A 72,089-nucleotide genomic window follows, 5' to 3' on the forward strand; every position below is an offset into this window, starting at 1 on the left:
ACTACTTATTTATTGAAAAATACTAAAAAAATTAATTAAAAATTACGTAATAATTTTCGATTATCTATATATCTATTTTTCTTATTATATTATAATTATGTTTTTTTATTCCAAAGTGAATAGTTTTACAAAATATTTATATCTATATCTATATATAAATGAGAAGGTGGCATCTTATATTTTTTACAATCTATTTTTACTATTTTGTGAGAATTTTATATTGTGTCAAAAAAAAAAATATACATACATATATACGTACATCAACCCTTCAACAAATGTAACAGAATTAACCAAATTAATACACATACTTATAAATACATTGATTCTAATATAGTCATATGTAACAGTAGTTATCCAATAATAATAGCATGAAAGAGATATCAATGAGAATGGTCACATATGGTTTAACTAAACAGTTATCACAATTAGATTTTATTATATTATTATATCATTTTATAATTAACATTTTACAATCTAAAGTATCTAATTTTTTATTTTCTTTAATATTTTATTAATTTTTTCAGTTTTAACCCATAAAAGTATGTCGTTACAAAATAATATGTTACTTTTGCAGGCAGTTCTCTTCCTTAGAAAGAGAACTACCTTGATATTGGTAAGAACATATAATACCTGAATATTAATGAGAATTGAAATTTATTATCGGGTGTTGAATCGCTTGATGTTGTCATTTTTATTTAAAATTCTAATTATTATTATTTTCACTAAAGAAAGTAAACTCTGAGTATATCGATTTACACTGTATATATGAATTTTAAAGAACCCACGTACCAAATTTTCTTTTCGCTGTGTAATTCAGTAAATATTAAATCTATATCTATATCTATATATATAAAGGAGAGTTTCGATGAGATTATGTGAGACTCTAAAATTTATTCAAAGCACTCTTTCTATTTTCTCATTTAATCTAATTTTTATTCATTTTCTATTTTCTAAAATATCTTAACAATTAAAAATATTAATATATATACATATTAATTTAATTAAAAATTTAATTTGCTTAAATATCTTAACTACTTAATCATTGAAAAATACTAAAAAAAATTAATTAAAAATTACATAATAGTTTTCAGTTCTCTATATATCTATTTTTCTGATTATATTATAATTATGTTTTTTATTCAAAAGTGAATAGTTTTACAAAATATTATAATTATTATCATCAATCATCAATATTTATAATTGTATTTTTCTCTTATTTGATATTTTTCTAAGCTTGTGAAAATAAGATATTACTAATGGCATTATTTGGATTTGTGATTTGTTTTCACTATAATAAATAAATATTTTATAGATTGTAATTTTAATGGACATTCTCGCAACAAAAGATGCGGAGGTTGATGTGAAACACGAAAAATTCTTTTTAGAAATAAGGAACACATTATGAATGAAAAATAATATTACTAAAAATAAAATAATGCACAACAACAAAAATAATAAATGTTTATTTAAATTATTTATGTTTTTTTTTAATTTAAATGTAATAGTTTTACAAAAATATATATTAACAACATGTATAATTTAATTTAAATTTGATTTATTTCAACGATGTATATTTTGAATTTAAATTTGATTAGATATTTCATTACAACAACTATTTAATTATATTATAAATATAAGTAAACAATATATTTTTCTCATTTTTTATATTACTTTTTTAATTTATAGCTATTAATTTATTAAGGAATTTTTTTATCTATTTTGTCTGTTCTCTTTTTTCTCATTTTTATTTTAATAGAAATTATAATAGATAAAAATATCTACATATAATAATAATAATATTAATAATAATAAAATCTATCTATTTATATTTTAACTTTTTGACAAAATACAGGATCCAAATGTTAACTTTTAACAATAAAATATTCAAACGGGTAATCAACCAAATTATACGTGATTCAAATAATCTATCTTTACATTCCTATTTTTTAATTTTTGACAAAACACAACGTCCACAAGTTAATTTAAAAAAAATTAATGGTCAAAATTGGTAAACAACTAAAATACAAGGTTCAAAATGGTGTGAACCCTTATAGAAAACATAAATTATATATATTTATATAATTTACTTTTTATAAATAATTTTTAACCTTTTGAAAATATATATGATCCACAGGTTAATTTTTAAAAATAAACAATCAAAATGAGTAATCGGCCAAAATATAGTGTTCAAATAATAGATTTATCTATTTCTATTTTAATATTTTGACAAAACTTGAGGTTTACAAGTTAATTTGTAAAAATAAAAGTTCTAATGGGTGATCGACTAAAATACAAGGTTCAAAATAGTATGAACCCTTACAGAAAACAAAAATTATATAAATATATAATTTAATTTTCATAAGAAGTTTGAACATTTTAAATAAATACATGGTCCAAAGGTTCATTTTAAAAAACATAGGGTCAAAACGGGTAATGAGCAAAAATACAGTGTTCAAATAATCAATCTATCAATTCCAATTTTTATTATTTTGACAAAACACGAGATCTAAAAGTTCATTTTTAAAAATAATGACTTCAAACAGGCAATTTGCCAAAATAAATCTTACACAAAATATAAATTTTCTTATACATAATTTAGACTTTTTATAAAAAGAACTACGCAAAGCGTATAATAATAATAATAATAATAATAAATAAAAGTAAATGTACAACAAGCTTTTTGAACTTTGTTTTCAGTACTTTAAAATTTGTCAGAATTTTTCAAAAATCTACAGGAGGTTCGCTATACAATAACAGTGAACACCATCATGAAATAAAAAATGATAGTCAAGATGTCTTCACGTGTCTATATAAAGAGCATGTTGTACGAGTATGGTCAAAATGAATCACCACCCCACAGTCTCCCAAAAAATATTTTAAAATATATATGTTTTAATAATTACAAAAGACTGCGCGGAGCGTGGTTATATTTTCTAGTATATATATAAATGAGAGCTTCAAGGAGATGATGTGGCACTCTAAAATTACTCCAAACTATTTTTCTATTTTCTCATTTAATCTAATTTTTTTTATTCATTTTTATTATTAACAACTATTTTTTCCTTTAATCTAATTTTTTTATTCATTTTTATTATTAATTATTTAAACTTTATTTTTTTAAATATTTAATTAAGATATTTTTTTAATATCTATATAAAGGAGAGGAGATAATGTGACACTCTAAAATTACTCCAAACTATTTTTTCTATTTTCTCCTTAAATCTAATTTTTTTATTCATTTTTATTATTAATTATTTAAACTTTATTTTTTTAATACAAAAAATAAAATAAAACAAAAACTATATTAAACGTTTTTTTTTAGATATTTTTTGAATTAAATACCTAATAAACTAACAAAAAAATAAAATAATAAAAAAACTACAAATATATACTACATAATATACTAATAAAATAAAATTTTTGAAGTGGTATATAAAAAATCATATGGTGTGGTGATATATAGTTAGTTTGGAAAAAACATAGACACTCTATTATGTTAATCTATATCTATATATTATAAGTAATCTATATATAATAATAAATAAATAAATAATCTATCTATTTTTATTTATAACCTGTTGACAAAATACGAGATCCAAATGTCAATTTTTAACAATAAATTATCTAAACGAGTAAACACAATGTCCACGAGTTAATTTAAAAAAAATAAAGGGTCCAAACGGGTAATCGGCTAAAATACAAAGTTCAAAATGGTGTGAACCCTTAAGTAAAACATAAATTATATAATTTACTTTCTATAAAGAATTTTTAACACTTTGAATAAATACTTAGTCCAAAGGTTAATTTTTAAAAATAAAGAGTTAAAATGAGTAATCAGCCAAAGTGTTGTGTTCAGATAACCGATCTATCTATTCCTATTTTTAACATTTTGACAAAACTTGAGGTCCACAAGTTAATTTTTAAAAATAAAAGTCCTAACGGGTAATCGGCTAAAATACAAGGTTCAAAATGATGTGAACCCTTACAAAAAACATAAATTATATATAATTTAATTTTTATAAATAATTTTCAACCTTTTCAATAAATATATGGTCCAAATGTTAAATTATAAAAATAAATGGTTAAAATGGGTAATCGGCCAAAATACAATGTTCAAATATCGATATATCCAATCCTATATTTAACCTTTTGACAAAACACGAGTTCTAAAAATTAATTTTTAAAACTAAAGGGTTCAAACGGGTAATCGTCCAAAATAAGTCTTACACAAAACATAAGTTTCCATATACATAATTTAGATTGTTTATAAAAAAAATTACGTAAAGCGTATAATAATGATAATAATAATAAAAAATAAAAGCACATGCACAACAAATTTTTTGAACTTTGTTTTCGGTATTTTAATTATTCAGAATTTTTCAAAAACTTGCAAGAGGTTTGATATACAATGGACACTATTATGAAAAAAAATTGTAGTCAATACGCCCTCACGTGTCCATATAAAGAACATGGTGTACGAGTAGGGTGAAAAAAAATCCATATCGTAGCAATCTCCTAAAAGTATTTTAAAATATGTATATTTTATAATAATTACAAAAGACTGCGCGAAGCGCGGTTATGTTTTCTAGTATATATATAAAGGAGAGCTTCAAGGATATTACGTGGCACTCTAAAATCTCTTCAAATCATTCTTTCTATTTTCTCATTTAATCTAATTTTTTTTATTCATTTTCTATTTTCTAAAATATCTTAACAATTGAAAATATCAATATATATACATATTAATTTGATTAAAAATTTATTTAGTTAAATATCTTAACTACTTATTTATTGAAAAATACTAAAAAATTATATATATTTATATAATTTACTTTTTATAAATAATTTTTAACCTTTTGAATAAATATATGATCCACAGGTTAATTTTTAAAAATAAACAATCAAAATGAGTAATCGGCCAAAATATAGTGTTCAAATAATAGATTTATTTATTTCTATTTTAATATTTTGACAAAACTTGAGGTCTACAAGTTAATTTGTAAAAATAAAAGTTCTAATACAGTGTCAAATAATCAATCTATCAATTCCAATTTTTATTCGTTTGACAAAACACGAGATCTAAAAGTTAATTTTTAAAAATAAAGACTTCAAACAGGCAATTGGCCAAAATAAATCTTACACAAAATATAAATTTTCTTATACATAATTTAGACTTTTTATAAAAAAAACTACGCAAAGCGTATAATAATAATAATAAATAAAAGTAAATGTACAACAAGCTTTTTGAACTTTGTTTTCAGTACTTTAAAATTTGTCAGAATTTTTCAAAAATCTACAGGAGGTTCGCTATACAATAACAGTGAACACCATCATGAAATAAAAAATGATAGTCAAGATGTCTTCACGTGTCTATATAAAGAGCATGTTGTACGAGTATGGTCAAAATGAATCACCACCCCACAGTCTCCCAAAAAATATTTTAAAATATATATGTTTTAATAATTACAAAAGACTGCGCGGAGCGTGGTTATATTTTCTAGTATATATATAAATGAGAGCTTCAAGGAGATGATGTGGCACTCTAAAATTACTCCAAACTATTTTTTCTATTTTCTCATTTAATCTAATTTTTTTATTCATTTTTATTATTAACAACTATTTTTTCCTTTAATCTAATTTTTTTATTCATTTTTATTATTAATTATTTAAACTTTATTTTTTTAATACAAAAAATAAAATAAAACAAAAACTACATTAAACGTTTTTTTTAGATATTTTTTGAATTAAATACCTAATAAACTAACAAAAAATAAAATAATAAAAAAACTACAAATATATACTACATAATATACTAATAAAATAAAATTTTTGAAGTGGTATATAAAAAATCATATGGTGTGGTGATATATAGTTAGTTTGGAAAAAACATAGACACTCTATTATGTTAATCTATATCTATATATTATAAGTAATCTATATATAATAATAAATAAATAAATAATCTATCTATTTTTATTTATAACCTGTTAACAAAATACGAGATCCAAATGTCAATTTTTAACAATAAATTATCTAAACGAGTAAACACAAGGTCCACGAGTTAATTTAAAAAAAATAAAGGGTCCAAACGGGTAATCGGCTAAAATACAAAGTTCAAAATGGTGTGAACCCTTAAGTAAAACATAAATTATATAATTTACTTTCTATAAAGAATTTTTAACACTTTGAATAAATACTTAGTCCAAAGGTTAATTTAAAAAAAAAAGAGTTAAAATGAGTAATCAGCCAAAGTGTTGTGTTCAGATAACCGATCTATCTATTCCTATTTTTAACATTTTGACAAAACTTGAGGTCCACAAGTTAATTTTTAAAAATAAAAGTCCTAACGAGTAATCGGCTAAAATACAAGGTTCAAAATGATGTGAACCCTTACAAAAAACATAAATTATATATAATTTAATTTTTATAAATAATTTTCAACCTTTTCAATAAATATATGGTCCAAATGTTAAATTATAAAAATAAATGGTCAAAATGGGTAATCGGCCAAAATACAATGTTCAAATAATCGATATATCCAATCCTATATTTAACCTTTTGACAAAACACGAGTTCTAAAAATTAATTTTTAAAACTAAAGGGTTCAAACGGGTAATCGTCCAAAATAAGTCTTACACAAAACATAAATTTCCATATACATAATTTAGATTGTTTATAAAAAAAATTACGTAAAGCGTATAATAATGATAATAATAATAAAAAATAAAAGCAAATGTATAACAAATTTTTTGAACTTTGTTTTCGGTATTTTAATTATTCAGAATTTTTCAAAAACTTGCAAGAGGTTTGATATACAATGGACACTATTATGAAAAAAAATTGTGGTCAATACGCCCTCACGTGTCCATATAAAGAACATGGTGTACGAGTAGGGTGAAAAAAAATCCATATCGTAGCAATCTCCTAAAAGTATTTTAAAATATGTATATTTTGTAATAATTACAAAAGACTGCGGGAAGCGCGGTTATGTTTTCTAGTTATCATATATTTAGAATAATAAATTATGTTGTCATATTAAAAATTTTACTAAGTTATTTAGCATATAACATGAAATTTAGCACTTAAAAAATAGAAATTTGATTACAAATAGTAATTACGTGTGGTTCCAAATAAGCCCTTCGTTTAAAAATGTCCCAATTAAGTGGTAGGTGCACCTGTAACGCAATTGCCCCCACCTTATCTCAGAAACGTGGAAACCCACCCAATAGTGAATTATGAGTATTCAACGCAAGTAAGCCGCACGTGCGAAGTCTTCCCAACGTCGAGCTTTCCTTTCTAAATCTCACGTGCGAATCACTAATATATTTATAGGGGAAACTCGCCAGCTCTGTGATTGTGCTAAGAAGCTGATAAGTTCTTTTGATAAAAAAAGGAGAAGGACCTTCATAGTCGGATTGTTTCGATTACCAAGGTTTGATTTCTCTTTCCAATCGAGAATCGCATGTTTGTTTTTACGTTTATTATTATTTATTTTTAAATAGATATTTCGATTGATGAAACGCATGAATATCAGTTCATTTCATATTTCTTAGAATTTATTTATTGTGTTAAGAAGTTTGATTTCTTTATGGAAGTGAGTTTTATTATTCTTTGATGGGGAAGAAAATTTTGGAAAACGTGTTTAGAGTCGTCATATTTTATGTGTAAATGTTTTTTGTCTGAAAATATGAACGCATTCCAATGGAGTCAACTAGTGGTAGTAGTTATACTAGGTCTAGGGTTGATAAAGTTTAATTTTTCTGGTATTTTTTTTCCATTATTGGAAGCTTCTACTGGATGACTAGATTTAAACGCATATTGTTATGAAATGGGAACTAAGATGGTGCTTTGTAATGGATTTTGGGGACTAGGGTTTTCCAGAGTTTATTGGTTATCGTCATGCCGTACCTTGTCCGTGAAAACCTATTCATTGGCAATATTGGGGACGCGGCAGAAGTTCTCCAAAATGGTAGCAGCGAGATCACTCGTATTTTGTCAATGCTTAGTTCCGCATCCATCTCAATCTTCTCAGAATGGCGAAGTGGCCTCACAATTCCCACAAAGGAGATAAAAATGCATTATGTTGGTGCCTCAGAAACTGAGGATGATTCAGCTTCAGAGGATGAATCGACTGAATTGTCAAGTAGCGCCATGTCGCCAGGGAAGGTTTTGTATTCGTTGGAATATGCAGGCAAGGACTTGAAGGTGGTGAGGATGGCAGTGCCTATGAGAGATATGGAGAGTGAGAATTTGTTGGACCACTTGGACGTGTGCTTGAATTTCATTGATGAAAGTAGAAAAAAGGGATCCGTTTTGGTGCACTGTTTTGCTGGCGTGTCAAGAAGGTACTTCTTTCCCTGGCACTAGACTCTTCCCTTAATGGATGCTTCTGGAATTGCAATGTTTTCCTTTTGAATTTTGAAGTGCTTCCCAACAATTTCTATTGATTTTCTCTAGTCTTGATGGTATATAGTAGACTAAGTGCTTTTTATTATGTATGTTTGTATCCCAATACCAAAAAACGTAAGAAAAGGAAATTGTTAACACTCTGGAGCTAGTTGAGCTTGGGCAGTTGGGCGTAGGCCTATAGTTTTCTTCCATATGGCCTAGGGTTCAATTTCCTCTGGGTTAGTTGATGGATTAATCACAAGTTTCATGCTTTTTATAAAGAACTTAAATAGGGCACTCTGGTTTCAAACTTGAGCCTCTAAGCAGATTTAGATTATTTTTGGGATATTGAGGGAAGAAAAAAAGTAAGAAACTGTTAACAACAGGGTTGTTAAACAGTTTTAAAGTTTACTGAATTATCAACTCTTTCTTTGTGTGCATTTGTTGCAGCGCAGCTATCATTACAGCATATCTGATGAGAAGTGAACATCTTTCTCGAGAAGGTGCGAACAAAATAATGTTTGTTTGAAGCATTGTGAGTCTACTCGTTGGTATATGCCTGTAGCTTTGGTTTTTTTTTGTTTTAACTTTTGGAAACCTGGGGTAGCAGTTTTGTTCATGGGTGGTCAAAAATTAATTTCAACTGATCAAACCAATTAATTTAATCCTTTTTTTTTCTTTTTTGTATAATCAATATCATTTGAATTAGAGTGGCAAGTAATTTTAATTACGAAAGATAACTTGAATTGGATTGTAGTCACTTTTTGCCCTTAAAATAACCAAAACCAATCCAATATCTAATTCATAAATTTATTATTATTTATTCATATATGAAGTGTGTTTTAATTACTTTGCACATTCTAGTATCAATTATCAACTTCATTTTTATCATACAGTTTAGTTTTTCTTTTCGTATGTATTGATAAAAAAAAAGACTAATTCTCCTTTAATTATAATGAGAATTTAGTATCAATTATCAACTTCATTTTTACCATACAGTTTTAGTTTTTCTTTTCGTTCTCTATTGAAAAAAAAAAAACCTAATTCTCCTTTAATTATAATGAGAATTTGCCCAAAAAGACTTAAAATGACATCATCAATATAATTTCAAATTAAAAAAATAGTTGAAAAGAGTTTCAAACAAATGAAAAACTTGTGATTGGATTTAGGTTTTTATGCTGGATTATATCGGATGACATTTCTAAAATGACCTTTAAATCAGTTGAATTTTGATAAAATGGGTCATTTTCTAATTGATGAACTCCCTTTTTGTTGATCTAGATTAAGCTTTATAGATGTCTTTATGAAATTTTCATGCTTATATAACAATTCCATTTCTATTCTCTCTTTTCTCCCTACGCATCCGCAGATGCTCTACTATCTCTGCGGCAAAGCTGTGAGTTTGTTTGCCCAAATGATGGTTTTCTAGATCAGGTGACGCAAGGGCGTTTAATGCTGACCTACTTATAAGATGATATTTCTTGCTGCAACTTTATTGAGCCAAGGCTGAATTTTGCTTTATTATTTGGTTGCAGCTTAAAATGTTTGAGGAAATGGGTTTCAAAGTGGATCGTGCTTGCTCCATATACAAGCGATTCCGCCTTAAAGTATTGGGTAAGCTCAGCTCCTTTAGTTTTTATACATGATTTACTATTGGCCTTGTCTATGAAATTTTCCACGATAGGAGACAAAAAGCCCCATCTACTTTTCTGGCACTTAAGATACCATCACAAGCCTAGACACAAGGGCCATTGAAGTTCATGATAGAGTTGCATATAATTTTTGAGGAATGAAAAATAGAACAGGACTTGTGCCAAAAGATGTAGTATGATTTCAAATCACATGTTATCTCAAAGTAGGATCTCAACATTTAAAGTTGCATGGTTTCAACCATGTCACATCATAGATGCAGATAGTGAGTGTCACTAGCATTACTTGAAAATTTGGAATAATGATGGAAGTTTACATACATGGAAATTTCCTGTGGTAGTTCAATTTGCAGTGATTATAAACTTCACTATTTCTGGTTGTACAATATATCCTTTTTCGTTTCCGTTGCTTATCTTTGTCACCAAATTTGTTTATTTATAATGAAAAGCAAACTGGAAGTTCTGCTTTGCAGCAATAACTTAGATAATGGTTACCATAATTTTAGGTGAGTGCTATAACCGTGGAGAGAGAATAGACAGCTCCAAACTAGGTGCGGATCCTGGTTTGCCTAGAGAGGCTTCTTCAGATGTAGAAGTACCTAGAGATTCAGAAAATAGTAGTAGATCTGCATACCGCTGCAAGAAATGCCGGAGAGTAGTTGCGTTGCAGGACAATGTTGTGGATCACGTTCCGGGTGAGGGTGAGGCATCCTTCAACTGGCACAAGCGAAAAAGTGGCAACCCTTTCAATAACTCCGAGGAGCCGGAATGTTCTTCAATCTTTGTGGAGCCTTTACAGTGGATGACAGCAGGTGAACTAATCTGTAAATTTGTTTTTGACTTGATTTCTCTTGGATCTTAATTGCCTTCATTTTTGTTCTGTTTTTTGTAACTTAAATCGTCTTTTGGTCTCCACTAATCCTAAAAATGTTGTAGATTTGTAGATCTTATGCTCTACCTCTTCTAAGGTCTCTGTCTTATATTTCTTACCAGTTGAAGAAGGTGCATTGGAAGGCAAACTCTCATGTGCTCATTGTGATGGTCGCTTGGGTTACTTTAATTGGTCGGGCATTCAATGCAGTTGTGGGAGCTGGATCACGCCAGCATTTCAACTCCACAAAAGCCGAGTGGATACAAGCACTGTCTAAAGATTTGTCATGTGTACAACACTCTTCTTTTGTTCCCCTACTATGAAAGTATTCGATCTCTGTTTATTCCTTTCGAGATGGCATTCCACAAGTTTGTGAGATACTCAAATGCCAAGCCTACCCGCCACACTCTGGAAATTGAGTGTGTGACGACGGCCAGCGTGGAAACTTTAATTTTTTTTTCTTTTCCTTAAAAAAAATTCTATGATGAATTTGAGGTTTTTCTTCTAATGGAGAATCAGGAGCCTGAATAAGTGCACCTTATTATATGATAGGGTCAATGGTTGAATGTTGTGTTCTCAAGGAAATTCGCCACACAAGTCCTTGTACAAAATGTGTTACCCTTTTCTTGTTGCCGTGAATAAAACTATTATGGCACAGAACAGAACATTCTGTTACGAATGAAATCCCAAATATTTGTGAAAATTAATTTTAATTTGAAAACAAATTGTTGTTGCACTTTACCCAAAGGCTTTGTAACTCGGGGTTTGAAAGAAGACCGTGAGAGTCAGAGAAAAATTAAGCTCAAATCTAGTTCCTACCCTGCCCCGTCATCTATAATAGAAATTGAAGCAAAATACAAAAAGTTCTGGTTGTGCAGTTTAATTTTATCAGAGAAATTTTGTTGTTATACCGCTTTCTAAATTATATAATTACGAATATTATTATAGGGCTAGTACTAATACAAGTTAATTTAATTTGATAGTATTTAATCATGATATTTGCCACCCGTACTACCCCAAGCATGTTTTCAGAGCTAATTCTTTGATTCCAGATTGCGAAGGGAAACTCCATGGGCTCTATGTTACTCTCCCAAAGGTTTTTCACAAAAATAACCCAGAGCAACTTGAAAAGTCCAAATTACCCTTAAACTAAATTAGGGTTATTTTCTCTTCTTTCTTTCCCCCTTCTCTCCTCTAACCTCAGGACAGCCACCCGCCACCCTCTAGCTTCTCTTCTTCTCGCAGCCATCACCACACTCACGAATTGCAACCACAACTTGCAGCCATGATTTTCATGTTTTTTTTTTTAATTTTGCTCTATCTACCTCACAAAGTCATAATCTCATTATTTTTTATTTGAAAAGTTGTCAATGTCGAAGAAAGAAAAAGATTTTGATAATGGGTAGGTGATATTGTTGTTTATAGGTTATGGGTATGTTATATAATAGTTTATATTTGTGTTTTCACATTGTTCTATGTTAAAATTTTACCCAAAAAAAAATGAATTTTATGTTGAGATGACGAATTATTATGATTTTAGCGATTTTAGTGTTAGCTGAATTTGGACATTTTCGGACCAAGTTCGGACATAGTTCGGACCAAGTTCAGACTTTTGGACCAAGTCCAAATCAAATTTGGACATGGTTCGAACCAAGTTTGGACCAAATTCGGAACAAGTTAAACTAAAAAGGTTCGAACTTGGTTTGAACTAAGTCCGAACTTCAGACATGTCCAAATAAGTTTACATCATATCTGAAATTCGTCTCAACTTGGTCTGAATTAAGTCCAAACTTAGTTCGAACTAAGTCTGAACTTCAGACATATCCGAACAGGTTCACATCATGTTCGAAATTGGTCTGAACAATTTATGAACTTGGTCCGAATTAAGTCCAAACTAAGTCTGAACATGGTTCGGATTAAGTCCAAACTTCAAACATGTCCGAACTAAGTGTGAACTTGGTCCGAACAATGTCCGAACATGAAAATTGCAAATCGCAAAAATCAAATAACATTTGTCATCTCAACATAAAAATCATATTTTCTTTTGGCAAAGTTTCAACCCTGAACACTTCAAAAAATTACTACTATACAAAACACTCATAATTTATAAACTACAATAGCAATTACCCTTATCAAAAACTTTCTTCCTTCAACTTTGAAAACTTTTCAAATAAAAAATAGTGAGAAGATGAAGAGATATAGAGTAAAAATAGTGCCTCCACACCAAGAACGGCGATGTAACCAATGCTGGAGGCATTGCTAGCCATTAGTGAGGTGAGGAGAAAGAAAGGGGGAAAGTAGAAGAAGAGAAAGCGGGAAGGGTATTTCAGACTTTTTATATGGGTATAGGGTTATATTTGTGAGACTTTTTTAAGGGTATATAGGAATAATTAAATGGTTAAGGGAGGTTAATACGTGGAGTTTTCCATTGCAAATTGAGTTTTGTATATTTAAAGAAATGATCAAAACCTAGTAGATCTCATAAACCACTACATGGACAGAGCTCTTAGTTTTCATTCCTAACTTACCAAAGGTTGTTCAAAATATGACCAAAAAGTTTGCCTAATAATTGAATTAGAAAGGGAAATTTGAGTTTTTATGCTTAATGAGTGGTTTTAAGTAAAAAAAAATGCTAGGTATTTAAATCATTTCAAAAAATGTCAATTCTTTTGATAATACCCAAAATACATCTCTTATAATTTTTCCCATCCACTTCCTCTTCTCTCTCTCAACTCTCTTTCTAGAAAATAAAAATCCATGGGTAAGGTAAAATATAAGAGGATTCAATGTAATGGCAAATATTCCTCACTTAGGACACTAAAATACTGCATTTCGAACAGATCTGGGCATGCTTTTTGACGATTTTTTTTCAGATCTAAAACTTTGAAATCTGTAGAAAATCAACGTGGTTTGATTGTGGTTAGATGATGCTCGATGTCAGCTCAATGGGGCCTTCAAAATCATGATTTTTATGAAAAAATCGATGTTGCTCGATCGTGGTTCAATGGTATTCAATGCGATTCTTGCAAGATACGTAATTTTTCACTCAGGTGTCCGTTTGGGGTGATTTTTTTTTATTATTTTGGTTATTTTTTCAAGATCTACACATTTGAGATGTGTATATACACATTTGGGAAATTTAAATCTTGAAAAAAAATGCAAAACATACATCATGTTCAAGATATGATTTGGTATGTTTTCAAGTTATAAATTTTGAAAATGTGTATGTGAACATCTAAAACGTGTAGATCTAAAAAAAATACCTAAAATCAAAAAACAAATCACCCCAAACGGACACACAAGTCATCGAACCACTATCAATCAACCATCAAACCACCATCGAGCAATGCCGATTTTTTCATGAAAATCTTGATTTTGAACGTCTCATTGAGTTGGCATTGAACACCATCGAGTTGGGCATGATTTTTTAGTTATTTTCAGATCTGAAATTCTGAAATCTGTAGAAAATTGACTTTGCTTGATTGTTGCTCGATGGCGCTCGATACCAGCTCGATGGGGCCTTCAAAATCAAGATTTTCATGAAAAAAGACGTTGCTCGATGGTGGTTTAATGTAATTCTTGTAAGAGACATAATTTTTCACTCGGGTGTCCGTTTATGGTGATTTTGTTTTTGTATTTTTTTTTTAGATCTACACGTCTTAGATGTTCACATACACATTTTCAAAGTTTAGAACTTGAAAACATACCAAAACATATCTTGAACATGAGGTATTTTTGCATTTTGCATTTTTTTTCAAGATTTACATTTCCCAAATGTGTATATAAATATCTCAAACGTGTAGATTTTGAAAAAAAAATACTCAAATTAAAAAAAAAATCACCCCAAACGGACACTCAAGTGAAAAATTACATATCTTGCAAGAATCCCATCAAACATCATCAAATCAGTATCGAGCAACATCGATTCTTTCATAAAAATATTGATTTTGAAAGCCTCATCAAGGCGACATCGATCACTATTGAACCACCATCGAACCATGTCAATTTTCTCCAGATTTTGAAGTTTCATATCTGAAGAAAAAAAATTACAAAAAAAACTAAAAAATCATGCTTAGATCTTTTCGAAATGCAATATTTTAGTATCCTAATTGAAAAATAATTGTCATTACTTTGAATTCTCTTATATTTTACCTTATCCATGGATTTTTTTTCTAGATTTTTTTCTAGAGAGAGTTGAGAAGAAATTGAGGGAGAAAGAGAAGAGGAAATTGATGGAAAAAATTATAGAAGTGATATTTTTAGTATTGTCAAAAGATTTGACATTTTTTTTAAATGACTAGGCCCTAGCATTTTTTTTTTTATTTAGGACACCTCATTAACCATAAAAAATCAAATTTCCCATTAGAACTATACATCTCTAACCGAGTCTCTTCCGCAGAATTTCTACATGTTCAATATGGTATGAACAGATTATACAAAGCTTCTAATAATTTTTTTAAATTGTCCACGTCTTTTGAACTAAAGCTACATGTGAAAATAAATGGAGAGAAACGAGTCCCTAAAAATGAGGCCGCCAGTAGTGCTTTTCCTTTTTCTCTTTTGGGTTTAAATTCCAGGCATACCAATCTGATCATCAGATTCTGCAAAATTATCTGACCACCACGATTGGAATGATAATTGCAATTCTAATTCTGACCTTAAATAATCGATTGAGCAGGTGTGTGAAATCAATGGGACTGTGCTTCAAGAAGGATGTTTGTGGCTACATTGACATCGTTTCGAGCCTGAACTAGTGCCTGCCTAGCATTGTTCCTGTCAAAACCCATGGAAACTAGAGTAGCAATGGAGTCTTCTGATGGCTCTACGGCAGACGGCATTGAAGGAGTATAATTTCTCTGAGATCACAAGGTTAAAAATAGTGGAAGCAATTAGTCATTATTAAATTTACAATATCACAATGATGTGTCAAACAAGAAATGTTTTTAAAATGTCAGCCTCTTTATACTCTATTCCACCACATTAAAGCATCTCCCAAATATACTGCCAAATAAATGTTAGTGCTATATTTTAACATTTAGGAAAAAGACAACAAAAAAATCTAATATAGTTCTAAAAGTTATACCAAAACTCAAATTTGTCACAATAATAAATATATTTTTCTAAAATACTATACTGCTATTAAAATATTACAAAAGAGTTCTCATTTAATGACACTAAAAACAATATTTAAATGACAATAAAATTATTATAAAAAATAAATTTATTGTTGGATCAAATTTGACCATGCTTTAGAGTTAAATTTGACACAAATTTTATAACTACATTCAAGAATAACTTTTTTACTTTTCATAATGCTTAAATATAGCATATTAACATCATTGAATTGGAGATGCTTTGACATTATGCATTGGAATACAATACTAAGTCCAACGCATGATCTAACTATGTGTCAAATTTGACACGAAGAAAAAACAAAATGTTATATTTAACACTATTTGAAATTGTGCTTCAAATGCACAATAACATTTTAAGATGTAAATTGATATTAAAAATAAACCATCATTAATGAACTAATAAATTAAATATTTAAAAAATAATTAGCAGCAATTTAGTAATTAAAAAAAGTATTAATATCCCATTAATGATTAATGACAATTTTGTAATTTAAAAAGGTGTATTTATTGTTGTTATTGTGCCAAATTTGGTACAACTTTTAGGCCAATATTAGATAAGTTTTTTTCTCACAAAAATGCTAAAATATTGCATTGCATCACAAATTTAACGCTCCATTGGAGATATTCTAAAATTTGTGATGCAATGGTAAAAGTTGTACCAAATTTGGCATAAGTAATAGCTTTACCAAATTTAGCACAGCAACAAATACACATTTTTAATTAAAATGTTGTCATTAATCACTAATGAAACTTTTTAATACACTTTCTAAATATATATTTCCATTAATTAATTTAAAAAAATGTAATTTATTAATTATCATGAGAGATCTTTTAATTAAATGATCATCAAATATAATTAACTTTTTATATCAATTTACATCTCAAAATGCTATTATGCATTGAAGCACAATTACAAATGTTGCCCTAAATAAAACATTTTGTTCATTTTTAGTGCCAAATTTAACACTATATTTAAATCATGGAGATACTCTAACATATGTACCAAATATATCATATACATACTTTGTGCCAAATTTGGTATGTATATTTGGCACATGCACTTAGATGGTCTTATTGACCACTCAAAAAGGAAAATTGAGAGGTTACTAGATTTAGATTTACTAATCATGCAGCTCAATGCTTAGTCTTTCATTGAACTTTCAGCCCAAAGTTCTCCCGTAAATCACTCTAGCCTCATGAAGTCATGACACTCAGAAATAGCTATTCTACTTGTAAATGATGGCCATTCCAAATGTCAAAAAACAAGCATGCAAAGGCACATCAGAAATTTAAAAGATTCAGGAAAAAGTACTAACCTCGACTGGGCGACCTGCAAACGATGGTACATTTCCTCCTCTACTTGGAGCTGCAGGTGAATTCCCCACTGATGGCCAAGAAAGTCGTGAAAACAACGAAGAAACAAACTCTGGGAGCTGTGAGAAAAAGGAAACACGCATGATCATGATTCACCTCATTTTACTTTGGATCTTAGAGCTGAGCTTAGAATTTCAACAGAAATAAATGTCGGAACCTTATAAACAGTCAACACAGTTAATGTAAAATTTGTAAATAGCAAAATCAATTAAAAGAAGAGAATAAAAACATAATATATCCATCAAACATTATTTCTTTCCACCACCTTTGTTGAAGTAACTCAGAAGTGGGAGACACTCCCCCAAGTAAAAAAAAAACATACAGGTGGAACACACATATGCCACATTCATGCACACCATTAAACCCAGCAAATATTTTAGCATGCTGATAGATGCAATGCTCAAATAAATACAAGCTACAGTTACACTAGTTAGAAATATGTATTACTTTAACAGAATATGAACCCATACAAGCAACAGTTACACTAGTAAAAACACATGCTGAAAAGAAGAAACGAATGAGAACTTTTTTTTTCCCTTTTCAATCTTCAAATCAAAAACCAACCTTTGCCTTGCGAATGCGAAAGATATTCAGGCGATACAAGATACCAGCAAGGATGCCACAAGCCCCAGGCAATATAGATCGTTTCCAAGATGATAAAAGAAGCTGAAGCAGATAAACTAAATTAGGTTTCTACAGCAGATGAAACAGATACTATTAAGTACTACACATTCTTTAGTCTTTACCTGAAGACCAGCTAGGTATATGAAAGATTTATCAGAAAAGCGCAAACTGAATACGCTAAAGCGTGTAGAAACTGGAATATCAAAGAGGAAAGGTACGAATGATGCAAATATAAGGCCATAAGGTCCGGAAGTGATCAAATTCTTAGCAGGATCTGCAAAGAAGGGAAAATGAGACTTGATACAAAATTAGTTGCAGCATATATATGTTTTTTTTTTTTTTGAAAGAATGTTTAAACACACAAAAATAGCAAAGATAAGACCTCTAGATAAAAATAGCATCCAAACCAATTACAGATTAATTTTCTTTCAAGTGTTTCTGCAGAGTGGAGACAAAGTTGTGCAAATACAAATGGTCAGAAGAAATCGAAATAGGAATCTTCCACTTGATGAGCAAGCAAACAGATTGCTGAGGTATATTTATCAGAATACAAAATATTAATAGCAATTATCCCAAACAAAAACTCCACACCAGCTGGTAAACAAAATTGTTGATTAATGAGGGCCCCTTTCACAGCGATATACATTTTTCTTTCCAACATTTCCCACACCAATTATTTGGGAAAAATCACACAATGATCAATATAATTAAGGAATAGACATACATGGCAGAACATTAAACACTATTGAGCAAAATTGATAATGCATACCTTTAAGGAATGAAAGTGCAAGAACCTCCAACAGTAATGAAACTGTTAGAGAAAACAAAACAAAGACCTGCACAATTAGGGAAGCCTTATTACTATTAAAAAACTATGATTATCAAAAATTAAAAAAGTTAAAAAACACTTGGCCAAGAAAGAGATTTTTGAACCATGTCTTTCCTTTCCTCTGTTTCTTAACCTGAATGATGACAAGTATGGAAGAAACGAGAATAACAAAACATGAATAATCAACACAATGCAAAACAGCAATTACTCGAGTAACCTAAGATGTGAATCACAAATAAAGAAGAAAATTAAATATCTACTCTGCCCGAAAAAGATAGGTTGGTTATATTTCATTAACAAGAATCTAAATAATAACCACTTAATGTAAATCCGTATCTATTACATTTAATAAGTACAGATTTAATTGATCGTACAGAATACTATGGTAGGCCATTAATTAACATGGTAGAGTATTAGAGTTCAGCAAGACATGCTAACAATTATTTCTCATTCTCTCTTAATAGTTTACTATTACTGTTTACAATTACGAGAAAACAACATTCATTTCATATCTTAAACTAAATAAATGTTTTGTTATTCGTCCTCTTGTTGAAAGTAACATTCTTTGGAGGCAGTAAAATCTAGAATTAGCTAAGTATGTTCAACAAGGTACGGAGCCCCAAACATACCAGCAAAGCATGGCCATGATCATCAACCTAGCTCTAATGGGTATATGCGTCTATTTTTTCTTCCAATAAACCTTCTTGGAAAACATATTCAATAATCTTTTGCCTTAAATATGCTTTCAAACATCCAACAAAATCCCCAAATTATGTAGGAATCAAATTTTAATTTAAAGCAGCATAATTGCCACATTCCTAAACTTATCAACCATCTAATTCTTCCATAGAAAAATATAATAATAATAATAATAATAATAATTAAACAAATAAATCTATTTTCTTCAGTTTATACTTTAAAGACCTCCATACCATGAGAACTAAGAATAGGTATTAAAAACGCCACAGCTAGTTCAGACTTGCTTAATATCAGTAGCTCATTAAATAACAAATCTGTCCATCACAAAAGAATATTTAAGTAGTTTGAGCCAAATGATTACCCACCGAATATTTGTTGGAACCAATCTGTCTCTCAAAGACTCTGAAGTAATATAGTAGATACAGTCCAAACATCAGTTCTGGCGTCGATGAAAAGGCAAAAACTGACACAATCAACTTCCAAATGCGAAACTTGCCAAAAATATCCTGCCAGAAGCACAAATTTATCAACAAGCATTCTGTACCTAGTTCCCAGTATCGTAAAAAAGAGAGAATAAATAATTTGTGAATTTGCATTCTCTACCTAGTTCCCAGTATCAAGAAATAAAGCATAAAAATACAAGTATCATCAAATTTATCATCAAGCGTGATAAACACTCTATAGAAGAATAAGGCAGAAAACGCACTGATTGGAGTATGGAAGGTTAAGGTTGTTAGAATAATGTAGAGAACAAACAATATGGTCTGAAAGGAACTAATGGGCAAGATGAATTCATGAGGCCAACTTCTAGTGGTTTTTAAGCTTCTTTGTGTTCAGTACCATATCTCTTTCTCTGCCGATACAACAAGTTTACCCAAGGATCTCTACAGAATCACCACAGACCAATATTCATCACATTCATCTTTTGTAATTTCTAGCAGTTGTACTGACGATGCTTATCATAGCTTATTAAATGGAGCAGCAACTAACTTTCGGAAGTCAAAAAGTTTCAATTATAAAAAAGATTCATAACCTTATTATGAGCCCAGCAGAAAAATAAAAAACAAACAAATAATAAACAAAGATGCAGTGCTCACTGTATTATCAAAGTATAAATTAACTCCACTCCCCTTTGCCAAAGCAAAACGAAAAAATATCACAAAGTAGTTAAAACCAACCTCCAATTAAGCTACCCTAAATAATCACATCTTTCTTTTATAACTTAAAAAGGGTGAAAGTGCTCTAATATTAAAAAAACAAGACCAAAAAGCACTATCAAGAGACACAACTTGTGGCCCATTTAACATGAACAACAAGTTAAAGTATCCCTTAGAAAAAGCACAAGGATCCTAGTTACATCCGGGCAAGGTAATAGACATCAAAAAATTATATGTTTTATAGCTGTGAAAATTAAATGATGAACCAAAAAAGGAAAAACTGAAACACCAAAACTGAATGACCTATTACAAGATCCAAACAGCAAATTGAATCTCTTCACGATCTAATCAAACATCATAAACAAGAGAAAAAGTGTATTTTTTATTCATTTGGGTTCTATTAGAACAAAACCCGTTTCCGATTACACCTCAACTAACATGAATTTCCAAAAATTTGCATCAAACCAAAATCAAACGCTCAAAAAATAACAAAGAAGTACCAGATACGACAGACCGAGGTTATTAGAGCGACCCTGCATCCCAAAAAAGATGGTGAAGAGAGCAGAAGCGATAACGAATGTCCTCGTGACTGGAGCATTGTCTGTGTAGCCATTGGATCAAAGTTAAATGAGAAGTTGCCCAAAAAATAATATATCAGAAAAGAAGAAACAACAACAAAAATCAGACGGGATTTGAGGAAAGAGAGAGGGAGATTGTACTGACTGAAACCAGAAGGACCGCCGTTCATCTTCTCAACGATATCAGAGAAAGAAAGCAAAGCAAGACTAGTCTATTCTCTCTCTTTCTTTCTCTGTGACTGCAATTTTTCTCTGCTCTTCTCTATTTTCCCTTTCTCTCCGCCTTCGACTCTTTTTCTTTTCCCTTTTTTTTATTTATTTCATTTTAAAAGTTTTTTTAATTTATTATATATAATATTTTTTTAATAAATATTGTTTTTGGGAGTAATTGTATTTTAATCAATAAATATAAGGTCAGGTAGGTTGCCTGGGTGGCTGCAGTTGGTACCCTTGAAGCTTGATAGTAATGTATACTATTAAATCTACTAAAAAAATGTATACTATTAGTAAATGCCGGATACATTAAAAACCTATGCTCTTGTTGCACTTAAGTGTGTGTGTTTTTTCCTTTGGCAATAATCTCTTTTGTTACTATTTTGTTCATTGGCTATAGTCCATTTTGTTACATATTTTAGTTCTTCAATGTTAACTAAACCGCTAAATGTGACTCAGCCAGCATAATGTTAAAAAATTATTGGTTCAATTAATATAAATATTAAAATTATTTTTAAAATAATAAAAAATAATCAATTCAAATTTAGTAAATAAAACAAAATATTTGTAAAATAATAGTAATAATAATTTTCTTTTCGAAAAAACACATGCAAAATATAACTAATCTCTTTTTTCCTCATTTTTTTCCCTCTATGCTTCTAATCACTCTTTTCTTCTTTTTGTTCTTCTTAATAACCTAAAGATTATGGAGAAATTTACACAAAGTGCTAAAATTGGCACTATTATTACTTTTTTACTACTAGATACTTTTTTTTCTTTTATACAGAATACTTTTAGTATTTAATATCTTTTAATATTACACTGTTTTATACGAATATTTTTTACTATTTAATGTCTTTTAATATTACACTATTATGGTTTCCTCTAAGTGAGATGCGTTTTTACTTTTTTACACATTTAGCTTAGTATATATATATATATTAAATAGCTTACACGTTTCAACAACCCCTAAACCTTCAATCCACTCTTTTTCTCTTCAGTACATTCTATAATTTTTCGTGATCTTCTTGGTTAAATGAACGATTTTATCTCCATAATCTCATGGCTATCAGATTATAGATTATGAAGCATTTTTCGTTTTCTCTCTCTTTCTTAACAAAATTTTAATTTCAAATTTTTGTAAACCGTTTTTGTATCTCTATAAATAGTAGCATGTTACCATAGATGACTATTACGCGTTCTGCTTCATGTTCTCCCTCTAAAAAAAAAACCCAGAAAATCGTCTAAGCCTTGTAAAGAAATTTCGAGAATGGGGAAGAAAGTTGTTGGTCGGTCCGCAAAAGGAAAACAACCTAAAGGCAACCTAGAAAAAGTTGATGAAGATAGTTCTAAATCTTTGAAGAAACGTGTTGTTTCTGATCAAGTTGAAGATAGGAAAGTGAAAAGGTTAAGAACTAAAAGTGGTAGTCCCAAAATTTCTGAAGTTGGTGGAATGAAGGGAGAAATAGTGCAAGCGGATAAAGGGGCTAAGGTTGGTTTTTACTTTCTTTTTCTTTCTTTTTTTCTAGTTGCTTTCGTTTTTCTGTTTTGCTTTTTTTTTTTTTTTTTGGAAGATTATTTGTCATCATTATTTTGTGATTTTGTTAAAGCATTCTAGTTTTTTTTGGTATTGATTTGAAAGTTTTGTGCATTTTTTTAATCGGTTTAAATTTTACTTTTTTTTTATTTTGTTTGTATTTGTTCTCGTTTAATGTTTATGTAACTTATTTTATTTTTGTTTGTAGGTTTGGGAAAACTGTTATGCCAAGTCAAACTATTTTAATACGAAATTCGTTGCAACTTGTAATCATAGTGTCATTGCAAACCTGAATAAGCATTTGTCTGATAGGCAGAAGGTGATGTTTTTTGAAACCATATTTGGTCATTATTTGGGTATTCCTAGTTTCACATTTCAACCTTAATTGTCTCACAGTTTATTGTTAAGGGAGGTTAATCAGCCTAATCATGATGAGTTTGGGGCAAATATTTCTGGTCGTAGGATCAGATTTAGTATTGAGGAATTTAGTTTGATCACTGGTTTGGATTGCCATGGGGAATGTAACAAAATTGATTATAGGCAAGATTACAATAGTTATTGAAGAGTGTCTTGTTGGAGTAAGCAAAATTAACAAAAAAAGTATTGAATATGAATTTAATGGTGAGAGGTGGGGGAATAATGATGAGCTTGCCATCAAGTTGGTTGTTTTGTATTTGGTTCAGTGTTTTCTTTTGAGTGGTCCTGAGGATAGAACAATTTCTAAGGAAGATATATATATATATTGTTGATAGTGGCCTTTATCGTGAATATTGTTGGGGGAAGGAGTCGCTTGTTGTTACTTTGGAGTCTTTTAAGGGTAAGATTGATAGTTGGATAAAGAAGAAAAACAAATACGTAAGAGCTCATGACAAAGATCATTATGAAGGTTATTATAGGCTGTTAGGTTGTCCTTATACTTTGGTTTGATCCAGGGTTTGGATTGGTTAAGTAATTAAAGAGCAATCTTGAATGGCAAGGAAAGTATAGTAATTCTTGGGCTTGAGAGCGGAAAGCCTTGTGTTAGTCAGTTTGGTACATGGTTCTTTATGTTCATGATACATGTAGTGAGAGCTAGAGTTTTGTGCAGGGAGATGCATGGAACTCTTAATTAGCGTGATGGATATCACTTGGATCGTATCAGTGAGATCAGGACAGACTGGATTAGCATGTGGATTTTGAATGTGTTTCCAGGTGGTCTGACAGGGCTTATCTTTATGAAAAGAGACTAGAATGGTGATTGGATTAGTGTCAGAGATAGAATCAAATGTAAACATTGTTTTGAGTGGCTCAGTGGAGTTATAAGAATAAAAGGTTTAGTTGCTGAGTAGGGTGGAATTTCTTTAAGGTGGATCTTGGATCTGGTTAGGATCAGTTAGAGTTCAGAGAGAGGAAATTATATAAAGGATTGTGTTGGTGTCAGATTAGAGCACTGAGAGTGCTGAACATGTCTTGAGAATTGATTTAATGATAAGCGTTGATAAATCAGATGAATAGTGCATTCAAAGGTTTATTTGAATGGGATTTTTGATCGTCTTGGACGATGATATGGTGGTATTTTCTCTGCGGAGAATTGCCAAGAATGCAGAGTGCCTTGGGGACAGGAGTGTCCATAGATGGTAAAGATATTTCAGGTGCCTTGGGAAAGTGTGCTGGGTCTTTTATAGACCAGGATCAGTTAGTGGATTGTTATGACATCCCAGTAATTGAGGAAGGTGATTGCCTATGCAACATGTTGATTAAAGAATTTGACCAGGACTGGAGTGGAGTTTCTGGTGGGCCAAGTGGCCAGTTTATTGTTTGAGATCACTATCTCAAGGAAGGAAAAAAAAAGATGGTTAAGTGAGCCACATAAAGGAAAAGATTGAATGGAAACTATAGCTGGATTAGCTAGGAATTGTACAGTGACAAATATGGATTTACTGTGATATAAGAGATCGGATTTGGAATTCGATAGACATTGAGATTAGCTGGGAGATTCTAGATGAATCTCATGCTATTATTTTGTTCTTTTCATTCAGGCATCATGGAAAAGTAACAGGTTATGAAGGCTTTATAGTGATGGCCTGAGATGAAGAGGGAAGTAATGAGATGCGTGTAAAGTTCTTAACCTGTTAGCAGGTGAAGACAGAATATCAGGAAACAGCAAGGCCATTACAGCCTTTGGGTATTTCATAGTGGGAATAAGAGGGCATCGCGATGAGTTTCGCGGTGGGATTCCCAGGTTGATGGATCAGTATGAATTGGCATTAAGTTTGTAACGACCCAAATTCGCTAATAAGGCTTAAGGGCCTTGATTAGTGTGCCTGGAGGGCATATTGGGATTTATGTGTGACTTTAATGAGTAAAATGCATGGTTATGATTTAAAGCATGTTATATGACTATTTGACTATTTGAGATGCATGACTATGTGTATTAGTATGCATGTAGGCCCTGATTGTGTTAGAAGGGCATAACTGTAATTTTGGCCATTTTGGGCATAACTGTATTGATATGTGCGATGTGGATGTATCTGTGATTTGTGACTCGAGACGATCCTAGAGAGAGCAGATTAGCGGAAAAGTCCAGGCGAGAATTTATACCCGGCCCGGGGCGAGCCTGGGGTATAAATAGGAATCTGATGAGTATATTGGGGTTTATTTTGATATCAAGGAATATTATTTGGTGATTTATCAGGTATTGGGAAGCAACGGGAAAATATTAGAGACACTTGAGGAATTAGCGGGAATTGGGTAAAATGACTAAAATGGCCCTACATGGACAAAAAGGTTTAGAATTAGTAGGGAGGGCATTTTGGTCAATTGGCTTCTTAGAGATGAGTTTATTGGGGCTTTATATACTTAGTGGGATTGTTAGAGAGAGTGAGAAGGCTGTGGAAAAGAAGGAAAAAGGAAGAAAAAGAAAAGAGAGAAAAACATAGGGGTTTTTTTTCCAAAAGGGGCGGTTTGTGGTTCTCCCACCATTTCTCTTCAAATTTCTTGGAGCAAAGCTCAGTGGAGAGCTAGGATAGGCTGAGCATCAAGGATCCTAAGTTGGACTTGAAGATTTGGCAAGGGATTAGCAAGAACACATCAACTTTTGAGGTAAGTTTTTAGGGTTTTCAGTTTTTGGGTTTGGCTGGTTTAAGTTGTGTGATTAAGCTGAATGATGGGAACTTTAGGGGAATTTCTGGGTTTAGGGTTAATCATGGTAAATTTTGAGATTTGGGATGAATGTGCTTGGGTTTTGAGGTTTTGGGATGCTTGGGATGAGTGGAGAGTGTTTATAAGATTGATTTTGAGTTTGGTAAAGATTTGGGGAAGTTTGGGTTGAGATTGGCTCAAAGAAATCGCAGAAAAAGAAGTTGAGAGTTGCCTGCCTGCAACTAGCGCTACAACGCTAGTCTTTGGGCACTGTAGCGCTAGGCCCTGTTTCTGGGTGGTGCGGTTCTGCTTGTAGCGCTATAGCGCCCTCTTTTGAGCGCTGTAGCGCTACCCTGTTCCCAGAAAGGGGTTTTTGGGTTATTTTTAAGGGATTTTGACCTAGGGTTCGGGGTTCTATTCCACCATCTTGTTTTGTGGATCTAGCACTTCCCGGGGGGCTCGGGATTGGTCCCGAGGCTAGGTTTTCGGACTTGAGGTTCGGTGATGACTTTGACCTATGACTGTGTTTAGGTGTGCGCTAGGGCTCGAGTGGGATCGTGCTCAAGGAGTCAAGTGATGAAAGCTATCAAATTGACAGGTAAGAAAACTATAGCACCCGTAGGACAGGGCATGGGCCCATAGTGTGATTGCAGGGCACAGCCCTATATTGCATTACATGTTAGGGTGCATACTTAATTGAATTGATATCAGGGCACGACCCTATATTGCATTACATGTTAGGGTGCAGACTTAATTGAATTGATATATGTTTGAATGTTATTTGAGTTATGCTATTTGTGATCATAGTAAGAATGAATGGCAAAGGAGCCGGGAACGACAACGGAGCCGGGAATGGCAACGGAGCCGGGAACGGCAAAAGAGCCGAAATGGCAAGGAGCCGAGAACGGTAAGGGAGCCGAGAACGGTGAAAGGCCGAGAACGGCAGCTGGGCCGGAAGTAACACTTAGCACGCGAAGTGCTTGTAGACAGGGTGGGACCCCAATGGATACAGGGGATATCCTTATGGTGAGGACCGAGACCCCGGGCTTAGGTAATGCCTCTGGGACGGCATGGCCGTGTTTGTTTAGTTTGATGGAATACTTGTTTATCTGTGGATAATCTGATATGTTAACTATATAATTCGCATATGTTATATACTGTATGAGTTTTCTTGCTGGGCTTCGGCTCACGGGTGCTCTGTGTTGCAGGTAAGGGCAAAGATTGAGTCAACCAGCCATGAGTACGGAGAGCGTGAAGCGATGCGTACATGTTTGGCCTGCCCGACTGCTTTGGTTGGGGGTTTATTTGAGAAATGGCTGTAATAATCTGTGATTTTAATAATTAATCGACTGTAAACTTATTTTAAGTTGTAAATAGTTTTCAAACCTTATTTTGGGATCCCAGATGTTAAATACTAGAAGTTTTCAATGAAACAACGCATTTTTAAAGATTACAGCCTTAACTTTTGCTTAGTCACACTTTGGTTTTAAAAACCTCGGTTAGCGAGTTCATTGCACATTTTTCGTTTTAAAACCCACCTCGTAATGGCTCTAAGGAAGTAGGGCGTTACAAAGTTATTGTGGATCAGCAATCCACATGAGTTTATTATATCAGCAAGGATAAGCAAATAGTACAGCTGATCAGTATTCATATCTCTTTGAGAAAGAAATAGAGCGCCTTCATGAAACTCAAGGTCTTTCTTATTAGATGAAGACTTTATTGTGACTTCCAAGTTTTGAGAAAGTTGGAAGGCCATGAGAACAGAGATAACACTCAATACAGTTTATTACTCTCAGACTGATGGCAAATCAGAGAGAGAGGGTTATCCAATTATTATTGGAGGAACATCTTATAAGATGAATGTGTTAATGTATATCTGGACCCTGAGGTGGTTCAGGGGATTAATGAGATTGCTGGAGATTGAAGCTTGGTTGCTTATCTCCCAGAATAAATGGGAAAGTGTTATTGAATTGAAAAGTAGGAATGCAGAGTTCAAGGTAGGAGAATATATCTTCTTCAATGTATCACCATATAAATGGGTGAGGAAATTAAGACAAGTTAAGCCTTAATTTATTCTGGCAGTTGGATCCTGATTGGGTCTGAATAGGGTGACTTTGAATCAACTTTACTTTTGGTACTGGCAGATGTATACAGTGAGTTATGTACTTCCATGCAGTGGACATGGGTTAGAGGAATTTATAAGTTGAGTTATGAGAATCTGAAGGTTAAGGTTAAGTATTCTGGTAAGGAATAGCCAGTTCAGATTATGACATAAGTAATGAGGTTCTATTGAACAGAATGTACCTTGGGTTAAGGTAAGGCTATAGAGATGGTGAGGTCGAGGAAGCGACCCGGAGAATTGAAAATTTATGTCAAGTGAGTGGAATTCTGGTTCCGATCTGTTGAGTAAATTTCGAGGACGAAATTTCTGTAAGGAGGGGATAGTTGTAATGCCCCGAATTTCCTAATAAGGGTTAGGACCTTGATTAGGAGGCCGGGAGGGCCATAATTGAATTATGATACTATTTAATGATCATATGCATGTTCATGTGAATTATATTATTTTATGATGGTAAATGCATGCATATGGGTGTATTTATAATTATAAGGGTATTTTGGTAATTTGGTCACTGTGGGCGTAATTGTGTATTTTGGGTGCATGGTTGTGATTAATTAATATAGCCACATTATAAGGTGGATTGGTTCGAGCTATTCGGCATGAGACGATCATGTGATGTAAGTGTTCGGTCTAGTCATAACGGGCTTAAGTTCGGGGCTCGGGGTGAGTCTTGGGGTCACTTTGATGATTAGAACATTACCGGGAATTAAAGGGTAATGGGATATGATTTATTGGTATTTGAGGATATTGAGAATAGCAGGAATTGAAGAGCGTTAATTATAATTAACGAGATAGGCGGGAAAGGACGGTTTTGCCCTTGGGGTGGCTTTAGGAACCTTAAATGACCTAGGGGCATTTAGGTCATTTATCTTGGATTTATATGAGGGTTAGTAGGCTGTGGAAAACAGAACCAAAAACAGAGCCCCATCCTCATCTTCTTCTTCTCTCCCGTACATGTTTTTCCCCTTTGCTTTTCTTTGAATTTTGAGAGCCCAAATTAAGGAGTTAAGCTAGGAGATCAAAGGTGGGAGCTTAGGAACTTGATTCAGCCATTAAAGGGGATTCAAAATCAAGTTTGAGGTAAGTTCCAGCCATTAGTTTCATGGTATACTCTGTTTTGGCTTTAAACTTTCAGCTTGTGATTTCTTGGTAAATAGTTGGAATTAATGGAAGTTTAGTTGATGTTTAACTTGGGTTTTGATGTGGGTGAGTTGTTGATAATGTTTAGTGGTTGAATTGGGTGTTAGGTTGAGGTTTGGGACTGGTATGAAGGTTTGGTTTCGAGGAGAAACGCAGGGGAAGCAAGCTGGTGGCTTGCTGGTTTGCGTAATGTGCCGCGGTCTGTCTATGGTGTGCCGCGGCCTAAGTGTGTTTCTGGGAATAATTATTCTTCTGTCTGAGGGTGAGCCTTGGCATGGCTATGGTGAGTCACGGCCCATCAGGGCAGTTTTGGCCAGAAATAGGTTTTTGACTTGGGGATGTTGGCCTTAGGCCTCGGGGTCGATCCTACTACTCGGTTAAGTGTGGATTGGTCCCAGAGGCTAGATATTGGTTTGGGAACCTATGTTGATCATTTTTATTGATGGTATCCTATATTTGGTTATGACTAGGTGACCGCTAAAGGACTAAAAGTTGATCGTTCTCAAGGGTCGTTCTTTTAATCATTCTAGCTCGACTCTGAGGTAAGAAAACTGCACCCTGTGTATATGTGACATGCATGACTATTCTTGATGCATGTTAGTTGATTATTAAGTATGACATGCATGGATATTCTTGATGCATGTTGGTTGGTTATTAAACATGACATGCATGACTATGATTGGTGCATGTTGGATTGTTGAATATAATGCATATGATGCATGAGAAACATGTGATTAGGACATGCTTTGAGTACTGATTATGATATTGTTCAGAGCTTGTGCCTCTGGGTTTGTGCATGGTCCTAATTGTATTAATACTTGTTAAGTAAGCATGCTGAATACCTTGTTTATGGATATTGGATATGTGACATATGTTTGGTGGCATGACTTACTTGTGTATGGCACTGACTTATTAGTCAGAATCGACAATAGTATCAGATCCGTCTATGAGGCTGTGACTTATTAGTTAAGCTCACAATGGGTTGAGCACTGGTCGTGTTTCACTGACCTGAGGGTCAGAAATGGCATGAGCGTCGAGGACGCAGGGCCGAAGGAAGATTAGATCTAATCGATATCAGCATTGAATGACTCTATGGCATTAATGCTGGACCGACCCTAAAGTCGATGAACATGCATTGAATGGCTCTATGGCATTAATGCTGGACCGACCCTAAAGTCGATGAACATATAAGCGCTTAACTAGTCTAAGACTAGCACTCAGAGCCAGGGCATAGGGCCCCGGTGATTGTCTGTCACATGGCTGGGGAACGCTGTTCCATAGTTACGACTCTAGAGTCGGGAGGAAGGTTATGTTGGTGACCAATCACCATGCACCTATCCTGTTGAAGCTAGTGAGATGTTCACTTATTTATTAAGCCCTGGTGATCCTATCATCACATGGCTAAAGGGTGCTGATCCCATATTAGTGACTTTTGATATCTGTTAAGCCCTGGTGACCCTATCGTCACATGGCCAAAGGGTGCTGTCCCCATATTTGTGACTTTTTGTGATAGTCACCTATTTGTTTGGACTGTTGGTCCTGAATAAGTAATACAATCACTGTTGATATTATATCATGTTATATTATGTTTTCTTGCTGGGCTTCGGCTCACGGGTGCTATGTGGTGCAGGTAAAGGCAAAAGGAAGCTGGACCATCCTTGAGTTGGAGAGCTTAGGTGATGACGTGTACATATGCAGCTGCTCGTCCACCACGGCCGAGGTTTAAAGTGGAACTAGGGTTAAACCCTGCTTTGCCGCATAGAATAGCCTGTTGTAAATATTTTTCTCTAATAGACTCTGAAACTATATTTTTGGGATCCCAATGTATATATTAAACGTTCTAGTGAAACGTTGCATCTTAACCAAAAATTTTAATCCCTAAACCGCTAATCATACCTAGTTACACGATTTTGGCCAAACGACTCGATTAGCGAGTTTAGCACTGTTTACAAGGCACACTGTAACGGTCCCTGGAGTTGGGGCGTTACGCATTCGGTCTGAATGCTACATGAAGAACATAAGCCAGATGAAGGAACGAGAAGACCTAGGCTGTAGAAGATCATAACATGATTGATTCGGCAGATTTTGATTCCTATATATCCACTCATGTGGTACTTCATTATATCGTATATATAAGAATTATACGATAGACAGAAGACCCATATGTATAGATATCATCATCTACATCCAGAAAGCCGTATGCTTTGGAAGAAGCTTGTACAGTTTGGGAAAGGGTTTTGATTGATCAAAAAGAAGAATCTACTTCAACCGATATGCCCTTAGGCACGGCCATACATAACATAGAAATCACACTTGGAAAGGGTGGACAATTAGCTAGAGCAGCAGGTGCTATAGCGAAACTGATTGCAAAAGAGGAGAAATCAGCCACATTAAAATTACCTTCTGGGGAGGTCCGTTTGATACCCAAAAACTGCTCAGCAACAGTCGGACAAGTGGGGAATGTTGGGGTGAACCAGAAAAGTTTGGGTAGAGTCGGATCTAAACGTTGGCTAGGTAAGCGTCCTGTAGTAAGAGGAGTAGTTATGAACCCTGTAGACCATCCCCATGGGGGTGGTGAAGGGAGGGCCCCAATTGGTAGAAAAAAACCCTCAACCCCTTGGGGTTATCCTGCACTTGGCAGAAGAAGTAGAAAAAGGAATAAATATAGCGATAATTTGATTCTTCGTCGTCGTAGTAAATAGGAGAGAAAATAGAATTTGTTTCTTCGTCTTTATAATATAAAAAAATAGGAGTAATTAATTGTGGCACGTTCACTAAAAAAAAATCCTTTTGTAGCCAATCATTTATTAAGAAAAATGAATATGCTTAACACAAAAGCGGAAAAAGAAATAATAGTAACTTGGTCCCGAGCGCTACCATTATACCTACAATGATCGGGCATACTATTGCTGTTCATAATGGAAAAGAACATTTGCCCATTTATATAACAGATCGTATGGTAGGCCATAAATTGGGAGAATTTGCACCCACTCTAAATTTTCGGGGACATGCAAAAAATGATAATAGATCTCGTCGTTAATAATTAGTTAATATTTAGTTAATAAATAATAAAAGTTAATATAGATGCTTATCGTTCATTAGTGAGGAGTGAACCTTATGATAAAGAAGAGAATGACAAACCTATATACAGAAGTATATGTATAGGACAATAAACAATAATGAAATTATGAAATGCAAAAAATTTCAAATAATGAAAGGTTTTGGGCGAATGACGGGAATTGAACCCGCGCATGGTGGATTCACAATCCACTGCCTTGATCCACTTGGCTACATCCGCCCCTATATTAAACTAATATTTTTTAGTATATTTGAATATATTTCAATTTTAGACAAGCTAAAAGAAATTAAAACCTTTATCTTTTATTTAAAATTGAAATAATAAAAAAGAGAAGGACAGACCGATAGAAATGAATATAGTAATATATTGAAGGAAAGAAAAAAACTTATGTAACTAAAAAAATACTAAAAAAGAAATCTAAAGGATCAATACCAAACTTCTTGATAGAAGTTTAGTATTGCTCCTTTAGATTTCTTTTCAATAACTCATATAGACTAATACCGAAGTTTTATCCATTTGTAGATGGAACTTCTACAGCAGCTAGGTCTAGAGGGAAGTTGTGAGCATTACGTTCATGCATAACTTCCATACCAAGATTAGCACGGTTAATGATATCAGCCCAAGTATTAATTACACGACCTTGACTATCAACTACAGATTGGTTGAAATTGAAACCATTTAAGTTGAAAGCCATAGTGCTAATACCTAAAGCGGTAAACCAAATACCTACTACAGGCCAAGCAGCTAAGAAGAAGTGTAAAGAACGAGAGTTGTTGAAACTAGCATATTGGAAGATCAATCGGCCAAAATAACCATGAGCGGCTACAATATTATAGGTTTCTTCCTCTTGACCGAATCTGTAACCTTCATTAGCAAATTCATTTTCTGTGGTTTCCCTGATCAAACTAGAGGTTACCAAGGAACCATGCATAGCACTGAATAGGGAACCGCCGAATACACCAACTACACCTAACATGTGAAATGGGTGCATAAGGATGTTGTGCTCAGCTTGGAATACAATCATGAAATTGAAAGTACCAGAGATTCCTAAAGGCATACCATCAGAAAAGCTTCCTTGACCAATTGGGTAGATCAAGAAAACAGCAGTAGCAGCTGCAACAGGAGCTGAATATGTAACAGCAATCCAAGGACGCATACCCAGACGGAAACTAAGTTCCCACTCACGACCCATATAACAATCTACACCAAGTAAGAAGTGTAGAACAATTAGCTCATAAGGACCACCATTGTATAACCATTCATCAACAGAAGCCGCTTCCCATATTGGGTAAAAGTGCAAACCTATAGCTGCAGAAGTAGGAATAATGGCACCAGAAATAATATTGTTTCCGTAAAGTAGAGATCCAGAAACTGGTTCACGAATACCATCAATATCTATTGAAGGGGCAGCAATGAAAGCGATAATAAATACAGAAGTTGCTGTCAATAAGGTAGGGATCATCAAAACACCAAACCGTCCAATGTAAAGATGGTTTTCGGTGCTGGTTATCCAGTTACAGAAATGACCCCATAGGCTTTCGCTTTCGCGTCTCTCTAAAATTGCAGTCATGGTAAAATCTTGGTTTATTTAATCATTAATCATCAGGGACTCCCAAGCACATGAATTCTCTATAAATAGAGATAGAGAATTGAGGGCTTGTTATTCAATAGTATAACATGACTTATATACGCATGTCAACCAGTATCAACATCCACAAATATATCTAGACCCTTATTTATCTTATCTATCTCTATTTATCCATTTTTTTGGTTGAATAAATGAAATGAGTTAACAAGTTCAGATTTGATTTATAGACATAGGATTTCAAAATATTAAGTATTATTAAGTATAATGGGTTGTCCGGGACTCGAACCCGGAACTAGTCGGATGGAGTAGATTATTTTTAGAAAATAAAAAATATATAATATATAATATATAATATATCTAGATATCTAATTAAAAATCTCTCCCCAAGCCGTGCTTGCATTTTTCATTGCACACGGCTTTCCCTATGTATACATCTAAAATTCAGATCCTTCCCTAGACAGGACTTTGAATACTCAGTTGATCAACCCTTACTGCATAAACATTTCATAATAGCAAAAAATTGCATTTTTGCTATCTCTTCCTTCATCATTTAAGGATAATTTCAATTTCCACGGTTGAATAACCAATCATTCATGATTGATCAGATCGTTGATGCAAAAAATATCCAAATACCAAATTCACCCTTTATATAACCTCCGCAAAGTGGAATAAGTTCTTGGAAAAATCAAAGAAATCACCTCTTTTTCCTCCGTAAAGAATTCATCCAATAATTCTGAACCTAATCTTTTTAAAAAAGTGCGTACAGTACTTTTGTGTTTACGAGCCAAAGTTTTAACACAGGAAAGTCGAAGTATATATTTTACTCGATACAAACTCTTTTTTTTGGAAGATCCACTGTAATAATGAAAAAGATTTCTGCATATACGCGCAAATCGATCGTAATATCAAAATCTGATAAATCGGCCCAAGTCGACTTACTAAGGGGCTGCCCTACTACGTTACAAAATTTCATTTTAGCCAACGATCCAATCATAGGACTTATTGTAATTAATGTATCGATCTTCTTCATAGCATTATCCATTAGAAATGAATTTTCTAGCATTTGACTCTGTACTATTGAAAGATTTATTCGCATACTTGAAAGATAGCCCAAAAAGCCGAAAGCATGCTTGGATAATTGGCTTATATAAATACTTCCTACTTGAGACCATACATAAAAATGACATTGCCATAAATGAACAAGATAATATTTCCATTTATTCATCAAAAGAGGCATATCCTTTGATGCCAGAATTGATTTTCCTTGATATCTAACATAATGTATCACGAGATCCTGGAAGAACCATAGGCTAGTCGGAAAATCATCAGCAAAGACTTCTTCTACGGGATGTTTTATTTTTCCATAGAAATACATTCGCTCAAAAAATCCCCCAGAGGATGTTAATCATAAATGAGAAGATTGGTTACGAAGAAAAAGTAAGATGGATTCATATTCACAAACATGAGAATTATACAGGAACAAAAAGAATCTTAGATTACTTTTTGAAAAAATAGAAATAGATTTATTTGGAATACGAAATCTATTCCAACTATAATACTCGTGAAGAAAAAGTCGTAATAAATGCAAAGATGAGACATATTTTACCCAGTGACGAAGGGTTTGAACTAAGATTTCCAGATGAATGGGGTAGGGTATTAGTACATCTGATACATAATTTAAATGGGGGAATTTGTCCTCGAAAAAAGGAAATGTTGAATGAATTGATTGTAAATTATAATATATTATGACTTCTGTCCCCTTTAAAGAAGATACTAATCGTAGGGAAAATGGAATTTCCACAACGACTGCAAATCCCTCTGATAAATTCTTGTTGTACCCAAAAACTGGATTTTGGTTCGAATCATTAGCGGAAATAATCAAATGATTCTGTTGATACATTCGAGAAATTAAACTTTTTACAATTAGTAAACTAGATTTATTGTCATAACCTACATTTTCCAACAAATTTGATCTATTTCTATTTAAACCATGATCAAGAACAAATGTATAAATATACTCCCGAAAGATAAGTAGGTATAGGAGGTCATGTTGCCAAGATCTATCTAGTTCTAAATATCCTTGAAATTCTTCCATTTTAAATTCGATTTGAACTGAAAATAGGATAGGGGATTTATTGGGTTATCAAATGATACATAGTACGATACAGTCCAAACAAGGTATTATAATAAGAAAAAATATATACCTCGGAAAAAAGGTAAAACTCATCAAGGGACTCTCTATCCTCTCTTTTTTCACCTAATCGATTTAGGTTCATTTTAGGATAACAAGATGGTTAGAAATCCTTTATTTTTGCAATCCAATCGCTCTTTTGATTTTGAAAAAAAAATCTCACTTTATCAATATACTGCCTTCTTCTACACATTTATCTCCACCACATAATGGAGATAGCTAATAGTTAGGACTCATAAAAAAATAGATAATCCACTCATGGGAAAGGCCTTTCCCGCATCAATCACTAATATATTTTTAACGTCTAATTAGATCGGGTAATCGTTCAAAAATTAAGAACAGGAGCTCGTTACTTTTTGTTTCCCTATAATTGGAACCTCTAGTAGGGCTCTATCCATTTATTTACTCAACTCCATTTTCACTTTTGTTTTCATTTCTTTTTTTTTATTTGTTCTCATTCAAACAATTTAAAGAAAGTTTGGGGAATATTATGGTAAGAATGAAGGTAAGAATGTAAGAATGAAAGATTCTCAGAATTCTCTATTGATACGACATGCTGCTTTTTCCATTCATTCCTTTCAGGATCAGTCGGGGTCTTACAAACTATATCAATGGTATAGATGAATCTGTTGCTTCATACAAATGTGTAAAAAATGCTAGTCGCACTTAAAAGCCGAGTACTCTACCATTGAGTTAGCAACCCGAACTAAAATAATTAGAATGTATAGATATAATCGGAATCCTAATAAAGAGATTGAATTACACGATGCAATCAAAACATTTCATTTTTAAAAAAGCAAAACAAAAATAAAATTTTTTATAATCAATTATGCACATAATAAAAATGAACAGATCTAATGAAAATAAAGATATTTGTAGACCAACTCTTGTCTCTTATGTTATCCATTATTCTATTTTGATCATTTTAATCAAAACCAAAAAAACTTCTTGTATTACAGCAAATTCAATCAACCCTTTATTTTTTGTTTTTTGAATGAAATAAAATCTATGGGACAGAGATAAATAGATTCATTTATCCATTCTTCATGATCGGATTATATTTATTTGATAGACTGTTGTCAATATGAATGATGAATTTCAGTGTTGAGAAAAGAATCTAATGGAGAAATGGCAACAAAAAAAAGATTTATCTTGGATTGGCACTGGATAGATAATCAACACAGAGACAAAAGAAAAGGGTGTAAACGGACGAATAAATGAAAGAAGTAGTAGAAAAACCTAGGTTTATTCAATTAATATCAATCAATATAAAATAAGTAAAAGATATAAGTCAAAGTAAAAAAAGTGAATGCTTTGCTTTTTATTTGTTCATATAATTTCTATGAAAAACACCCATTGATATCACAATAGTATAAAAAATGGAAGACAAAATTGTTTATTCTCTTGATATTTATTCTATCTATTCCATCAATAAAACCAAAAAAATATATTTTTATTGTTATAAAAGACGACATTTAATTTTTTTTATTCTATATCTCTATCTCTTATTCTATATCTCTTATAGTAAATTAAATATGATATAAATTAAAAATTGAAAAAGAGAAAAAATAAAAATAGCAGAGAAAAGAAAAGATTCTAATCCAAACTTTATATATATATATTATATATTTGATTAATTGAATTTTGATTGGTGATTAAGGCGAAGTTCCATAAAAACCCCATCCTTCTTTGAAATATCATGAACAGTTCATGTAGGCTGAGCGCCTTTTTCAAGGAAATATAGAATAACATGAACATTTAAATAAGTTTCAGATCATAAAACCCCACTTTCCGAAGAGCTCTCCCTTCTCTTCGTGATCGAACATCAATTGCAACGATTCGATAAATGGGTCATTGGGATAGATGTAGATAAAAAATACCCCCCCCCCCCCCTCGAGAAACGTATACGAAGTTTTCTCCTCGTACGACTCAAGAAAATTCAAGTTATGTTTATGTAGAGAATTCAAATGTCAAATATATCCAGAAAATCATCAAATCAATTAGACCCAGAACTGTCTTTATTTATATTTAAATACTTGTTTATTATTCTTTCTCCAACAAAAAAATTATTCGTATTTGTAATTTGAACTCTCATAACTCAAGTTGTATAACTCGCAAAGGAAATCCTTTAAACATTTTATTTCATTTATTAAGTGGTCTCTAATCCTCCTTTTGTCTGTCTCCTTTCAAATCCATTTTAATTCTTCATTTAAATCGAGTTCTAGTTGTTGAGACAATTGAAATGGTATTTCCTTGTTCTGGGATCCTTTATCTTTGCCTTGAATCGTTGGGCTTAGACATTACTTCGGTGATCTTGAATCATTTCAAAATAGCAGCAACATACCATTTTGAGGGATTTCTTTCTATCAAAGAATCATATGAATGGTTGATTCCTGTGTAATACACTTTTGATTTGATCGAAAGAGTTTTACCAATTCTTTACTTTTGAATTTGAAACTTGATTGAATTGGACTCTTTCAATTTCTCTATCGAAAATTTACTTACAAAGTTGTCTCAATTTATTAATTGATTCTAACCTTAGATTCTTGCCTTCGAGAAATGAATCAATACGTTCTGCTCGAGCTCCATCATGGATGATATGGTTTACATCACAACCCCCGGTTCTAGTGGAACAGAACAAATGATGTCGAGTCAAGAGCACTTTCATTCCGATATAATAGGAACTGGTGGATGTAAGAATCCACAGCAGATCGTGTCCTTCAAGTCGCACGTTGCTTTCTACCACATCGTTTTAAACGAAGTTTTACCATAACATTCCTTTAGTTTGAAACTAGTATGTAATTAATTCCATTATAGAATCATGAATAATCATTGGTTCAGTTAGTACTTAGTAATCTATACTTTTTTTTTTCTTTCTGTATGAAATATAGTTTATAAAGAAGTAAGTTTCAGCAAGAATTCAATTTCACTCCAAATACACATATTTAAAACTATTTTATTTTAAATTTAATTTAAATAGTTAAAAAAAAGAAACTAAAAAAAAAAATTTCTTCTTTAAAAAAAAGAAATTTTTTTTAAAGAAGAAAATTAGTTATTTTTTAGTCTGCATTGTCAAGTAACTTTAATATAGATAAAAAAATAGAATACTAAATATAAGATATAATATGACTTAAGTATGGTTTAAGTATGTAATAATATCATCACATAATGGGTTGGGTATGCAGACGAATATGCTCTGGGATGGAAGGATTTGAACCTCCGAATAGCGGGACCAAAACCCGTTGCCTTACCACTTGGCCACGCTCCATTTCTATTTGACACTAATAAAAACTAATAGTGATCTTGATTGTTCGTCAACTCCAGCCTAAATATAAAAAAAATTATTGATAGAATTTTTCTATATGTAGATATTGGATTAAGCTGATGAATTTATTGATCATTACATCTAATTCAATTAAGATATTGTATGAAAGTATGATTTATTCGATTCACTTTTAATTTGAGAATTGAAGGGGTTTTGATTGGGCAAGTTCAAATCAAAGAAGGTTTTTTGGTATAGCTAATTTAATTTCTTTTTATTCAGATTGCCTTATATCAATAACTCGCCTTATTAATAACTCAATCAAAATAAATACAATTACCCTCAAGAATAAAATGTTTGTTATGCTTAAAATATTTAGTTTGATCTGTATCTGTCTTAATTCTATCCTTTCTTCAGGTAGTTTTTCATCGCCAAATTGCCCGAGGCTTACGCTTTTTTAAATCCAATCGTGGATTTTATGCTAGTAATCCCTCTTCTATTTTTTCTATTAGCTTTTGTTTGGCAAGTCGCTGTAAGTTTTCGCTAAGATTTTTAATACTGTGCTAGACAAATTCATCGTTTATTTGAAAATAAAAAAATTATAGATATGATAAGATCAGACTGGTATAGCTGTAAGAAATCGGGAACACCCCATTTCACTTCCTTATTCTGGTCTTTTTCCATTGCAAGACCTCTTGAAGTCTTCCACAATGTCTAATTGTGGGTATGAAAGAAAATTTTTGGTAATGAACAAAAACTCCACTTTGTATTAAAAAGTATTTTAAAAAACTTTTTTAAAAATTCTTTTCTATTTCTAGTCTTAATTGGTATCAAAATAAAAATAGAAAAAAGTAGGGTATGCGGTATAAAATACAAATAGAGAATCTATTCTCTTTTTTCCTAAAAAAAAGAATCTTGGAGATTGTTTAATGCTTACTCTAAAACTATTTGTTTACACGGTAGTAATATTCTTTGTCTCTCTATTCATCTTTGGATTCCTATCTAATGATCCGAGATGTAATCCTGGACGTGAAGAATAAAAAATAAAGAGGGTTTTTTTGTTTTTTTTGCTTGATTTTAAAAAGTTCTTAGTAGGATTTTAGCTATTTCCCATTTTTAACTATAACTATAGAAAATAACTAAAAAAAGGAACTCGCGAAAAATTTGAAAGGAAATACAAAGTTATTGATGAAAACGGAAAGAGAGGGATTCGAACCCTCGGTACGAAAAATTCATGCAACGGATTAGCAATCCGACGCTTTCGTCCACTTAGCCATCTCTCCCCCAATTGAAAAAAAAATATATACATAATAAGAAGGGTTTTTTTCAAGCCTTATTTTGTTTTGGCTTATGGAACATAGTAATTATTCTTATTTTTTTTCAATATAGAAATATAACTATATAAAAAACAACAATATAAAAATAAGAATTAAGAAATAAAATACAAAAAAATACCTCTTTTCTTTGATTTTTTCCAAAGAAACCTTATTCTTTCCACGGCTTGGCCTGGTCAATACCTAGCTGGGCCGGGCCTCTTTTATTCCAACAAAAACAAATCAAATTTTAATTATTTTTTAAAAATTAAATTTGAAAACACAAATGCTTATTATTATATTAAATATTAAAACAATCATAAGAAAGACTGTTTTGATTCATTTGATATATAATCAAAATGTCATTTCTTAGTTTTATTTTTTGTTTTTAAACACGATTTTGAGTTGCTTTGATTTACTTTATAATACACCGGCACCTTTTTTATTATATTGTTTTGATTATATTTCTTTTTTTATTAAAATTTTTATAATAATAAAAAATTAAGAAAAAATAAAGAACCATAAATTCTTGAACAATGCATTTTTATGTTACGACTTAAATAGTTTTGTCAAGTCATATACATATCCGTCAAAAACCGCTAGCAAAAGACTTGGTTTTTAGTTATTTAAATGAGTCCGCGTTTCCTAATCTCATTAAGTCCTCTCGGTACCGCTCTAATTTTCATGATTCTTTTTTGATCCTATCTTTTGATTACGCCTGAGTTGCTTGTTCGACAAAAAGTCCCTTTATATACAATAATGGGATTGTAGCGGGTATAGTTTAGTAGTAAAAGTGTGATTCGTTCTATTAACCCCTTATATAGTTAAGGGGTCCCTCGGTTTGATGAATATTCCATTCTGATCAAAAACTTTATCTCGTAAAAAGGATTTAACCCTTTTCCTCTTAATGAAAAATTCGAGGAAAAATATACATTCTCATGATTTGTATCCAAGAGTCAATTACAAATTGAAAAATTGGATTGTGGAATTATGAAACATAATTTTAAAAAATTGGATCAATACTTCCAATTGAATGAGTATGAGTAAGGAATCCATGGATAAAGATAGAAAGTTTATTTCTAACCGTAACTAAATCTTCCATTTTTTTTTTGTTATAGGGAAAATTGAAGCAAAATAGCTATTAAACAATGACTTTGGTTTACTAGAGACATCGAAATTTTTTTTAGCTCGGGAGAAACAAAACGCTTTTCCTAAGGATTCTTTAAAATAGAAATAGAGAACAAAGTAACTAGAAAAAGTGTTAGAATCCCCTTCTTTTCTATAAGGATCTTCTAGAAAGGAGGTCGTTTTGAATGCATTCATACAGAAAAGCTGACATAGATGTTATAGGTTGAATTTTTTTAATTTCATTCATATCTTCAATTCAGAAATTTATCCATATTCCATAAAGGAGCCGAATGAAATCAAAGTTTCACGTTCGGTTTTGAATTAGAGACGTTAAAGTAAAACTAATGAATCAACATTGACTATAACCCCTAGCCTTCCAAGCTAACAATGCGGGTTCGATTCCCACTACTCGCTTGTGCTTACTTGATTTCTTATCTCTATTCAATATTCCTAACAATCTCTCTATTTTTATATTAGAAAATTCTTTCTATTTTAAAACAAAATATTAAATTCAATTGAAATAATATTGAATTTTTTCATTTGAATAAAAAAATTCAAATTAAAGTATAATAAATACTATTATTCGAAAATTTAGAAAATAATCTTATTTAATAATTTGAATATAATTAATGTAATTCATTTGCATTATTAAAATGCAAATTGAATACCCAACTCCCGGCCCTATCCTATATTCATTTTTTATGAATATTAAAAATAAAAAATAAAATTGAAATGAAAAGCGTCCATTGTCTAATGGATAGGACAGAGGTCTTCTAAACCTTTAGTATAGGTTCAAATCCTATTGGACGCAATTTATTTCCATATGTATTTTCTATTTGATATTTCTATATCAAGAAAGATGTTTTGAATGGCTTATATAAAAGATCCGCTTCTTATATACACTTCTTACTTAATATATACAAATTTACAGATTTAAAAAGATCAATTTATTTAGACTTGTTCTTGAAGGAGAAAATACTCCATCTGTTCTTGAATAGCTTATTTCAAAAGGGCTTCTGCTTCTTCAGTAAATGTCTTGGTAAAAGATATGATTTCTTGGAATTGAGGTTTATTCATTTTTAAATAATTCCGTAACTCAAGTAGAAATTTCATTACCTGTCCAATTTCTAATGAATCAATATAACCGTTCGTTCCGGTATAAATAGTGATTATCTGTACTTCCACCGCAAGGGGGGCCGATTGAGATTGTTTGAGTAATTCACGTAATCATTGACCTCTTGCCAATTGATTCAGAGTAGCTTTATCGAGATCAGAGGCAAATTGTGCAAAGGCTTCTAATTCTGCGAATTGTGCCAATTCTAATTTTAATTTGCCAGCTACCTGTTTCATGGCTTTAATTTGAGCCGCGGATCGTACTCTGGAAACCGAAATGCCTACATTAATAGCAGGGCGGATTCCAGAATTGAACAGATCAGTGGATAAGAATATTTGTCCATTTGTAATCGAAATTACATTAGTAGGAATATAAGCTGAAACATCTCCCGATTGGGTCTCAACTATTGGTAAAACAGTCATACTTCCTTCGCCTAAACTAGAACTTGATTTAGCAGCTCTTTCCAAAAGGCGTGAATGCAAATAAAAAAAATCTCTGGGATAAGCTTCGCAGCCCAGTGGTCTTCGTAATAAAAGAGACATTTGGCGATAAGCCTGTGCTTGTTTGGAGGGATCGTCATAAATGATTGAAGTGTGTTGTTCACGGTACATAAAATATTCAGCAAGAGCTGCTCCTGTGTAAGGAGCGAGGTATTGTAATGTGGCCGGAGAATCTGCCATTTCAGCTACCACAATAGTGTATTCCATAGCCGCGGCCAGGGGCCGCGGCCACTGATGATTCTGGCCGCGGCCAGTGAGGCTGACAGCCTATGTGAATTTTCAGTTTTTTCCAAATTGAACGGTTCTAACATCCCAAATAAATCCCAAATCTCCATTTTAATTCCATAAACATCCAATTAAACATTGTTAACATCCATGGGGGTTGGTGGAATTTGAAATTTAAGGAGTATCTCAAACTCTATAAATAGGAGCCTAATGCTCACTTATAAGACACACCATTTTCCATCCACAAAGCACTTGGCTGGAAAATACACCTTGAGGCTTGATTATTCCAGAAAGCATTTCCAAAAATCTGTTAGAGATCCCTTAGTGCTTGAGTTAGGGGGAAATAAGCTTTTGGACAAAGGTTTTAAACCTTGTTCAAGTTGGTGATCCCCAACCCTCTTCACTTAGGTTGTGTAAGTGAGAGTTTACTATTGTTTTGTTCTTGTATTTTTCTCTATTTCTTTTCTTCTTATTTTCATTTTCTATTTACTTGTAACTTTTGTTTAGAGTTGTAATATTCTTTTCTTTTGTTTCAAACACCTTTCATTTTCTTTGTTTGTTTGTATTTTTAGTTATAGAGTTGTAACACTCTTTTTGATCAATCATCTTGTCCATTGTATTTTTTGCATAGAGTTGTAATATTAAATTATCTTTTCCATTGAGGCAATAACAAATATTTTTCCTAACAATACCAACGAGTGTAACCAGCTGAAGGACAAGATCGAGTTCCTTATCCGACAGGGACATCTAAGAAGATATGTGCGAGTAGGGGAAAACTCCCAGCAAGGGCTAACAGAGGCAACGAGCAGGCACCTGTACGCCAACGTTCCCCTCCGCTGCAGCCATCCCCGGTCGCTGGGAATTTGTTGAATATCTATGGGGGATCACATATATCTGGTGACAGTGGTAAGGCAAGGGAAAGATATGCCAGAACCCAGCGTCAGGAATAGGACATAGAGATGCAAAACGTCGAGGAGCGAACTCCCAAAAAAGCTCGAACAATGGAAGAGGTGATAATTTTCTCTGAGCTGGATGCACAACATGTCCGATTCCCCCACTCAGATCCTTTAGTCGTGGACGTTCAAATTGCCAACATGATGGTAAAATGAGTGTTGGTAGATACTAGAAGCTCAGTAAACATTCTATACAAGTCTTCACTCGAGAGAATGAAACTTTTAGTACAAGACTTAGAACCATGCAACCAAACCATCTACAGTTTCTCTAGTGAAGGATTAGCGCCAACGGGGATGACTAGTTAATAAATCTGCCCTAAAATCTCTTTTCTTCTCTAGATTGTATAACTCTGTGCAACTATCCAAAATTGACCTGGTCAACTTTGATAATGCTAATCGAAAATTAAATCAATTAATTGAGACTATCTAGATGATTTTATCCAATGTACATTGGGGACTATGGGCCTATGAAATCAAGCTCCAATAAGTTATCATAAATTTAACAAATAAATTTACCAACTTATTAATTCCTCGTGACTCCACTAAAGATTCAGAATTACACTCTTGAATTTATAGAACGCTCTATAAGCAATATAGATACGTTATTAGTTATCCATTGTTACAACCATAATTATCACTCAATCCTCTATAGACGGTCTACAATGATATGGGACTAAAATACTGTTTTACCCCTCATTGTATTCTATCCTTAAAATAGCTTGTTGACGGTGAGAACTCGTCAACCAAGTTAAGTTAGAAAAACAGAAATGTAGAGATTATCTGTAACGACCCGAATTTGCTAATCAGACTTAGGGCCTTGATTAGTGTGCCTGGAGGGCAATAAGTGATTTAATATGCCTATATGTGGATTTATGTGAATATATGATTATGATGCATGTTTAATTGAGTTAAATGTGCATGTGGGCCCCGCTGGATATTAGGGGCATAAGTGTGATAAATGAGATAAATGTTGTATATATGTGACATGTCTGTACAGCACGATCCGAGACAGTCCTGGGGAGCGGTTAGCCAGAGAGTCACAACGGGGTTGAGATTCGGACTCGGGGCGAGTCGAGGGGTAAATTGGGTATTAGATGTGTTATGGGGTTATCGGGACATGAAAATAAATATTTGGAGATATATCTGAGGATAGAATGTCTAGGCGGGAATATTTGGGAAATTTACCATTTTGCCCTCGGGGACGTTTTGGTACCCCGAGCCTTGAGGTAACCCTTTAGACTTAAGTCAAATAAAACAAAAAGGGAGAATTGTTTAGAAACTTGAGGAAACCGACACATATTTTCCTTTGAACTGAAGATAGCTCTTGTCTTCCTCTCTCTTTCACTCTCTAAGGCAAAACTCAAAGGGAACTCAAAGGAATTGGCTGGGAATTAAAGGGATTTCAGCTGGGATACTCTAGGAACTTCAAGCTTGGGGATTGAGGATCAAACTCAGGGACTAAGCTCTGCAAGGTAAGCTTTAATTACTAAGGTTTAGTCTTAAATTTCTACTGGTTATAGGGGATTGCATGTTGGCTAAGCTTGATTTGTCTTTGGGTGTTCTAGGTGAGTTTTGGAGCATATTTTAATGGGGTCTTGATGTTGTTTCTGGGCTGGAATAACCGTGCTAGATGTTTGGGAATATTAGTTAAGTTTTAGGATGAATTGGCTTGGGGAAAGGTTTAGAAAAATGGTGTAAAATCTGGGTTCGGTGTGGAGCGCCGCGGCCCTAGGAGGGGTGCACGCGCGACCATGGGAGGCCGAGAGGTTCATGCATGCTGCGGCGCCTGGTGGGCGCGCCGCGGCCCGTGTAGGGGTCAGTGTGGTGCTAGCCTCTGTTTTGAGGCTAGCCGCGACTCTTGTGGGTGGGGCCGCGGCCCTTAGTGCCAATCTGAGTTTTTAAGGGCATTTAGGCTTGGGAACTTAAGGGGTAAGGTTCGGGATGGATTTTATCACGTGGATTGATAGAATTCAAGGTCCCGAAGGTTGGGGTTATGGCTCGAAGTTATTTGTTGGATTAGAATTTGATGGAGGGACATTATTAATGTGTTGTGGCTAGGATTTCGGCGAGGCTCACGCTAGAGGACTGTGCTCGGGGCATCGGTGCTCAGAAAGCTCAAAACTCAGGTAAGAAAACCGCTGTTCCCATAGAGCTTGTGTGCAGGGCTGAGCCCTATGTGTTTGTATGGAATTGATATGCAGGGCCGGGCCAAATATGTTAGAACTGCAGGGCATAGCCCTTTATCTGTTTATGCTAGAATTCTGTACTTGTTGTTATATCATGTATGATATTATGTGAGTGATCGGCAAGAGCCGGGAACGGTGTAGACCGAGAACGGCGAGGAGCCGGGAATGGCGTCAGGCACGTTGAGTGCAAGGCCGAGAACGGTAAGGGGCCGGGAGCAGTGTTGAGCACGTGGGGTGCAAGTTTCCAGGGCGAGTCCCTAGAAGGATACCTGGGATATCCTCATGGCATGGTCCGCGAACCCAGGGCTTGGTAAACGCCTGGGACGGCTAGGCCGTATGTGTTTAGCCATTGGTGGCCTGTTTATATGCTTGAGTTATGTGTCGTGTATGTTATCTGTTTGTGGGTTTTCTTGATGGGCTTCGGCTCACAGATGCTCTGTGGTGCAGGTAAGGGTAAAGAGAAGATCAGCCAACCATGAGTACAGTAGGCGTGAGGTGGCGTGTACATGTTTGGCTAGCCTGGCTGCCACAGCTAGAGGATTTTGGGAGATGTTTGTAATGAATTTAGATTTTTTCGTTTAGCCAACTTAGTACAGTTTTTATGTTGTAAATATTTCTAAACTCTATTTTGGGATCCCAGGTGTAAAACTTTTATGATTTACTATGAAAGATTACTATCTCTAGTGTTTTATTTTTCTTTCTTCCTTTGTTTACGGCTTAATTACACTGTTTGACCTAAAACCTCGATTAGCGAGTTAAAAGTATATTTTAAAACTCACTTAGTAACGGCTCTAAGGAAGTAGGGCATTACATTATCAAAAGAAAAGCTTTAGAAATCTAAGTAGAAACTCCAAGAATAATTGCAGAAGAAAAATGGTGAACTCAATTTGTATTGATTATGGTGTAGTGCTACAGTGATTTTTCCAACCCCCTTCTAAGTGGAAGTGGAGTTTCTTTTATAGTGGGCTCTAATGGCCCCTGATACAATGTGGTCCAGGGGACCAGGCAGTACGCAAGTACACTGTCAGGAGAGTGGTTTCAGAGGTAGTGGTGTTGGTACCAGTACATGGCCAGGTACCATGAGGATGTCTCCACTACTCGACCATACGAATGTCAGAGGACTGGTGCAGGTGGTAGTGGTGTCGACTTTAACATCTAGCCACAGACACATACGCCATGCCCCCCTCTCCTGGCGTTCCCACTACTTGTCTGGCAGGGATACCATATTCGTACTCTGACTCCTTTAGGTTTGCAGGCACATTCCAAAAGATACGTATGAGAGTTAAACTTTGCTTGCTGGGCTAAAGGGGCTAGGTGTGAGAGGTCCCGTGGGGTGCCTAGGTACGTGGTCAAAGTGAGGCCATCTCATGCGAGACCCCTAAGGGCATCCTCGGCACGCACGGGGGCTCCTGTTGGTGTGGCATGGCGTGTGCGGGACGGGGCCTCGCGTGAGAGGCTCGGGCACACATGGATGAGACGAGGCAGGGGCCTCACATGACCCCTCGAGTGCGCGCGGACGAGGTGAAGCGGGGGCCTCGCGTGTGCGGCTTGGGCGCACAGGGTTGAGGCGAGGCTGGGCCTCGCGTGACCCCTCGGGTGCGCGCAGACGAGGTGAGGTGGGGGCTACCAACTCTAAATCATGAGTGGGATACCTTTTCTCATACTCCTTCAACTGACGATAAGCATAAGCAATAACCTTCTCTGATTGCATCAAAACACAGCCCAAACCCTGATGAGAAGCATCACAGTAAATCACAAACTTCTCCTGATCTGTCGGGAGACTCAGAATCGGAGCTGTAATCAATCTTTGCTTCAGTTTCTGGAAGCTGTTCTCACATTTATCTGACCACATAAACTTCTGGCTCTTGCGTGTCAGTTCAATCAAAGCACTAGCAATCTTCGAGAACCCTTCCACGAAACGCCTGTAATAACCTGCCAATCCAAGGAAACTTCTAACCTCAGAAGCATTCTTTGGACTTGGCCAATCTCTGACCGCTTCGATCTTTGCTGGATCTACCTTAATCCCCTCCTTACTGACAATGTGTCCAAGAAAGGATACTTGAGACAACCAGAACTCACACTTTTTGAATTTAGCAAATAGCCTGTGTTCTCTCAGTCTCTGTAAAACCAACCTCAGATGCTGCTCATGCTCTAAATCAGTCTGAGAATATACCAGAATATCATCGATGAAGACGATCACAAACTGGTCTAAATAATCCTTGAACACTCTGTTCATCAGATCCATAAAAGCAGCAGGGGCATTAGTCAATCCAAATGACATAACTAAAGACTCATAATGCCCATACCTGGTACGAAAGGCAGTTTTCGGTATGTCTCCCTCCTTGACCCTCAACTGATGATAACCAGAACGAAGGTCGATCTTTGAGAATACATTCTTACCTTGCAACTGATTGAATAGATCATCTATCCTTGGCAAAGGATACTTATTCTTAATTGTCAACTTATTCAGTTCTCTGTAATCTATACACATTCTCAGAGAACCATCCTTCTTTTTCACAAACAGAACTGGCGCACCCCAAGGTGAGAAACTAGGTCTAATAAAACCCAAGTCTAACAGCTCTTGTAACTGTACCTTTAATTCTTTCAACTCAGCTGGGGCCATTCTGTATGGTGCTCTAGACACTGGGTCCGTCCTTGGTGCCAGTTCTATAACGAACTCAATTTCCCTATGTGGTGGCAATCCTGGCAAATCTTCTGGAAACACATCCAGGAATTCACAAACTAACCTAGTATCCTCTGGTCTCACTGGCATGACCTGGGTGGTATCAACCACACTGGCTAAGAATCCAATGCAACCTCTTTGCAATAGATCCCTGGCCCTCAACACAGAAATCATAGGAATGCGAGGTCCATGCACAACACCAACAAACACAAAAGGATCCTCACCTTCAGGCTCAAAGGTGACCATCTTCCTTCTGCAGTCAATAGTTGCCCCATACTTTGCTAACCAATCCATACCCAGTATCATATCGAAGTCAGTCATAACTAACTCTATCAAGTCCACTGACAACTCTCTGCCCTCCACTGTCACTGGCAAAGATCTGACCCATCTCCTGGATACCACTAACTCTCCAGTGGGTAACAAAGTACCAAATCCCACAGCATAGAAATCACAAGGTCTACACAATCTATCAATAATGCTACTAGCAACAAAAGAATGTGTAGCACCAGAATCAATCAACACATTATAAGGGATTCCAGCACTAAGAAGCTGACCTTTAACAACTAAGGGGGAAGCCTCAGCTTCTGCTTGAGTCAACATGAACACTCGAGCTGGGGCCGAGCTGTCCACCTTCCTGGGTTCTTCTTTTCCTACTTGAGGGCAATCTTTCTTAAGATGACCCACTGCTCCACACAAGTAGCAGGCCTTTGCCCTACACTCTCCCAAATGGCGCCTCTTGCTTCTAGAGCATTCAGGACGAGTCTTCCAGGCTTCACTACCCCCAGAACGACCCATTGTAATACCACGGGGCCTCCTGTTAGGACCTGGAACTGGGAAGGTATCATGAACCTTCCTCTTCTGATCATTGGGGCCAACACCCCTACCAGAACCCAGAAATGGAGGAACTGTCCTCCTGAAATCCTTTCTGGCTGCACTGTCATGCCAGATCTTGGTTTCTGCACTCTCAGTTGTGAGTGCCTTCTCAACCACCTGTGTGTAGGTAGTAACCCCTGCCACAGTGGTGATACGTGCATCCCGGGCTAGTCTGGGCTGTAGCCCCTGTAGGAATCTCTCTCTCCTGGTCCCATCAGTGGGCACCAGTTCCTTGGAAAACTCTTCCAAACGGTCAAATTTTAAGGCATATTCAGTAACTGATAAGCTTCCCTGAACTAGCCTGATGAATTCCTCAGCTTTAGCTGCCCTGATGGCATCATTGTAATACTTTTCATTAAACAAGGTCTGAAACTCCTCCCAGCTGAGGGCATTCACATAAAATAGGGTAAACCCCTTAGTTCCTCTGAGAACTCCTTGGCCGTGGTGGTCAAGCGGCCGCATATGTACACATCACCACCTAAGCTCTCCACTCAAGGCTGGGTGAGATTTTCTTTTCCTTTACCTGCACCACATAGCACCCATGAGCCAAAGCCCAGTAAGAAAACACAGTATTATATGTAAACATCATCAAATGATTATCATTATAATCACACAGAGCTCATAGCTTTCAAACAGATGAGTGAATATCACTTGAGGTTCTGGTAAACCATACTGAGTGACTGACAAGCAAGTCACTAATTCAAATGGAAGAGTGGCTGTTGGGTAAGCCACTGGCCTTCAACAAATGACAGACTGATGGGTAAGTCTCTACTTTAACAAATGAGTGACTGATGGGTAAGCCACACAAGCGCTTATAATATTCATCGAACTTGAGGTCGGTCCGGCATTAATGCTCTTTGAGTCATTCAATGCGGAAAGTCGATTAGAGCTAATCTTTATTGGCTTGCGTTGAACACGCTAAGGCCGTCCTGACTAATGAGTCAGCCCAATGTGACCAGTGACCAGTGCCCAGTACCACTGCCGAACCTGACTAATGAGGCACAGCTTCACAGTTGATACTAGCACCTTTGCCAAATCTGACTAATGAGTTAGTACCATGCACAAGTGAGCAACATTTGCTAAGTATTCCACAATCAATTCATGTCCACATTTATACAACCAACATGCCTCATGAATAACCATGCATGTCACATCTAGGGTGCAGTTTTCTTACCTCTGATTCGAGCTAGAATTATACAAAAGAACGACCCTTGAGAACAGTTTAGGTTTTAGTCCTTTAGCGGTTACCTAATCATAACACATCATAGGATACCATCAATAACATGATAATCAAAGGTTCTCAAACTAAGATTTAGCCTCCGAGACATCAATCCTCACTAATCCGGGTAGTAGGAGTGATCCCGAGGCCTAAAACCATGATCCCGGGGTCAAAACATGCAAATGGGCTCAACCCTGCATATGAGCCGCGGCCCTGGCACCTTGTGCTGCGACCCCCAGAAATTCCAGAGGCAAGCGCCACGGCGCCCAACCCAAGGGCCGCGGCGCCCAGCACAAACAGAACCTCTCCCCTAACCTCGAGCTAGGGCCACGATGCCCAAGAACAGAGCCGCGGCCCCCAACCCTGGGCCATTCCCAAACGCGTTTTCAACTTCTCAAAACCTCCAAAATCATACCTAAACATTCCCCAATCATCAAAACAAGGTTCCCAAGCTTCCCAATGCATCAAAACTCTCAAAACCCAAGGTTCAAACGAATCGAAAACTCAACAATTCACAAAGTCCAATTCAAAGCTTAGAAACTCTAAAAACTCAAAACTTTAAACTTAGAATACCTTCGATTAGGTTGTTTTCTGTCAAATCCTTTGGTCAAGAAGCTTCTAATTTTTCTTAGGATCGCTATGCCTCGATCCTCACTTGATTTCGACTCCTAGAACTAAAGATTTCTTCAAATATGCTTTGGGTAGCAAAAATGAACTAACGAAGGAGAATGAGAGGTTTTCTAATCATACGTTCTATCTGACAGCTACTTCAAGCTTAAGTAACCTCAAATAAAACCTAATGCTCGGGGTCCCGAAAACACCCCCAGGGAAATTATAGTCAAAACTTCCAGAATTTCACCCTGATCTCAAATATTCCCAATTTATCATCAAATAAACATTCCTATTACCCCAAAATTGACCCCGTTATGACAAAACCGCTAATCCACTAAAAATGACCGTCTCATGTCGAATAGCTTGAATATATCTCCATAATAATGGAATCTCATTCACAAATCATATCATGCACCCAAATACACAAATTTACCCTCAATGGGTCAAATTATCAAAACAGCATAATATATCAAATGTGGATCCACATGCATGCATATGACATCATATTATAATATAATTCACATAAACATGCATATATTCGTTTAATGGCATAATTAAACAATTACGGCCCTCCCGGCCAACTAAACCGCCACTAAACCACATCGGGGAATTCGGGGCATTACACCTCAGGTGCGCGCGGACGAGGTGAGGTAGGGGCCTCGCATGTACGGCTCGGGCGCACAGGGTTGAGGCGAGGCTGGGCCTCGCGTGACCCCTCGGGTGTGCGCGGACGAGGCGAGGCGGGGGCCTCGCGTGTGCGGCTCGGGCGCGCAGACGAGGCGAGGCAGGGGCCTCGAGTGTGCGTCTCGGGTGTGTGGGGTTGAGACGAGGCTGGGCCTTGCGTGACCCCTCGGGTGCGCACAGACAAGGCGAGGCGGGGGCCTCGCGTGTGCGGCTCGGGCAAGCGAGGTTGAGACGAGGCTGGGCCTCGCGTGACCCCTCGGGTGCGCGCGGACGAGGCGAGGCAGGGGCCTCGCGTGGCATGGCTCTTGGGTCTCTCGGGGCATCTTCATTAAGGCCTCCTATGAGACATGGGTCGTAAGGAAAAATATTGGGTTGCTTGGATTGCCTTAGGCTAATGAGGGTAAACCTCCATATTTTCCCTTGGTGGAATTTGAGCATCCACGCTTGCCCCCCAGTCTAGGAGAGGACCTTTAGGTGCTTTGGTAGACTCTTCTATTTAATTCTTATAAATAGGCCCCCATTCCAAGTCTATTAGTTACACTCAATCTTCTTAGGTTAGTGGTATTTAGACTTTTACTCCTTTCAAGAGGTAAGGGGTTCAATCCCCCACAACCTCACTTTTATTACAGTTTCCTCTTTTTTTTCTCTTTTTTTTATATATATATTTGGGCTAATTTTTGGTATGTCTATACCCCTTCATATATTTGGAGGCTAACACATCTTTTCTGTTTATTTTTGCAGATGCATACTTTCGACCATTTAGCTCTTTTCGACCGTGACTGTACTTTTGGCCCCCAACCTCCTTTTGACCACGACAGCGTCTCATTTTTCCTACTTGAGGTATATTCTCTTTTTCCCTTGTTTTCATTGGGTCAATATTAGCACCACTCGGGATAGGGTACTTTGGCCTGAGCCTGTCGTGAGTTAGTTTTAAGGCATGCCCCTTTATTCACACCCCGTGGCGGGTCATTCAGAGTGTTTGTGCCTAGAAATTTTGAGCCCATTCCTTTGTGTTTTGTAGCAATCCTCTCATTTATACGCGAACCCCTTTTTGCTTTCGGGATGAGGTCTCATGGCCAGTGACGGTCCGTTCAGAATACCTCCGGGGGTTGAGTTTGTTGACTTGTCCAGACTCAGAGTCCCCTGAGGAAAACCCTTACCAAGACTTTGACTCCTTAAGGCAGGCCCGTATCCGTCATTTTGAGCACATGGATGAACTTAGGCATAAAATTTGGGTGGTGGAGAGTGAAATCGACTCGGTGTTGAGAGGAGACGGAGCACCATTCCTCCCTGACCTTAGTGACCATGTAGCGAGCCTTAGGGTGACCCTTTTAGATTTGTAGGGGGAGTTGGAGTTTATGGAAAGACATCTTCCACCTGAGCCTTCCAGCCCATCCTTGCCTGACTACTGTCATAGGGCCGCTTCCGCTTCTCTTCAGCCCTTACTTTCGGTCTTCCCTAGCTTAGCGCTTCCGTAGACGGTGCCCCGGTGGAAGACTCTTGCTAGGAAGAGAAAATGGAGGGTCAAGTGTTCTGTCTCTTCCTCACCTTTTTCTTTTGGTTTTACAGATATGGCGAAAGGTGGATGACGACAGGTGTCCATTAATGATTGGGATGACGCCCTCTACTGGCATCGACCCTGGTATCCCACGTCTCTGAGAACAAATTGAGGGAAATTATAGATCACTACCGTGTTCCTCCGGAGTATGCCTTATACACCCCTTCAGGCAATTGCTGGGCTGACTACCCTGGTCCCAGCTTCGTGGCCCTCAGTGAGCATATCCTGAAGTAGGGTGGTACCATCCCATTACACCCGTTCTTCGTCGTGGTCCTCACTTCAACTGGCACCCAACAGTTGGCTGATGTTGAGCTGCCTCTTCATCGCGTTTGCGAAACTTGTCAAATGTGCCCCTACGGCGCTAGAGGTGCACTTCCTGTACAACCTCATGCCCTCTCCCAGATCCAAGGGCTTCTACTTCCTGCAAAAAGCCAACAGCGAAGTCCCTTTGATAGATGGAGCAGTGTCCAATCTGGGGTCCTGGAAGCAGGACTTTTTCTTCGTGAAAGGCCCTCTTTCTGTTCGCGAGCATTTCTGTTCCGCTCCCAGTATGTACCTCGAGCTACCTTTATTTCTCTCTCTCTTTTTTTTTTTTGAAACTTATTGTTTTGCAACTTATGTGTGTGTCGACAATGGTGTGGATTATGCAGAGCAATTCGCCGTACGCAAAGTTGTTGGGTCGGAAGCGGACGCTGTAAATAAGCTTATCAACGCTGACCTTGCTGTGAAAAAGGCTGCGTACCTATTCACTGTGGAAAATCTGAACCTCCACAAGCTGTCCCCGGTTTTAGATCCCAGGTTGCTGTGGACCGTCCCTGGGTCAAAGAAGATGAAGGTGGCATCGCCTGAGCCTTGCCGGGATGAAGGTGAGGCTGAGGATGTGCCAGAGGAAGCCTCCCTTGAACGCGGGGGACCTCACCAGCTGTCCTCATCTCCTGGGGGATGCCCTCCCTTTGTCTTTTTCGACCCGGACATAGCCTCCCAATCCCAAGGCCAACATGCCATTCCGGGGAATTTTGTTTGCCTCGACCCCGAGGACTTTGACGCTTTCCCTCAGGCTCCCCTCGACCCCGGTCCATCGGGGGCTTACTTTGCCAATCTTCCTGCACCCCCTTCTGATCTACCAGGGCCTCACTTTTCCAATTTTCCTGTGCCCCCTCCCGTTTCGGTGAGTGGGTTGTCTGTCCTTACCCAGCCAGGTGCCCTTGATTCGGAAAGGGTGCCCTGGGTGAATTGCATGGCGACCTCTTACGGGCGGCGGTACGTCCAAATCGCCTCAGACCTCCCCGAATCTGACTGGAATGGTCTTGGGAGTTTTGCCCTGTCGGACATTGGGGAGACTCTAAGGCGCACTACTGCTTGGGTGAGTTCATGCATCTTGTGTCGGCCTTATTATATATAGATATACATACACCCTTTTTTTTTGTTACATATCATTACTGTTGTTAACTTTCTTGTGCAGGCCTATACTTTGGCTCAGCGGTTTGCCGACTCTGCTCACAATCTTTCTGCGTTGAGTACCGAGAGGGACCGCCTCACGGCCCGGGTCCAGGAGCTCGAGTGAGAGCTTGGCCAAACCAAGTCTAAGCTAAAAAGAGTTCGGGCCAAATGTTCTGCCTCGTCAAAAAGGAAGAAGAAGGCGGTTGTCAAGGCCACGATGCTGCAGGAAAGGGTTACCGGCCTAGAGGGCGAACTCCAGGGTGCCCAGGCTACCGCGGCTGCGACGCAGGATTGGGTTGCTTTCCTAGAGGCCAAACTTGAAGTTGCCAAAGCTGATGTAGCTGCGTCGCAGGAGAGGGTTGCCTCTTTAGAAGCGGACAGGGCAAACACAGAGTATAGGTCTATAGAGCGTGCCCTCTATGGCATATGGAGGCAGGATCCCCACTTCGATTTCTCCACCTTTGGCGAGCATGCCGTTGCCCGGGCGGCTGTGTGGAACGCCCAGGGCAGGAGGCCCTAAGGTTTTTATTTCATAACTTCTGTCAGCTAGCCCGCTGTGGGTGTATGCTCATTTGAGCCTTTATAATATTATTATGATTATTATTTTTTTTGTAAATCTTGCCATGTTACCAAGACTCCTTTTTTAATATATACATGTGTGGTTATTCATCTCTTATTCCTCTGTGTTTGAGGTCTTTTTGAGCCTGTATGATGGGGTTTGGTAGGTTCCCCTCTTTTATTTATTAGGCTAGAGGTCCTTTGGAGCCCATGTGAAAGGGTTCAATGGGTCCTTTTTTGGTGCCTCTTGATTATTTTTATAAGGATATTTTGACCCCTTGGGTTCTAGCTATCCTTTTACATACTTTTGCGCGCGCTTATTATTTTTTTGCCAGAAGCGTCCTTCTCGTCATTATTCATAGTACTATTTTTGCAAGGGTCTCTTTTAGGACCCTTTTTTGCTAGACGGCTTGGTGGCCACTCTAGGCTTATCGGCGGGTGCTCTTTCTGGGGCTTCTCCCTTTGAGAGAGTATCTGCCCTTATTTGGGATCTCATTGTTGTTGTTGTTTTCTTTTTTATATAAGACCTTTTGGCCTCCTTGGTGTTGGTAAGGGTAGCTAATCCTTATGAACTTCAGGAGGCGCCTTGCTAGGTCTCCTCCCTGTTTGTTAGGGTTCACCATGCCCTGATACATGGGGTCCTTTTAAGGATCCTCCTTTTTAGGAGCCCTTTTTAGGATCCTCTTGATAGAGGGTCCTTTGTAGGATCTTCCTTTTTAGGAGCCCTTTCTGGGATCCTCCTGATAGAGGGTCCTTTTTAGGATCCTCCTTTTTAGGAGTCCTTTTTAGGTTCCTCCTGTTAGAGGGTCCTTTTTAGGATTCTCCTGTTAGAGGGTCCTTTTTAGGATCCTCTTGCTTGCTGTATGTTTTTGCCTCCTGTCCTGCCCCCCAAGTGTTTGGTGAAATTTATTTCGACAGGCACTTTGGCTGATGCTCGCATAGAGAAGAAAAATAACACGTGAAGTTGCGAATAGTTTCATTCATAGCATGTGGTTTACAACGTCATATATAAAAAAGGGTTACATCTAATTGGGAGGTTACCTAGGTAGCCTCTTTGATTCTTACTCCCTAAGCTAACATAACAAGGAACAAACTAAACCTAGGTCCTCTTTGCACCGGGTGTCGAAGCCTCACTGGTAGCATTTCTCGAGGTGTTCCGTAACTCGTGGGTCCAACTCGTGTGGGTCGCGCCTTCATACACAACCATTGCCATCGACACCGATGGTTTTGTGGCTGTGCAGAGGGACATGTTATAGCATTCCCTCGCTTCCTTCTGCTCCCCTTTCATGCATGCTACTCCCCCAGGGGTTGGGAATTTCATAGCTAGATGATACATAGAAGTTATCGCCTTTAATTCTCTCAGAGAGGGTCTCCCTAATACCGCATTGAAGGCTGAGGTGCAATCCACCACGACAAAGTTTGCCATTATGGTGGTTTGCCTGGGTTGTTCCCCCATGGTGAGGGCTAATTCAATTGCACCTAGGGGCTGTATCAAGTCCTCTGTGAACCCGTAAAGGGAGGAATTGCAGGGTTTCAGGTGTCGGACGCTCAGTCCCATCTTCTCCAAAGCAGGGCGATGCAGGATGTCTACAGAGCTTCCATTATCCACTAGGACCCGATGTACTCTCATGTTCGCAAGCTGGACAGTTAGCACCAGGGGGTCATTATGAGGGAAATGTACCCCCTGCGTGTCTTCTTCAGTGAAATTTATTGAGTCATTCTCGCCCTTGAAACTCTTCGGGGGGCGTTGCTCCAAACTTAAGACGCACGGTGGTGCACTTCGTCTGGCCTCCTTGGCATATTTGTCTCGTCCCTTCCTTGAATCGCCTCTGAATCCTGGACCTCCAAAGATGGTCCTGACCTCTCCCTGTACTTCTGGGGCCACCTCTCGTGCCCGCGGCGGGGACGCTCCTTCTTCTGGCCTTTGGTTCTCCTTGCACACATATCTGCCCAAATGACCCCTGCGGATGAGCTCCTCGATTTCCACCTTCAAATGGTTGCATTCCGCGGTAATATGGCCGATATCCTTGTGATACTGGCAATACTTGCTGGGGTCTCTTTTAGACTGGTCTTTTTTCATTGGCGGGGGCCTTTTGAAAGGGACCTGGTCTTCGTTCGTAACAAAAATATGCTCTCTCGCATGGGTGAGGTCAGTGTAAAAGGTGTATGGGCCCTGTAGGCGCTCATCAGAGCGTTGATGCTTCCGGGGTCGATCATCTCTCGTTCCCTCATAAACCCCCTTCTTCTTTGCATAATTTTGGTTTTCTCGGATCGAAGGTTTCGGGGGCGACGGGCCTTTTTTGGCTTTGAGGTTCTTGTGACCATCCTCCACGCGAATGTATTTTTGTGCCCGCTTGTAGAAATCATCCAAGTCTGTGACCTCCCTCTTGAGCATGTTATCCCATTACTTGCTTCCTGGGCGTACTCCAGCTGTGATGGCCATTTTCAGCTCTTGGCGGGTCAGGCTCCCTACTTTAGCTGCCTCCATATTGAACCTGTGAATGTAGCTCTTCAGACTCTCGTTTTCTCCTTGCTTCACATTTGCGAGGCTGGTGCCTGGCATCGTGTAGTCTCGCATGGCGTGGTGTTGCTGGAGGAATTCATCAGAAAATTGTTGCTAAGATCTGATGGTCCCCGGTCTAAGTCTTTTGAACCATTTGTACGCAGGTCCTTTTAATGTGACAGCGAAGCAATGACATCTCGCCCCGCTACCAATTCTCCTCAGCTTCATCAGGTCATTAAATGTATCTAGATGGTATTTTGGATCTGTGCTTCCTTCATAGGGGGTCATATGGGGCTCCTTAAAGTTGGTTGGGAGCCGGATGGCTTGGATCTCCCTGATGAAGGGTGACTCATGATCGAATTCTTCCTCAGAAGCTTGACCTCCGGAGGCGGTGACGATCTTGCTTCGCAGGCTCCTCATTTCTGTGTCCAGGTCCTGCCTCCTTTTACTTAGGGAGTCTCTCAAAGCGAACGAGTTAAGATCCCCCTTTCCTTTGCCCTCTCGAGGTGCCATAGGGGGCGTAGTCCTTTTACCCGCCCTCTTCTTGTTGAGCTCCTCCCGTAAGTCTGAGGGAGCTCTCTTTGAGGTGACCTCGTCATCGTTGCGAGGGGCAGCATTGGTCTTCGGCTCTGGTGTCTGGGCCTGCTTCAGTGGTCCGGGATGTTCGTGTTGCTTCGTTCGGGGGGTGTTACAAGTGGAGAGTCGCATCTTTCCATCGTCTACTGGGATAGTAGTTTCTACCTCCGTCTGGTCTTTCTCTTTGCGCTTAGGGAGTGTCACGTTTGATCTCCCTTGCAACAGCCCATTTAGCACCTCTTGCATGTTTTCCAAGGTGGTCTCTAGCCTCTGGTTCTTGCAGTGAAGTTCTCGTATCTCGTCTTCATAGAATTGAGACTTCGAGCTTGAGCTAACGGAGTGGACCCGAGGGTGTTTGTCAGCCCGGCGCTTCGATGGGCCTGGATCCTGTTGACCGTGGTTTGGCACCTGCGGCGGCTTTGGAGGCAGGAACTCATCGGCGCCCCTTGCCGGGGCAATCGCCGACTTTGGGCGATCCTCCTCAGGTGGGACTGCCAGGGACGAGGCCTCCCTTTCGTCTCTGGGCACCTCAGGCTCCCTTGGGGCCTCCATGTTTGCAGGTGGAGGAGGATCCCTCATGGAGGCTTTTAGCTGATCTCCGTCAAGGTGGACTTCCACCTCGCGTGGCTCTCTCAATAGTTTCGAACGTCGTGGCATTTTTTCTTATCGGAATCGACGGAAGAATAGTGATTTGCAATCTATTCTTCCCACAGACGGCGCCAAATTGTTGACGGTGAGAACTCATCAACCAAGTTAAGTTAGAAAAATAGAAATGTAGAGATTATCAAAAGAAAAGCTTTAGAAATCTAAGTAGAAACTCCAAGAATAATTGCAGAAGAAAAATGGTGAACTCAATTTGTATTGATTATGGTGTAGTGCTACAGTGATTTTTCCAACCCCCTTCTATGTGGAAGTGGAGTTTCTTTTATAGGGGCTGTAATGGCCCCTGATACAATGTGGTCCAGGGGACCAGGCAGTACGCAAGTACACTGTCAGGAGAGTGGTTTCAGAGGTAGTGGTGTTGGTACCAGTACATGGCAAGGTACCATGAGGATGTCTCCACTACTCGACCATACGAATGTTAGAGGACTGGTGCAGGTGGTAGTGGTGTCGACTTTAACATCTAGCCACAGACACATACGCCATGCCCCCCTCTCCTGGCGTTCCCACTACTTGTCTGGCAGGGATACCATATTCGTACTCTGACTCCTTTAGGTTTGCAGGCACATTCCAAAAGATACGTATGAGAGTTCAACTTTGCTTGTTGGGCTAAAGGGGCTAGGTGTGAGAGGTCCCGCGGGGTGCCTAGGTACGTGGTCAAAGTGAGGCCATCTCATGCGGGACCCCTAAGGGCATCCTCGGCACGAACGGGGGCTCCTGTTGGTGTGGCATGGCGTGTGCGGGATGGGGCCTCGCGTGCAAGGCTCGGGAGCACATGGATGAGACGAGGTAGGGGCCTCGCGTGACCCCTCGAGTGCACGCGGACGAGGTGAAGCGGGGGCCTCGCGTGTGCGGCGCGGGCGCACAGGGTTGAGGCGAGGCTGGGCCTCGCGTGACCCCTCAGGTGCGCACGGACGAGGCAAGGTGGGGGCCTCGTGTGTGCAGCTCGGGTGCGAGCAGATGAGGCGAGGCGGGGGCCTCGCGTGTGCAGCTCGGGCGTGCGGGGTTGAGACAAGGCTGGGCCTCGCGCGACCCCTCGGGTGCACGCGGACGAGGCGAGGCGGGGGCCTCGCATGTGTGGCTCGGGCGCGCGGGGTTGAGACGAGGCTGGGCCTCGCGTGACCCCTCAGGTGCGCGCGGATGAGGCGAGGCGGGGGCCTCGCGTATCATGGCTCTTGGGGTCTCTCGGGGCATCTTCATTAAGGCCTCCTATGAGACATGGTTCGTAAGGAAAAATATTGGGTTGCTTGGATTGCCTGAGGCTAATGAGGGTAAACCTCCATATTTTCCTTGTAAATGATATTTCAGTAAACTAATATTAATACTGAAATGAGATCTCTATCATTTAGCACCTTGAACCAAACTAAAAGGAAACCATCGTTTTACTTCTTCCTCAGAAGCTATAGATGTTCATATCTATGATTAACATTCTCACTCAATTATACTACCGAGTTCCCAAGATGTAAGTATAGGCTAGTCCATAGGGTAAGCTGGTAACAAATAGGTCAAATAACTCAAATAATACAATCAATTAGAATACTAACCACTCAGAATTGAGATTGAATTGACCTATGGTCAACTATATGATATGACTAGAATAGACAATAATGATATGTTTACTTATCGTATCTACTTGCAATATATCTCCAGTCCTTTGTAAGAAATACATCTGATCTTATCTACTTTGCTAATGTTCTGGAAAGAACATAACACTACAATGTGTAAGGAGATTATATCGCAGATTGACAAGTCAGTGTAAATCCTGTGCACTGACTAACTTATTTTGAACATATAATCATATTTATATTCCATTGTGATTACGTCACTATAAATATGATTAGTTATATGCTTGGGATTTAATAGAAGTTTATATTAAACAAATAATCATGAAAATAAAACATGTGAGCAAAGTGATTGACCAAGTTAAAAATGATTTCTATTATTTTATTGTTAATAAAATGAGATTACAAAGAAATTGAGTTTTAATTAGGGCATAAAACCCCAACAAACTCCCACTTGCACTAATTGAAACTAATGCATTAATTCTACTAATCCCATTTCCTTGATATACTTATCAAATGTAGCTTCTGGTAGTGTCTTTGTAAAAGGATCTGCATGATTGTCCTCAAATGTAATCTTCATAACCTTCACATCTCCCTTGGCCACATATTCTCGAATTATGTGATACTTCCTTTCTATATGCTTACTCCTCTTGCGACTTCGAGGTTTTTTTCGAGTTGTCTATCGCTACTTTATTGTCACAAAACAACACAAGCAATTTATCCATATCTGGAATGACACCAATATCTGAATAGAACGTCTTTAGCCAAACTATTTCCGTAGCTGCTTCAGACGCAACTATGTATTCAGCCTCCATGGTGGAATCTAAGATCGCAGACTGCTTTACGCTTCTCCATATCACAACTCCACCCCCAAGAGTAAACACCATTCCAGAAGTAGACTTTCTATCATCGACATTAGTCTGAAAATCTGAATCGGTGTAGCCTACATGGCTCAGAACACCACCCTTGTAGACTAACATATAATCCCTAGTCTGCCTTAAATACTTCAGAATATGCTTAACTGCTATCCAATGTTCTGTTCCTTGGTTTGACTGATACCTGCTCACTACTCCCACTGCATAGCAAATATCTGGTATAGTACACAACATAGCATAGTTCAGACTTCTAACTACATATGCATAAGGAACTTTTCTCATTGCATCTTCCTCTTCAGGAGTCTGGGGGGACTGCTTCTTTGAAAGATGAATTCCATGGCGGGGCGGTAGACGTCCTTTCTTGGAATTTTTCATTGAAAATTGTTCAAGCACTTTATCAATGTAAGCTGCTTGAGATAGAGCTAAGAGTTTGTTCTTTCTATCCCTAATGATTTGGATACCTAGAACATAACTTGCTTCACCCAAATCCTTCATCTGGAATTGAGTGTTCAACCAATTCTTCACATCTGACAATTTCTTAACATTGTTTCCAATGAGTAAGATATCATCCACATAAAGAACAGAGAATACCACTATTTGATTTGCATTCAGTTGGTAAACACAAGGCTCATCAATATTTTGTTCAAAGCCATAGGTTTTGATTATTTCATCAATCCTAAGGTTCTAGGAACGAGAAGCTTGCTTAAGTCCATAAGTGGACCTATTCAACTTGCAAACTTTTCCTTCTTGTCCAGCTACTTTAAATCCTTCTAGCTGGTCCATATAAATGACTTCGTCAAGCTTCTCGTTTAGAAAAGTTATCTTGATGTCCGTTTGCCAGATCTCATAGTCGAGAGCGGCTGCTATGGATAGGAGGATGTGAATGGACTTGAGCAGGGCTACCGGACTAAAAGTTTCCTCATAGTCTACACCTTCTTTTTGGGTATAACCCTTTGCCACTAATCGAGCTTTATAAGTTTCGATATTTCCATCAACACATCATTTCTTCTTGTAGATTCACTTGCACCAAATGGCCCTAAAGTCACTAAGTGCTTCCACAAGATCCCAGACGGAATTTGAGTACATGGAATCCATTTCCTGTTTCATGGCTTCGAGCCATAGTTCCTTTTCAGGGCTAGCCATTGCCTGTTTGAAAGACAACAGATCATCATCACTAGTGTCACCAATAACCATATTGGTTTCACAATCCAAACCATAGAGAACTGGGTTCCTAGAAACCCTCACACTACGACAAGGCTTCGTGACTGTTTGCTCAGGAACAGTGGTACTTTCTTCATTTAAATTGACTTGCACCGGTTGGACATGAAGAGTGATAATTTCATCATCAACATGCGTTGATGACGATGGAACATTGGTTGGAGTCAATTCTTCAACCATATCCTCTAAAACTACTTTGCTACACGGTTTGAAGTTTTGGACATAGTTATTTTCCAGAAAAGTAGCATTCATTGAAGTAAACACTTTCTTTTATAAATGACTATAGAAAAGTCCACCCCGAGTACCTTTAGGATAGCCAGCAAACATGCAAACTTCAGTTTGCAGTTCTATCTTTTCTTCCATTTTCCTCAAGACGCGGGCTGGACACCCCTAGATTCTATAATGATGTAAACTAGGTTCACGACCATTTCAACATTCTAAAGTTGTTTCGAGGATTGATTTGGATGGTACGACATTTAGAATGTTATTTGTAGTTTCAATTGCATGTCCCTAGAATGAAGTTGGCAGAGTAGAGTAACTAAGCATGCGTCCAACCATTTCCAATAAAGTTCTGTTATGACGTTCGGCTACACCATTTTGTTGCGGAGTACCCGGGTTAGTAAGTTGTGATAAAATCTCAAGTTCAGTTAAATGATCTTGGAACTACATATCCAATTATTCTCCAGCCCTATCAGATTGCAAGTGGTTCTTTGGCCCTTTCATCCTATGCAGAGAATGGACGCTTGGTCAGTTTGCCTTCTAGACAAGATTCACAGACAAGTAATTCACCTAAGGTGAGTTCCCTCAAAAGCCCGTCCTTTGTAAGTCTTTGCATTCTATCATAGCCTATGTGACCTAGTCTCAAATGCAATAAATACATCATGTTATCGTTATCGGTCTTTTTACGTTTATTGGTCCTAGGTTTAGCTACTTTGAATAAATCATTATTAAGCGTGAGGGGTTCGTTAGGTTACATAATATAAAGCTTGTTTTCCAAACATGCAATACACAATTGTGATCCATTGAAATAAATAGATATATTAGAACTTGTGAACGTCATAACAAATTGTTCTAATTGCAACATGGAAACTTAAATTAAATTTCTACTAAAATCTAGAATAAAAAATACATCTTTCAAAACTAAATATTTATTTCTGAACTTTAGGCGAGCTCTTCCTCTAGCTTGGACCATAACGAACGCTATGTTCCCAACTCTAAGCTTTAAGCCGCCTTCATCCACTTCCTCCCATGATTCAAGAAGCTGTAAAGAGTTAAAAACATAGTTAGTAGATCCAAAATCAATAATCCAAGCATATTTATCATTCTCTAAAATACATGTTTCTAAGATAAATGAACGATAATCATTACCTTTGTTTTTCGCTGCTAGAAACTAGGGGCAAACCTGTTTCCAATGCCTCTTCTCATTGTAGTGAAAGGACTTATCTTTACCTTTCTTGTTCTTCTTTTTCTTCCCTTTAGGCCTCTGTGCACTCGTCTTTGCAGCCTTTACAGGCTTGGGGTTGGTGTTTTGTCCACCTTTCCTTTTGTTTCCAGCTTTCAAAGAAGAAGCTAGGTTAGCTTCAACCTTAGCTGGATCAACAGTAGAAACAGTAGTTTTCTTTTCTCCTCCCTTACTAGGTCCACCCATGATTGACTCGAAAGTCTGAAGCTCGTTCATGAGCTGCGTCAGACTGTAGTGGAGTTGATCACGAATGTGCGGAGACAGTGCCATCCGTGCATTGGCGGCGCCATCACGAACGTGCGGAGATGGTGCGCGTTCTAGGGATTCCTCAGTCATGACGAACTTGACATTGACACCAATCAACACTGTGTTGATATTTCGCTTCCACTTAAGGAAGTTTTCTCCAGTGAGTTTCTCCATAGGAAGTTGAGAAAGGATGAGAGTAGACTCAGACACAACCCTATTTAAAACTACCGGTTATCAATAAAATAGAAATCAATCACTTTTGTTCAATAGAACTTCTATACACTCTAATTTCGAGAAATAACACAACATATACCATAAATATGTAAGATATGGAAAAAAATACCAAAATAATCATATCTCTATTTCTTTAGGTTTTTAACTATTCTATGATATCGCTGTCCCGGTTGGTGAGAGTAAAAAAAATATCAATAGTTAAATAGAGTTGTAAACTCTTTTAATAATGGACATCATTGTTAACAACCTACTATTTGATCAAAATACGAAAACAAAATCTCTTATTTTATGAGCTAGATCCACGGTTTTGATAATCATAGATTTAGTCCTAGTAGTCACCGTATGGGTGAGTCTAGTAGAATTTGACCTATAATTATCTTTCTTTCGAAATCTAACATTCTCAAAATAACTAATGAACACCTTCCGTAGGGGGACGAATCAAAGTGTCTCGAGGTCCCATTAAGCTATTGATCTTGTTAAACTAACGGTGGAGATCGAATATAATTCTTAAAATAAGCTCATTATTTAATTAAAATAGTATTTTTATTATTTTTAAAAAATTAATGACTATGGTTCCTCAAAAAATTGTAAAATTAAAATTTTAAAACAAAAGTCCTATAGTTTTCTATTAATTTTAAAGTGTCACATTGAAACAAATTCAATTTAAATTAGAATTGATTTGTTGCTAATCAATTTAGGTTTAACTATTATAATGAACTTATACAATTAAGTCTAACTCAGGCGTATGGGCCTTAACAATTGGGCTTGTATGGAGGAGGGCTGGGTCCAGTATGTCGTTCCCACTACTAAGGCCCCCATACTTCCATACAAGGTCCAAAAGACAAGAATTTAAACCTTCATTCTATTAATTGTTATTGATTGATTAGGCCCACTATAGTCATGCAAAGCAATTGGGCCTTCACAAGTGGAACCACTCACAAGAGAGGAATTTATACTTTACATTTTCTAATGGGCCCAAATAAAACCTATCATTTTATGAATGTTTTATTTAGAAAAATCCATATATTAAGCAAATATATGGGTCATTATATGCATCTAAGCTCAATTGCAAAAATACCACATATAGTGCAAACAAACATGTTATAATTGGATGTGCCTAATCATGTTACTATATGAGCAACTCTATAAATTTATATAAAAATATCACAATTTATTTCATTTGCAAAAATAAAACAATTAATTTTCTAGAATTTATCCAAAATTCGAATTAATTACATTTTTGCAAAAATAAACAAGTCAATTTAAATGAAATTTATCAGCAATTAACATAAGTTAATTTAAAATTCATTTATCAACAATCAACTTAGTTTAGGTCATTTTGAAAAATATTAATTTAATTTAAATAAGATTTATCAACAATTAACAAAAGTTAATTTAAATCTCATTTATTAAAAAAATATTTTATTAATTGGTTTGAAAAAGGTGACATTTTTCAAAATTTAACCAATTTTAAATTTTAAAACAAATATCTTAACTGTTTTTTTAAAAATATCTTGTGTTGTTACACCTATTAGCAAATATTTTAATCATTTATTAAAAAATAAAAAATATTAACAGTTATAACAATCCTAAAATATCTTAAAACATTTAAACAAATTCAAATAGCCTTAAAAATATATTGTTAACAAAATTTCAAATTTCAAATAATTTAAATATTATAATCCATAGAATAATAAGATATCAATAATTTCAAATAAAAGATAAAAACAAAATAACAAGTATTTAAAAATATATTTATTATGTGATAGCTTAATTCTAATATTTTAATATATTAAAATATTTAAAATTAATTAGTTAACCTATTTTTAAATTTGAATTTGAATCTTTGTAGAAAATATCCAATTTTAAGTATCAAACAATAAAAATATCCTATTTTAAAAATATTTTTAAATGATAAAATAAATATGATATTTTTGGGTTTGTTATAAAAAATCAATTTCATAATTTTATTTTCTTTAATTTAAAAAAAAATCTGGATGAAACTATTCATGCGTGCGGATGCTAGGGAAACGCGTGCGTGCGGGTGCACGCAATAGCCAAAAATTAAAAAAAAATGTGTAATTTTTCAACCCAAAATATTTTCAAAATAATTTTTACAATGTTTTACACCAAATAAAGCATTTATAAAAATCAATTGCATAGAAAAACAAAACAAAATAACCAAAATTTGCTAATAATCACATAGAAATCAATATGCTTCATAAAAAACATGAAACCCATCCAATTACTCAACACATCAAATAATTCAATTTTTTACCATGTTCATGCATTAAAATAAATATTATCAAAAGCTCTGAGGCCAGTTGTTGGGAAAACTTATACATGATCTTGTTTACTTCCATGTAAATCATATATTAAACAAATTAATATAAGACAACCTAGAACATGTCTCCACAATTGAATTTAAAAGAGATAATGATAATAACACTTGCATTATACGTAGTGGAATGTATTAGTCATTCCTTTAGTTTCTCTAACCCTTGAATCCTTTCTGTCGCAGGGTATGACCAAGAAACTGAACCGATCTTCTAATTTCTTCACAGCGTTCCAAAGTATCCTTAGAATCACATAGACTAGAGTGGGCAATTATCAACTCGTGAGATAGATATGGAGAGAGGAAGAGAAGACGATAATATAGAGGCTTAGAAAAGGACTTTTGTTGTAGAGAGAGTCTAAAATCCTAAAGCATCAAGAATAGATCTTCTGATCATCTATTTAAACTCTCACTTAGCATTCCTTTTATAGGCTCAATTAGGTCACTTATTATAATTAAAAAAATCAATAAAATAATAGGTAACATCAGCCATTAGGTAAAAATTATTATGGGCTTTAGGCTCGTGAAATTTCACATTTAATTATAATTTCAAGGCCTGTATTATTTTTTATTGATTAATTAATTAAATTATTATTTAAATCCTTTATCAAATTAATTGTTTATAATTTGAACATTGATTTAAACTTATTTATTAATTTAGACACTAATTTGTCTTAATTAATAAATCTGCCCTAAAATCTATTTTCTTCTCTAGATTGTATAACTTTGTGCAACTATCCAAAATTGACTTGGTCAACTTTGATAATTCTAATTGATAATTAAATCAATTAACTAAGACTATCTAGATGATTTTATCCAATGTACATTGAGGACTATGGGCCTATGAAATCAAGCTCCAATAAGTTATCATAAATTTAACAAATAAATTTACTAACTTATTAATTCCTCGTGACTCCATTAGAGACTCGGAATTGCACTCTTAAATTCATAGAACGCTCTATAAGCAATATAGATACATTATTAATTATCCATTTTTACAATCATAATTATCACTCAATCCTCTATTGACGGTCTACAATGAGATGAGACTAAAATATTGTTTTACCCCTCATTGTATTTTATCCTTAAAACACTTAGTTCCTTGTAAATGATATTTCAGTAAACTAATATTAATTACTGAAATGAGATCTCTATCATTTAGCACCTTGAATCAAACTAAAAGGAAACCATTGTTTTACTTCTTCATTAGATGTTATAGATGTTCATATCTATGATTAACACTCCCACTCAATTTGTAATGCCCTGGATAACGAAGACCGCTACACTGTGTAGTTAAAATAGTGCAGGACTTGCTAATCAAGTCATTTGAATAAAAATGTGATCCTAGGGTCAACAATCGAATTAGGGTTAAAAGATTTTGATCATAAACGATTAATTTTTTGTTAAAATAGATGTTTGGTACATGGGATCCCAAAAACAGGGTGTAAGAGACAAAGTTACAAAATTCTCAAAAGTTATATACAATCTAATGGCCATTCTAATGGAAAAAATACAAATTTTAGGTTCTGTCCCTATACTTTCCCTCGGCTGTGGCGGACGAGCAGTTGACAATGTACATCTCGCCCCCAGAGCTCTCCAACTCATGGTTGATCCATCTTACCCTTGCCTTTACCTGCACCATGTAGCACCCGTGAGCCAAGGCCCAGCAAGGAAACCATAACAGTAATACATAATCAATGATGATAATCATTCAACCATAAAATAGTTATCCAAATATTCAACAAGTCATAGACATCAAACTAATATCTGTAAACATATAAATTCAACAATTTATCTTAATCAATATACAATATTCAGGGTCAGTGCCCTTAGGTCGCGCCCTTTGTTTACTCCACTGACTCTGGCTCGCTTAGGCTGAGTCCAGTGTTTATCTAGCTGACCTCAGCTCACAGTGGCTGTAATGCCCCGGATTCCCTAATATGGTTTAATGGCCGGATTAGTAGGCCGGGAGGGCCATAACTGTTTAATTATGCCATTAAATGTATTAATGCATGTTTATGAGAAATATATTATAATATGATGTTAAATGCATGCATGTGGGTCCACATTTGCTTATAGGGGTGTCTTGGTAATTTGGCCCGTTGAGGGCATAATTGAATATTTGTTTGCATGTCAATGATATATATTGTGAGACCACATTATAATGTGGATTGGTTCGAGTATCTCGGCATGAGACGATCTTTAAATATAATTTATCGGTTTGGTCATAATAGGTTTAAGTTCGGGGCTTGGGGTGAGTCTCGGGGTGATTTTAACGATTAGAGCATTACCGGGGATTTTAGGGTAACAGGATATGGATTATTGATGTTTGAGAATATTGAGATTAGCGGGAATTGGGAAGCGTTAATTATGATTAACGGGATAAGTGGAAAGTACCAATTTTACCCTTGAAATGGTTTTAGAGGCCTTAAGTGACTTAAGGGTAATTAGGTCATTTGGGTGGATTTGTATGACCTTTAAGTTGGTTGTTGGCTGTAGAAGCATGTGGAATAAAACAGAGTTAAAAACAGAGTTGTCTTTCTCCTTCCCGTACCTCATTTTCTCCCTATCTTTCCTTGAGGTTTTTGGCTCCAAATTGAAGTTGCAAGCTAGGAAATCAAAGCTTGGAGGTTGTGGATTTAGTTCTTCTACTAAGGAGGATTCAAAACCAGTTGGAGGTAAGGAATTGTCCATGAATTACATGTGTTACTCTGTTTTTCTTTATAGTTTTCAGCTTATAGTTTTGGTGTGGATAGTTGGAATCAATGGGAGTTTTTGTGTAAGATTGATTGGGTTTTGATGAGGGTATGATGTAGATGAAGTTTAGCAGTTGAATTGGGTGTTTGGTAAGGTTTTGGATTGGTTTGGAGGGTTTGGTTTCAAGAGAAATCGCAAGGAAGAAGAACCCAAAAGTTTCTGGTATGTAATTGGCACAGCAGCGCTAGGCAGGGTAGAGAGCTGGGCTCTCTGACTTGGAAATAGGGCTGCAGCGCCATCTTATAGGGCTGCAGTGCTGGTCCATTTTTCAGCAAACCTATTTTAGGGCTCGGAATGATCCTTAAGGCTCGGGGTTTGGTTCCTTTGCCCCGTTTGAGTATATTAAGATTCCCGAGAGTGGGGGATTGATCTCGGGAGTGTGGTTTTAGATTGTGAACCATTTATTAATTTATTTTATTAATGGATTATAATTGGTTATGATTAGGTAACCGCTAAGGAAATCTAAAGGTTGATCATTCTCAAGGGTCGTTCTTCTATTATTTCTCGCTCGAACCTGATGTAAGAAAATAGTGTATGGATACAGTTGCACCCTGTATATGTATATGACATGCATGGTTTGTTATGGTTTGTTATTGAAGCATGTTGGTTGATGTATGTGGACATGGATTGCATATTAAATGCTAGTGAATGCTGATTACTTGTCTATTGTACTGACTAGTCAGGGACCGACCCTAAAGTCGATGAACATGCATTGAATGGCTCTATGGCATTAATGCTGGACCAACCCTAAGGTCGAAGAACTTATAAGTGCTTGCCTAGTCTGAGACCAGATGTTCATAGCCAGGGCACATGGCTAAGGGACGTTGTCCATAGTTACGACTCTAGAGTCGGGAGGAAGGTTATGTTGGTGACCAATCACCATGCACCTATCCTGATTAAACTTATGAGAGAACCACTTATCAGTTAAACCTTGGTGACCCTATCGTCACATGGCTAGAGGGAGCTGTACCCATCTTTTGTGACTTTGGCTACTGTCACGTGTCTGTTATGGACTGATAGTCTTGGATGAATATTATGATCGTTGTTGATATTATGTCATGC

At 36.2% G+C, this 72,089-nt stretch overlaps 5 protein-coding genes across 5 annotated transcripts; 2 read left to right on the forward strand and 3 right to left on the reverse strand.

Moving 5' to 3' along the window:
* Positions 1–7,295: 7,295 nt before the first annotated feature.
* On the forward strand, positions 7,296–11,649 carry LOC133823288 (uncharacterized). The gene is made up of 7 exons (XM_062255955.1): positions 7,296–7,432; positions 7,872–8,345; positions 8,839–8,891; positions 9,758–9,822; positions 9,924–10,002; positions 10,544–10,849; positions 11,031–11,649. Exons 2-7 carry the CDS (start codon positions 7,900–7,902, stop codon positions 11,183–11,185), a joined length of 1,104 nt encoding a protein of 367 aa, XP_062111939.1. The 5' UTR covers positions 7,296–7,432; positions 7,872–7,899; the 3' UTR covers positions 11,186–11,649.
* Positions 11,650–15,244: 3,595 nt separating this feature from the next.
* Positions 15,245–21,615, reverse strand: LOC133823289 (rhomboid-like protein 20). The gene is made up of 8 exons (XM_062255956.1): positions 21,450–21,615; positions 21,227–21,327; positions 19,935–20,075; positions 18,811–18,877; positions 18,164–18,315; positions 17,982–18,083; positions 17,360–17,476; positions 15,245–15,764 (listed from the first exon to the last, which is right to left on the reverse strand). Exons 1-8 carry the CDS (start codon positions 21,472–21,474, stop codon positions 15,597–15,599), a joined length of 873 nt encoding a protein of 290 aa, XP_062111940.1. The 5' UTR covers positions 21,475–21,615; the 3' UTR covers positions 15,245–15,596.
* Positions 21,616–22,787: 1,172 nt separating this feature from the next.
* LOC133825234 (large ribosomal subunit protein uL2cz/uL2cy-like) lies at positions 22,788–32,587 on the forward strand. Its single transcript, XM_062258206.1, has 3 exons — positions 22,788–23,009; positions 23,263–23,373; positions 31,605–32,587. The coding sequence occupies exons 1-3, from the start codon at positions 22,788–22,790 to the stop codon at positions 32,133–32,135; spliced, it is 864 nt and encodes a 287-aa protein (XP_062114190.1). The 3' UTR covers positions 32,136–32,587.
* Positions 32,588–32,919: 332 nt separating this feature from the next.
* LOC133823290 (photosystem II protein D1-like) lies at positions 32,920–34,184 on the reverse strand. The gene has a single exon (XM_062255957.1). The coding sequence runs from the start codon at positions 34,080–34,082 to the stop codon at positions 33,021–33,023; it is 1,062 nt and encodes a 353-aa protein (XP_062111941.1). The 5' UTR covers positions 34,083–34,184; the 3' UTR covers positions 32,920–33,020.
* Positions 34,185–42,641: 8,457 nt separating this feature from the next.
* LOC133825235 (ATP synthase subunit alpha, chloroplastic-like) lies at positions 42,642–43,815 on the reverse strand. The gene has a single exon (XM_062258207.1). It carries the CDS (start codon positions 43,813–43,815, stop codon positions 43,222–43,224), a length of 594 nt encoding a protein of 197 aa, XP_062114191.1. The 3' UTR covers positions 42,642–43,221.
* Positions 43,816–72,089: the final 28,274 nt, after the last annotated feature.

This window comes from Humulus lupulus, chromosome 3 (genome assembly GCF_963169125.1).
Source record: "Humulus lupulus chromosome 3, drHumLupu1.1, whole genome shotgun sequence".
NCBI lineage: Eukaryota > Viridiplantae > Streptophyta > Magnoliopsida > Rosales > Cannabaceae > Humulus > Humulus lupulus.

What these genes read in the sequence shown, in the direction of transcription:
- LOC133823288 (XM_062255955.1), top strand. Translation starts at nt 7,900, where the DNA reads ATGCCGTACCTTGTCCGTGAAAACCTATTCATTGGCAATATTGGGGAC. An exon ending in ATGATGGTTTTCTAGATCAG is followed by an intron (nt 9,823 to 9,923) that starts GTGACGCAAGGG and finishes ATTTGGTTGCAG; the next exon opens with CTTAAAATGTTTGAGGAAAT. An exon ending in ATTCCGCCTTAAAGTATTGG is followed by an intron (nt 10,003 to 10,543) that starts GTAAGCTCAGCT and finishes CCATAATTTTAG; the next exon opens with GTGAGTGCTATAACCGTGGA.
- LOC133823289 (XM_062255956.1), bottom strand. Translation starts at nt 21,474, where the DNA reads ATGAACGGCGGTCCTTCTGGTTTCA. An exon ending in ACCTCGGTCTGTCGTATCTG is followed by an intron (nt 20,076 to 21,226) that starts GTACTTCTTTGT and finishes TGCTTCTGGCAG; the next exon opens with GATATTTTTGGCAAGTTTCG. An exon ending in TTGCAGGTCGCCCAGTCGAG is followed by an intron (nt 15,765 to 17,359) that starts GTTAGTACTTTT and finishes TTGTGATCTCAG; the next exon opens with AGAAATTATACTCCTTCAAT.
- LOC133825234 (XM_062258206.1), top strand. Translation starts at nt 22,788, where the DNA reads ATGGGGAAGAAAGTTGTTGGTCGGTCCGCAAAAGGAAAACAACCTAAA. An exon ending in AAGCGGATAAAGGGGCTAAG is followed by an intron (nt 23,010 to 23,262) that starts GTTGGTTTTTAC and finishes TTTTGTTTGTAG; the next exon opens with GTTTGGGAAAACTGTTATGC. An exon ending in ATTTGTCTGATAGGCAGAAG is followed by an intron (nt 23,374 to 31,604) that starts GTGATGTTTTTT and finishes CCATATGTATAG; the next exon opens with ATATCATCATCTACATCCAG.
- LOC133823290 (XM_062255957.1), bottom strand. Translation starts at nt 34,082, where the DNA reads ATGACTGCAATTTTAGAGAGACGCGAAAGCGAAAGCCTATGGGGTCAT.
- LOC133825235 (XM_062258207.1), bottom strand. Translation starts at nt 43,815, where the DNA reads ATGGAATACACTATTGTGGTAGCTGAAATGGCAGATTCTCCGGCCACA.